This window comes from Lonchura striata, chromosome 1 (assembly GCF_046129695.1).
Source record: "Lonchura striata isolate bLonStr1 chromosome 1, bLonStr1.mat, whole genome shotgun sequence".
Taxonomy (NCBI): Eukaryota; Metazoa; Chordata; class Aves; order Passeriformes; family Estrildidae; genus Lonchura; species Lonchura striata.
In genome coordinates, this window is record NC_134603.1 from 55,807,438 (window position 1) to 55,879,526 (window position 72,089).

Sequence of the window (72,089 nt, forward strand, 5' to 3'; positions counted from 1 at the left end):
TTTAACACAAAACAGTGGAGTTTCCCACGATCACACTCTGAATTAAATAATAATTTAAATTAATTGGGGAGGAGGTGGGGTGGGGAGGGGGTGTGTTATAGTTGAAAAGAGGCAAAAAAATCAAAGGCAGGTTTTTCTGATTTGGTTTTCTTGTATAAAAATAATCTTATTTCTTATCTAACTATTTAAACTTGGTCATGCACTGGTCATTCAGATCTTCAACAGAGATCAGCAAAAAAATGCAGGGATGGGTGCTACCCATGATAAAAATATGCACATGATCAACAATAAGCAAAAAACACACAAGTGCATTACATCATTATTGCTCATGTATACAACATACCTGCTGACAACAATAAGCAACAGAACTGAACTAAAAATCTTCTATCTTAATGAGAGTTGTCAACCATAACACAAAGTATTCTGGTCAAACAGAAAGTACTTATAGCGCACAAGGCAAATTCCTGTGGTCAAGAACACTGAAAGAACCTGATCCTTGCCTGGTCTCTGGAGGTGTTTATAAACCAAGACAACTACTCTTCATCCACCCAGTAATCCAGCTGAACTGGAACATCAGGGAGCTGAGGTATTACATTTCCCAGGGAAGTTCTCTAAAGTCAGCCCACAGTTTGCTTATCAGATTTAAGTATTGCAACTGGATCACAAAGGAGCTAATGATTATTTTCTTAAGCAAAGACAGCTTGGAAAAAATATGAAAGGCAATTCAGTTTCACATTTCTTACTGGTTTTCTGCCTCTGGTAGAAACCTGACCATCAATACCAGTCACAGTTTTTTTCTCTATCAATTCATATTCTTCCTTCATTCAAGAAAGAATACTTCAGATATTCATTGGAAAATAATTGCTTCTAGCATGAGAATACTGAAAGCTAGCACTCTGTAACTTATGCTGGAAATAAAATTTATTCTTTTCCATGCTATTTCCTATTTTCAGAATTGGCTGTTGTTTCACTAAATCTTTTCCATAGCTCTCTTTTTTCTTCATAGTAGTTTTTTTTCAAAAGTTGTTTTTTCCCCTTTCTCACTACATCCACAAAGAACATCCAAACATACATGTAATCCCTACACAAAAATATGTGCAATTTTCTAGGTCTGTACGCATGATTATTTAATTGTTTCTGTTTTCAGCCCTGGTTTAAAGGATATTGAAGTTTCAAGACACTTACCTTCCATTTTTCTTCTACATGTACTGGTATCTGAAGCACAGTACTGGTGGAGATATCAGCTCCTCAGCAAGACGTACTGCAAGGTCTGGCTGAACTCTGCCAACCAACCTAATTTCCTCTCAGTAACACTTATATTCAGAACTAAGAGGCCGTCACACATGTTGCATCAACAAAATACCAGTTTTAAAAGAGGCCCCACCCATGTGTCTACTGATGCTCATAAATGATTCATTTTAACTTCCAGCATTATTAGGGAGAGTCCTCTGGCTGAAGGGAGGGAAGAGATCTTGGTAACCTCACCTGTAGCACAGTGCTCTCAGTGTCCCACAGCTTGACCTGTCTCAAAAATACTTTAAAGCCAGGATGAATCTAAACACATTTCAGGGTAAGCCATTATTTGTAGCCATCCAAAGTTGCCATAAATTCCAACACCTACTGTTCCCTTCTGGCTAGAGATCTTCAGACAGCTATGGAAAACAAGGAACACTAGACTAAAGCTGAATTTACACTCTCAGAATATGATAAGCAGTGGACATTTTTAGCATAATGTAAGCAGAAAGCCCAGTTTTCAGACAGTCTGCACAGTACTCCCTCCAAGGGGAGATCAGAACAAAAATGATCAGTTACAAACTTTTCCAACTAAATTGTAAAATATGCAGAGAGCATTGAAGTTGACAATAAAATTTAACCTAAAAATTACATAAGTTGTTTATGCTATGTATGTATTTATTTTGTAGCACACAGTTTTGCAGCTTAACTTACTCCACCTCCCTTCTGAAATTTTGAAAACCATTTCTAACAACATCTGTGAACAAAAACCATGTTAATGCTTTAACACAAAAATTGTGCTATTTTATTTAGGTTCCAGGCATATTTAATAAAATAAAACAAAACAACCACAATAGTGTTCTCTTTGTACTTTCGGTGATGAGTACTTTAGCCAGCAAATAGGAGACATGGATTGAATTTTTTTGTGGCAAAACCAGAACAAACATGTGCTACTAGTTTCCTCCTATCCTTTTTATGCCTCTATGCCAAGCTTTACTCCATAAGCTATCTTTTGAATCCCTCAAAGTTATTCTTTGGATTGAAAAAAAAAAACAAAACCCTAACCCTAAAATAAAAAAAAAAAATAATAATAATCCCAAACCAAGAAAAGCTAAACACAAAAATCATTCATTGATATAGAAAGATTCAGACACAGTGACTGAAGTTCAGTGATTTGCATAACTTCCTGGATTCTAGACAGTGGTTTAAGAAATCATGAAATGAAAAAGCTTAACAAACAGTAAAATAACTTAGTAAGCATAACCTAACAGCTCAGGTATTGTGAAATAACTTCAGAGAAATTAAAGCAAAGAAAAAATCAGCACATCAACTGTGGGTTTGGAAGAGAGCAGTTAAAAAAGTTTGTATGACTGATGTATATGAAAGTGAATGTAATTTTCAGTGTGTTCATATTTTGAAAATTATAAATGTTTGGCTAGTCAGCAGACAGACATAAAAAAGTCTGAATCCTAAGTAGTTCATTCACCTCTTATATATCTGAAAGATTTTTTTCTTAGTATTTGCTATTTGACTATTAAAATTGAACTTATTGAAAAATGGAAAATTAAAACCACTCTTTTCTAAGAAATAATTTAGCAGCCATACACACATAATCAACTTTCAATCAGCCTGCAAAATGGGAATGTTAGAGTTCAAGTCAGCCACCAGAGACCTGCCTAGAAGCAGATGCACAGACTTGCATCCAGAGAACAGAGCAGAAGAGTACCAACGTTGGTCATAGTTTTCAAGTATATATATTGAAATCCCCTCAAATCTAGTTCAATTCTTCTGACTGAAATATCTTGGTAAATGAAAGCCTGTGACAAATAAAAGAAAACAAATACGCATCAGTAAGTGGCTGCACCTGTGGGTTCAAAGAGACTTAATTAAGCATTTAAAATAATAAAGACCTGAATCAGGAGAAGAACACTTTCTGTATGGATATGAGTCACTGGCTTTAGTAAGTATGCTTGCTTAGATCCTTGAAGCAGCTTTGGTGCCTATCTGTCTCTGCAGGATCATTATATAGATGCCCAGCCCCAAAGCAAAGCCTCCCAGATACCCAAGTTCCTGCCTATCGGTGTCTGCAGAGCCATCCAATTGCTGCTGCCAGCTCACAGCTATCAGACTAGTTGGTCTTCTCACTCAAGCCCAAGCCTCATGCACCTAAAGTAAGAATCTTTAACAAGGCAGAAAATCATACAGTTCTGGCTCTCTTTATGCACTCAGTCTGTTCTTACTCCTTTTGCCTGCTAAGCCCTGCATCATAATTCCTTGCATTCGGGTCATCCGTGCAACAAGGCCACCACACCTAGAAGGAGCCATGGGAAACTGAGTACAAGCAAGAAACATAGATATGGTTCAAAGAAAGGTTTTGCCTCTCAGTTTATGGCCTCTCCAATGTGTCCGAGCTGCTGACTTCCACGCAGGTTGCTGACTTCTGTCCAAAGTGTCTCCTCCTGAATAGAAACAGTTCCCCTTCCCGCCTGACAGTGAGCTTGCCTCCTCCTGAGGCTGATGATCCTTTGGTCCCATCTGAGAGTGCTTTTCCCTCTGCCTCCATCTTTTTCCCTCACACTTTACTCATCATTCACACAAGCTGTCCTTGAGATTACTACAGTATCTTACTACCGTATCTTATCCAAAATTCTCTGACATATACAAAGCAGATGATGATATGCTGATGGAAGCCTGAAAATTTTGCAAGATGGCATAATTATGAAGATTTTGGCACTTCCAGAATTTAAGCCACTTAGTTTGTTAAGTTTCTTTAATGACCTTGACGTTGGCCTTACAACAGTAAGACTATACTTACGTTTCACAGTGGCTTGGTCTTCTTTTTAAATATTACTTATGTTGCAATAAACTGACACATGATAAGCATTTACAAAGTCAAGTGGTGGGACTGCTAAGGGTCCAAAACCTCCAAAGCTTTCAATTACCCACTAAACCACCAGAAGAGGGTAAGGATTAAACAACAGGGCATTGCAATCATAGAAAGAACACCTGTAAATGGCATCCGCTGCATCACTAATATATTTGTGAAAAGTAAAGAGGTTGCAGTAATCAAGCATCCAAGAATCCTTTCACGAAAAAGGTACACAAAATGACTGCTCAACAGGGGGAAAAGGAAGGAATCAGAAATTATGTGAACTGAGTGTTTTGGTGAAAGCATTTTGGTGAAAGTGTTTTGGTGAAAGTGTCATCTACTGGAAAGCTGGGGTAATTGCAGTTGAAAAATGTTAAAAAACATTTTTCAACTTATACATGTTTCAACAACCAGCCCTAAAGTTAATTTTTTTGTATTTGGTCATATAATTGTATTCCTTTGATCACTTGACCTGGAGTTGATCTTATAGCAATGACTGACAGTGTAAAAAGATACTTGTCAAGATAGTGTATTTGAAAGCATTAAGTGGCATCACCCTCTGATCCTGAGAGTTCGGGAATATTCATGTCTAACAAGGAAAGGGGATAGGGAAGAAAAAAATCAAATGCCACAGGTTAACTCTAAAATAAGCACATTTGTTAGGATCCACATCTGATATTTAGAACTTTCATATTACAAGGACTACAGGCTGGCAATTAATATGAACTCTGTCACAGAACACACCCAGAGTTTCTTAAAATTCATTAATTAATTTGCAATGAAGTTGCTTTTCATTAAAGAGCCTGAAAGCACTGGCATGTACTCTTTCTAGAAGCTGGAGGAAATTAGTAGCATTAAATAATTATAGGTGGTTTCTGACACAACGAAACCACCAGTCCTCATACAAAGAAACCAAAACTCCTTCAAGGAAGCTCCCATCCCCATCCAAGCTGGACCATCGCTTGGAGTTCTGGTGGAGCTACTTGCTCTTTTGTCTCAGCCTCTTTACTGGGTTTCCATTAACTGTGTAAGCCACTATTTTGCTCCATGCAGTCGGATGTTTTTTCAATATCTCTGGTGCAGAAGAGGAACACACATACGCGTGTAATGTTGCAGTATATGCAGAATTCAGAAAGGTCAATTACAGGACATGTACCTCATGACAGCAGGCAACATCATTTGTGCTTAAGGCATATTGTCAACATATTTAGAATAGAACTGAGGTAAAATGCTAATCCATGTACCTTAGAAACAACAGTGACCAGGTAACTAAATAGAATACAACCATAAATATTATATAAGTTTCAATTAGTAGGTTATAATAAAAAAAAATGTTTCCAAAAAAACCCAACAAAACAAAACAACATACAAACCCAAAAAACCAAGGGCCCAGCCCCTTTTCACAAACGAAGCTAGAATTTATAGCTGAGTAATTTGCCAGGTAACTGACTCTAAGTACTGTAAGTTCACTTTCAAATGAGCTTGTTCCCAACTATATTTAAAAATGGAGCTGGACTAAGCTAACACTACTGTAAATTCAAACCTCAGCTCACTGAGCAGTAACTTTCCCACACAGAGAAACCTATAAATCACCCAGCCTGTGATTACAACCCACCAGTCTAACTGCCCCACCAATCCAGTAGATACCATGGATCTGTTACATGTACAAGCAATGTTAATTGCAAGAGACTCAGTCTGAGCAGTGGGAGTTGAAAGAATAAAATGAGGTGAGACATTTAACAGTTTGGATCATAGGAGATATGAGGCTCTCTGGAAGAATGCAAATTGGCTCCTATTCTGTTCTTTAATTAAAGCTTTAATTTTTAATGAAGCTTGTTTGTTGTTTAAAAATATCCATTTTCTCCTCTAATCCATTTTTAGTAGACGTTTGTTTAAAATTTAGTTATATAGGAGAAGAGTTCAACATCTTGGGGCACAGGTCCAAATTACAGGTCTTCATCACAGTAAAAAACCGAGTCCCAGGTATTGTTATTTGCAATATAAAGAGCTCTTGATTTCAGCTGGGAACTATTTAATGTTAAAAACGGAGATGAGGAAATACTTTTATTCCAATAATTAATTCAACATCTGACTGATGTAACTTTCTCAAGATTTCTAAAATTTTCCACACACTGCTGATTTTGAACTTAAGAATATATAGTTATCATCTGGTTTTATTTTAAGCAGTTGGGAGTAGAAGATAAAATAGAGTTAAAATTAAAAGGGACAGACTCTTAAAATTATTGTCCCTTTCAGATATTTACAGTAGATATCTTACATGTATACACAATATGTTTTATAAAGAAGACAGTAATATGTATGAAGAGTAAGGAAGACGCCTTGTATCAGAAATGCAAACCCCAATTTTTATTTGTTTTTTGAACATGTACAGGCACACTTTCTACAATGAGAAACAGCATATTAACTCACTTACAAGCTCTGGTGTCACTTTGGGGTTTCTTGCTCTGCTTGTTCAGGACTAATTAGACAGCAGGTTTGGGCAGACAAATCAACACATTTGCTGGAATACCAATCAAAGGCATTGCTCTGATGGTGTGTGTCTCAGAGCTTTCAGAGTCTTCCCAATAGTAGGGGATTAGCAATTGATTTTAGTGAAACATGGAGCTCTGTTTTCACCAGTATAAACACAGCACAAGACACTGAATAAAAAGTGTCAGAGGGCAAGGAGCTGGAAGTGCTGGTTTAGATAGAGATGGGCAGTAGCACAAACCAAAGCAATAGCTATTGTTACCCCTTGATGGAAGCATTTTTATGTATTTTTTTAGCTGTGTTATAGATTCCACTCCACTTCTGATTGCTCATCCAACTCAAACTCTTCTCCTGCAACAGATTTTTACTTCTAGTTCATTACTTTGTCATAAGGTACAGACAGGTCACGTCAACCACTAATAGCAATGTATTAAAGAAGGTCAAAACATAAGTCAGGACTGGCATGAACAGAGCTGATGTCTCTCCATATAAAGGAGCAAATACTTCCAGCTCCTGTACAAGCATGGCATACAAACATAGTCTTAGAATGATACAGAAAATATTTCCAGCTCTTTTACAAATCCAGCCATACAGACACAAACACCAAGACCTTTCTTTGAAGGCCCTTTTCTCCCTTTACTAGAAGTTCCTGAGTCAGTAGGCTTTCTTTTACAGCAATAAACATTATTGGCCTGCTTTGAGGTGTCTGCCTTTTGGCAAGAGGATCCTTGATGTCATAGGTGGTGACACATGAGGCATCATAAAGCACCTTAACATAGAGTGGCTACAATCAGATTTTAACATGACCATTTCATAGTATTTTATCTTTTCTACAATAGTTTCTGATACACACCTAATTTTATATTAAATAAGTTTTACTAAGCAAAATACCCATTAATATGTTCTATTGGACTATATAGGTGCTACCATCTTCAAAATGGAAAGATACAAGAACTCTTACAAGATTATTTTAAGAAAGGTTTAAGATTAAGAAACTATTTTAGCTAATTTAGATTCAATATACAGATGTTATTCAGTAAGCTGTCATACACCCAGTGCAGGTATTCTGGCAAAAGTTTGTGTAGGTTTTCTTGATTCAGCATTAATTTTTACCATCAAAAGACATTAAGGATTCACAGGAAGACAGCTGTTTTGGTTGTTTGATTAGAGATTTTTAGCAAGATGCAGTATATAATGTTATGATGCTCACTGGACTGAATTTTAAGTAGGTCAATAAACAGGGTTTAGACAAGTGTAAGGTGTTAGTTACACTTGCCACGCTCTGTTTTGTCCTGAAAATTGGCATGGAGAATTTGTTTTCGCAACTTTTAATGAAATTCCTTCACACATTGAAAAACATAGCATAGGACTGAATATGCGTTCTTTTATACCAAGATGACCAGTAGTTCAGAAATTATTGGCTATGTACTGTTCCCCACTGTACACAGGCAACTTTTCCTAATGTAGCTGAGCAAAATTTCATGATGATGAAAGTAGAGGAATGACAACTCAATTGCATCATAAAAATAAGCAAGGAGACACCTACACACCCAGATATCACATACTTCAAGCAGCACCTTCCAGTTTTTCTAGTCAGCTTTTAAATATGACTGCATTTTAAGGACGTACTAAAATGCTTTGGGCAAGTATGCTACCTACAAGCATGGATTCTCTGCTTGCTGAAGTGACAGTAGCCATAACTTTGCTTTGCTGCATTTTAAACTAATACAGCTGCCTTCAGTAATGTCATAGTCTAACCAAGCTCAATTATGTTTTAAAGCTTTTCTTTAACATCAAGTTGCTCAGTTTCTGTGCAAGGAAACTGAGTACTCACAAGTTCTATGGCAACTAATTTTGCTACACAGAAATCAATAAGAATATCGGGTCTATTTTTTTGCTAGTTTCAAACATCACACATTAGAGAGTGCCATCCTACCAGCCCATACAATAATCTGAAATTAGTTCTTTTTCATAACCACACATCCAGCTGAGCAGTAATTACAGTGAAATGCCCTGTCATCTTTCCAAAGAATAGTAATTAGGGATATGAACCTGGATGTCTTGTATGGTTATGGAAACATTTTTTCTTCCCAGCTAATGATCAGCCAAATAGTAAATCATTAAAAGGAAAATGACAAAGGGTGTGGGTATTGACTGTCATCAGCCTGGTTCACCAGCCCCAAACTTTGTCATCTTCCTTCAGAAGAGAAAGCCTGGTGATGCCAAAGTTTCAATTCTTTGTGCTTCTTTGGAAAAGAAAACAACTATAGCTAATTAATCTTGTTATTTTTATTGGTAACAAATCTCTTCCTCTTTACTGACCTGGGAAAACATCTTTGTATTAGACAGACTATCCTTATTACAGGGAGTGAAAGGAATCAAAGCCATCTCACAGAAAATGTAGCAGTGTATGTATTACTACTACAATAATTTAAAATACCACCTAAGAGGTCAGATATATATCTCTCTGAAACTACCTTAGAATAACCATCACCTTCCACTTTCTAGTCAGACCAATTTTTGCTGCTCACGTACTGATCACCAGGAGGAATGGAAAAGACTTCCCAGGCTGCCTCATTCTTCCATTTTTCTGAGAACAAGAGTGATTTTTGTTACAGGCACAGGTAAAAAAGTACCTAACGGATATGAAATCTGGAGCTGGTTTTGGTTTAATGTCATGGTGTCAAATAAATATTTAACTAAGTAACTATTACCAACTCTTGGTATTATAATTGTTTTTTATTATTATTTTGCAATTAACAGTACCAATTGCAACTGGTACCTTCTTTGCAGTTTTTTGAGTGATACATACCAGTGTGTTACATGACCAACACACCAGTAACCGTAACATTTTCTTGGGACTTAGGAGAACCAGACTACAGATATACAGGAAAAGCTGCTTCAAACCTAACAGTGTAGGTGTGACTTTTGCTCTTATCTTTCAAATTATGCGCAACCTACCCCTAAAGTCCTTATGGCAAAATTTTATCCTCTCCACAATTTCAGTGAAAAATCATATTGTTAATCAAATAAGCAGCTTTTCCTTTTTCTTTCTAATCTCAAGTATGGCAAGCCTAGGTGAATTTCCCCTCAATGGGTGAACACATTCCAATGTAAATAATTTTTTTTTTACCTACTGCTAATTTGGAACTTGTTGAGAATTGTGAGACCTTCAGGCCAGCTGTTGGCCACCACAATAATGATGTCACTTTTATTTTGGAGGCAGGAATGTTCAGCAAAAAGAATTTTTAGAACATAAGACACATCAGCACAGAAAGAGAACAAAAATTGTGAACATGATGACAGCAAAGCAGGATTGAGATTGTTTAGTAAAGAATGCTTTCCTCTTTTCTAAATACTCTGATTAATCTTTTATTGTTTTTTTTTTCAAAAAAATAAATGTCATCAAATCTACTCAAAACTATTTCCCTTGCAAGTATTTGTTTTTCTTCTGCCAAGCAATAGTGCATTTCAGGTTTTGTATTTCTTAAGCCAATATACTGCATACAAACCACAGGCATGTTAAGACACAAAGACACACATTGCATTTCATAACCTCACTGTGATGAAACCAGTTTGTACATATTCCTGGAGCATTTTACTGCTCACGTTGAAGAAATTCCCAAAGTGCGATGGCTGCTATTCATACTCGTGATATATAAACATTTAAAACTGATAAAAGTCCACAACAATATAATTTAAACACAACCCCAGTAAAGTATGATAATAGATAGGACACTGGACAAGAACAATAATGGTTTAGGATATTATGCAAGATTTACAAACAATGTAGTTACAATCTGCATTAAGCACCACAAGCAAGCTAATAACACACAGCCCACGGTTTAATCCCAACACAATAACCAGAGATATATATTTTTTCAGATGTTTGATGACACACAAAACTGTAATTATAGGGATATTCCCATTTAGCTGTGTGTAAGGAATGGCAAACACATTATAAAAGCCTTGTGTGCAGAAGGAACAGGCTGGCAGCACCTGAAGAGCACATCTATCTAACATTTGTCATTTACCACCGTCAACAAATCACTCTTGCAGAACAGGTTACATATTTGTACTGAAATTCCATTGCTTTCATTATGACATCAAAGAGCTTCCAATTTAGGAAAACATCAGGGCTGATCTGGATCTCAGAGCTTGTTTTGTTTTTTTCTTTAACCATTTTTTAATGGACATATATGTATTATAGATTGCATATTACATTAGGACACATATACAATTTACCAGTCTTTTCTAATGTATACTGTTGCCCAATTTTCTCCCTTTTGTGTTAAAAATTGCACTAGACTTTCCACATTGAGAAACAGATTTATTAGATCTTCTAAATAAGTAAATCCCATACATCCTTCAAAGTCTGCCTATACCCCTGACCAAAATATATTCTTCACATGGTTCTTCCCATACATATTCAATTAGTATTTATGAGTTGGTGGAAATCATGACAAAGTTATGAACCATATTCATTTTTTTATAAGTCATTTACACTTTATTTGTGAAGTCACTTATAATCTGCTGAAAATTAGATAATTCTTTTCTGCACTTCAGTGTTTATTGATATGAATTTATCATGTTCATATTTCAATCCTTGTTTATATAATGAAAAATCTCTATTTAAATTATTTAAATCTGTATCCTGCTACTGAACTGACATTTTAAAAGTATTTGTTCTGACAATCAATCAGTATGATATAAAATTTACATAAGTTTGGCTATATCTGGCAAGTTAACTTTCTGAAACAGCTTATAGTCTTTCAAGTTCATTTAAAGATATACACAGAAATTCTTGGAGCAAAAAGAGTTAGGTAAAAAGGACAGAAAAAATAGCATTATTTCTTACTAGACATATTATTAACCTGAATGACTTTTCCTTAAGACAAATTTAAATAGATTAAGAAGTTTATTAAAAAATAAAAAATAAAAGCTCTTCCATAAAACAGAAAAGAATTGCATTCTTATTTTAAAAAATGAGTGCTTGCTATACTCTAATTTGGACTATAATTTCTCAGTTTTTTATTAAGAATTATTATAAAACACAGCTTAAAAAGTAATCTAAACACAACTAGAATAAAATGCCTTTTTTTTAATGTCATGATAAAATGCAAACTATTTGTTATATCAGAAGTGCAAATATGTAGCCAAGTAAGGCATATATGGCACACTTTTGAATCATTTGATAACTTATTTGCCCACCATTAATTAGTTACTTAACTATTACAAAAGAAATAGGCAAAGTGTAATCATATCTCAGCTAGTGCATTGCTCAGTCCCTTGGAGAATTTTTCTATTTTTTCCTATTAGTGAAACAGGCAGAGAAAACATGCATTAAAGCAGAAAATATTGGGAGTCACATGGAAAGTAAAAGTTTTTCTTGTCATTCCAGGAGTTCCTACACAAAAATCATACTGAGTTTATGGTCAGATTGCCAAAGTAGCTAACATTTATGTATTATCAGCATGATGCAGACCTAAGACATGTTTATGAAAAGCATTCAGGCATCTACATGGATAAGGCTCTTGGCTTCTTTTAAACTGGTATTCCATTATTTTGGTGAAGAACTGCCTAAATATCTTACATACTGAGCTATTGAGTACTCAGAAAAAAACTCACACTCTACCATTTTGAAATATATTTGGAAAAAAAAAAAAAAAAGCTGGTGGACAGCTCTAAAAGTTTTCTTTTAGAAGAAAATATAGTGTAAGAGTCCCAGAAGTTCAGTTCTGTGACAATTACATAGTGCACTACATAAGAAATGTTTCTAAAACAGGCCAGAGTATCTTCATATTAGAAATGCCTACATTCACATACTAAAGTACTAAGTTGAGTAGAATTTGTATGAGGAGAAAGATACTAAATTTAACAAACATCTAAATATAACCCACTTTATTTTGCTGCCTCTATCCCAAATACAGACTCCTGAAGAGTATCTCAGCATGGAGAAAAATAGCATATTCATGGATGAGTCACAACAGTAAAACCAAATGCAAGGAGTTACAACAGTCATGCTTCAGAAAAAAAGAAAAATAGGGTTGAATTTGTGTTTTTTCTTTTCTTTGGTTTGGAAATAGCATCATTATTGACATTATGTAAGCCCACTTGGAAAAGCACAGAAAAGTAATTTTCAAATTTGCACCATTTTATGTGCATAACTTTTCTACAGAAAGGTATTATTTTGGATTACTCAAAAGGCAGCTGAAGTGGGTAATCAAAGCATTTCTGAAAACTTTTTTAAAAAATCATGCAAACGGCTTGCAACAGATAATTTATCTCTACAGCTAATATTACAACTTTGACTCAATCCTAACTTAAACACATGGAACTATTTTAGAGCTGAATCAAGCCTGTGATTCCTTGTAGCAATGTAGTCCCTTTTGAGTAGTAGGATATTTGAACAATTATCTTTCTCTCAAATATGTGTTAGAATTTTAAACAGTTGACCAGTTGACTAATTATATAAATGATTTAAACTGTTGACCAATTACTTTCAAACATAAAGCATTAAAAGCAACTTCTGGGTTTTATTGGTTGACTTTAACTAAAGAGTCACAAAGTGACTCTTCTGAGTGGTGGGAATCATGAATGAATGCTAGAACACTGCAAAGAGAAAACATTAAAGGAAAAGACTTTAACACATAATTATTTGAATTCTCTTTTTTTTTTCCTTTTCTATGTTTTTTTCCCCAATTGAATTACTTCTAAATATTCAATTATATTGCAGTTGCCTTGAACTAGGAAGACTAGTTTAGGCTCTTGATTATTAACATCTCACATTAACGCACAGATTCAGAGACTTGGTATTTATTAATATTACCATGTTAACAGAGAGAAATAGCTGGAAGATTAGGACTTGAAATCTCAATTAAATTCCATGGTCTGTTCTCACAAACAATTGTCCATTCCTGTCTAAATTTTTGTTAAAAAATGTGAAGTGTTAACTACAGAGATGTTCCCATGGCATTCTAAAAGTATTTTTCAGGGTGGGGGTGGGTGGGGAATCTATATTTTTTCTATTAATCTCCCTAGTGACTGAATCATATGCTCTTAGAAAATTGAATTATACAAATGACTGACAGTTATAATCTTTTTTGCTTTTTATTCATTAGTGTGATTTTTTTCCTGAATCTCAGAAGACTTAAAGGATAGATAATTTAAACGATGCTTTAATATTGTCCTCATATGAATATATTAAACTGGAAAGGCATAGATATTAATTTAAATAGGGGCATGATAATTTTTACCTGTGTAACAGTAACACCTCTGATCTAGGTATAAAATTTTATTTTATAATGATGAATTTCCTTTGAAGTTTTATATTTTGTCTCTTATTGGGATTTTCAGTTTTAAAGGCAGTTCAATTGTTTCTCTGCTTTCACTGTTCACATGTAAAGACATTTTATAGCAACTGTGCAGCTATATGGAGACTATATAATTATAAATTTAGATTATTTACCATTATGTAGCAACTTATTCTAGAAAAGCATTAAGGTGCTGATTGTTAAATGGAATGCAAAAGCAATGAGAGTGAAGTATATTAGTTTAGAATTCTGTTTCAACCAGTAGTGTTTTAGAAAGTTGAAAGGGAGAGGTTATTTTGCTTTGAAGAATCTGTAGATAAACTCCTGTTTAGGTTACATATTACCTTAGTCTTTTATCTCCCAGGATCATGGTTCAAATATTTCAAAGAACCACAGTTTAGCAGACCTTAATGACAGTGCTGCAGAACCAAGTTAATAGAATTTTTTCTGAGAGACTTGGGGTATGGCATAGCCTAAACAGCACCATAAAAAAAATAACATTTCACCTCATTGCAGCAGACATGGATACTAGAAAGTACATTAACTAGCAGTCTGAATCCTAAGAGTTAATGAATACAGGCAAATTAACTTTGTGATGTCTGGGGGTTGCATTCTACAAGACAGTGTTTGCTGAATCGTAATTTTTCCTGTTGCATTTCCGTAGGTTGCACAGAAATTTAGGGCTTGCACAACTAGAAGTTTGCTAACACAATACCACTGTTAAACAAGCAATTCACAAAAAAAAATGACCTTGCAAAAAGGTAATAAACTACAGTGGTAGAAACATTTGAAAAATCCACAGAGATATTATAGTTCTGTTCAAGCATAAATAATTTGGAATAATTGGGAATTATTCCTGTAAATACTACATAAACACTGATCATATCTCAAACAAGGGAAATGAGATCTTTTCATTCTGAGAACTATCCTTGTGGCTTATCAATTGCACGAGACACAGTAATTTGTTTTTAAGGCAGTCTGTTTCTATCTATGTTAACAAAGAAGGGGAAGGAGAAAGAGGTTGCCATTAACACACTTTGGCTATTTGAGAATCAGAGCACCATTACAGCAGCCCGGAAAAACAAAGAACATTAGTTCTGCTCAGTTAATATAGTTCTTCCAAGAGAACATCAACTCCTCAACAGTAACCATTGTGTTTTCTACAGACACTGTGCCAGTACATTAAAATGATTCCCTTCTATATCACATCATCTTCTTTCTTTAGATTTCACTCAAAACTATAAAAACAGGAAACAAGGAGGAAAGAAAAGGACTCTGAAGAAAAAACCAAAAGCCTACATTTCTTTTTAAATCTGAAAAATATATGCTCTGCATACATATTCTAATTAACAGGACATCAATTGCTGATACTAACGTTAAACTATATGAACAACAGTAGCAGGTAAGTTTGTTTGTACAATAATCATGGAAATTAATAAATGTCTAGGGAGAAAGTAGCTTGCATGACCACGTTTATCATCCAAGTTCAAGATAAAACTAATCAGCAAATGCTTATCTGTATGTTTGAAGGAGAGCCTTAAATCCTGCATTAAGTGCAGCAAAAATTCAAAAGGAGCAAATATAAAAGTCTATTTCTCTAAATATAGGAGTGAAATGTGGTAATTCCTAAGCAAAAAGTTCAAAGACAACATGTTTCCTGTACTGCATGAAAACCTGTTCAATCTGAAATATGCAAGTTACCTGGAACAAGTTTTAATCTTATTTTAATAATAAAATAGCCCATTATGTTCAACTGAGCCAGTCAAAATTAATGAGCAATTCTAGAATATTGAGCATGTTGGACCACTAAGGAATCAAAATCCTTATGAAACAATGTGAGATGCCACACAGTAGCCTGAATGAAGATTTCTAACTATTTATTGTTACAGTGTTTTTTTTTTTTTTTCTATATATATTATCACTGCTATTATATAGGGAGAGAAATAATGAGGGATTAAAAACTAAGAAAAAAAAAAAAGCTTGGGAAAAGGCAGGGGAAACAAGATGGTAAAAGAATTAGAATGCAAAATACAAAAGGAGACAAAGAAAATTAGAGCAATGGGAAAATGAAGTGAAAGAAATAAGAATAAATTGCTAGATATAACAGGCATCACCTGGTTGAAGAAAGTGGTCTTTTCAGTCACAAGGAGGGGTAAGCACATATCTCTGGTCACTGTTATTTAAAGATGCTTTTTCCTTTTCTGTCAAGTTACCAGGAGTATAAAATAAATAACTTTTGGTACTGTCTCCTCTGCTTCTTCAAGGTTACAACCACATTGTTCTCATCTAACTTGGAAAGTGTTTTCAAACTAAAGCATTTCAGACACTTGAGATTTTCATTTGACCTTCTCTTGCAACAGTCCTTAAATCTGTGCAGCTCATAAAGCTCTTAGATTCTCAGAAAATTATTACAAAAAAATTTTGCAATTGCTACATGCCAGATGGATTGGTCTAGAATTCTTTTAGGTGTTTTCTCTATTCATGAAACAAATTTTTCTCTTAAAATGTAAATCTGAAAATCCTGTTCCTTCTTATAATGTAGCTCATGCTTCTCTTGGTTATTTGCATAGGTAGGCATGCACAGATGAAATGGATTGCCGAGTCTGGTCTCAGACTTCAGGCCTTTAAAGGTTTGAAATGCACAGAATTTGTCTACAAGTGTGTAACTAGTGAGTCATCTTATCCCTGTGACAGCGATTCCCCAGTTATACTCAGTGCATCCCACTCTTACCCAGTTACCCTTAAAGATGCATTTTGCCTAACATGATAAGGTTTCAGATTTTTAATCTTCCATTTTAACTCTCTCCTAGAAAGGAGACGTTAAGAGACATTACAAACAATATGACTTCACCAGTGAAAAAGGGATCTTGGGATAGCAACCCATGGTTCCTTCATTGTAAGGACGTGGCCAAATCACCTTTGGTTTCTGGAAGGAGCAAGTAGAGGGCAAAATAAATATCTAAGTCAGTACAGCCAGCTTGTCATTAAATACCATTAAAATGTTTCCCACTCTGCTGCTTCCTCCAAACTCTTGCTCTCTCATATGCTGCCACAGTGTTCTGTCCAAGGATTTGTATTCACCTGGATCAGTTCATTGCTCTACTCACAGCACTGTTTTTCCAATAGCTTGCCTGGCCATAATTTGAAGGGCAGTCTACAAAGGTATGAGGATAGAAACTCCTTAAGCCAGCACTGTCATTAAAGTTGCAGTATAATGAAACTATGGCCTAAGTAACTCACTTAAAACTGCACTTCATGTCAAAGGAAGATGGCCAGAAACTGAACTTAATGCTCCATGGCATGTCTACACTCTAATTGAAAGATGACAGGGCAAAGTCACTGCCCAAGGACCAACAGGCACAGACCAACCTCTATGATCATGAACTTGCTGTCCCCAAAACAGAGTGGCCTTGTCCCAGCTTCAAACAAGCATGCCTGGGCCTGAGCAGAGGAAATGTCCCACAGGCTTTTGTGTCTGCTCACTTCTGCACCTCATGTATTCTTCCTCACCTTATGATACAACATCACAGCAATGCAATGACTTTTTTGAAGTGTTTAGAGCGCTCTTTCCCCTGTGCCTTCAGATGATCATTAAAGCTGTCCACAGCAGCACATATCCTGGGTGTCAAAGCTGGGGTTCCTAAAGTCTCTGCCACCATCACTTTTCTGGCTCCTGTTCAATTTCTGAAAACCACCATGGGGCAACCCACACGTGTGTGGCACTGGCTACCAAAGCTGGAGCTCACCGGAGATGCTGCTTTGTGTAGTCAAGCTCCTGCTCCTGGGAAACGGTGTGAGAAAAGCAGCTGGCTTGGAGATCAGCAGCACTAATTCACACCAAGGGTCAGCATGCAGGTATTCTTTCTTCCAAAGGGAAGAAGTGAAAAGAACTGCCAGTGCTGTGGAAACTTCCCTTTTTCTTACCAAACAAGGTGCATCATATCCTGACACAACTGCAGGCTTATTAACACTAAAGATGACTGGCATGGTAGAGTAGCATATCATTTGAACATGGATATTACAAGCTTCGTTATTTTATTATGCATTTACTTTACAACTCTTTCCTAGCCTCCATTGCAGCTAAACATGAGGAATAGTCTTACTTCAAGATCACTGTACCTTTAGCTCTCATTGCAAACTTCATTCCATTATGAGCCTTGCTGCACATTTCTAGCCAAGATCACACCTTTTAGATATAACAGTTAAGGATGTCAGGATGAAAAATGCCTCCCACCTCATAACCACCATTTGTGAAACCAAAAGAAGGCTTGCAACTTCTCTTCTTGAGTTTGTTTTAGTCACAGATAATCACTCTCCATTAGCTAACACACAATGCCTGAGTTGGATTAATTTTCCTCATATGGCTTGAGACTTTGCAAAGCTAAGTGAGCAACTCAAAGTGTTATTTTTAGTGTATCTTAGCATTTAGATTTCTGACATCTGAAGCTGAGGCAGCTACAGCCCATAGAAAGAACCCTGTGCTTCTGAATTATGCTTGAATTCCAGGTGCTCTCTGGAAACTAAAACCCAACACAGATTCACATTAATGCACTGACAGCTTTCCTAAGATAGACCACTTAAACTGTAACAACACACATGCAATGTGTAAAAACAGAAATACACTATGTTCCAGATTCACATCTTCATTTAAATCCTGTTCTAGAAATCGTGTTACTTACCCTTCCTCTGCAAGAAATCTATTTTTAATCATGACAATGTGATACAAGAAGGTTCCAGCTCCTTAAAGATCAAAAAGAATTTCTCATATTCTGCTATTTCTGTCAAAAGAACTGAGAATAATACTTTATTTGCCTTTTAAAAAATATTACCTCTTTTTCAACCCACTCCCAAAACACTTTTGATCTTACCTCACAGTAGTATCATACAAATCTTAACACCACAATATATTGAGTCATGTCTTGTAACCCACAGCATTTTTTGGATGGAATTGAAGAATTTGGGGATTTCATAAATGAGCCATGAAAACTTAAAAATATATAATCCTTGTGCATTCATTTTTTAAAAAAAGTATTTTTTAAATATGGGAAAGCAAAAGGGAAGAAATGTACCATAACAATGCCATCTCAAGGTTTAGCTCAATTTATTTGCATAAAGCACAATTTTGCATGTAGGCACAGCATAATTTGCAATTATTTTGTTCACCAGGAGCCAGACACAGCTTTTACATGTAAAATCTGCTGACAGCAATTTATCTCTTCCTCCATCTTAGAAGCAACTAATGCATTTGCAAGGGCTTGTCTGGGCCAACAAGTATTTCTCCCATCTTCTGCAGGAAATACCCTTAAATTTAATTTTCATAGGGACTGAAAAGAAGGAAGCCTTAACTTTCTTCCACTTTATGCATAGAAGATATCTTATTTTCACATTGGAATGTCATTCCTAGAAATTTTATATTTCTATACAGACCATCTACACCCTTTTGAGATGCAGTCTACCATACGGCCACCATTTCTACCAAATTTTCTGTTCAGGGACAAGAAAGCTATTCTGAGACTTGAAGATTTAAGTTTGTTGACAAAATAATCTCTAAAAATGTCGCACAAAAACAGTCTGATATTTTGATAGCAGTATTTGTATGGGGATTTTATTTTATTTCAACTTCAGTCTGCTTTCAGAAAATGTTATTGAGTAGTTTATAATATCAATCTGAGTACAACAGGATATGTTTAATGAGTTGTCTCATCTTGCAAGAAGCACTAAAAAGAAACAGCTCAACTGGCCCAACATGCAAAGTTAAGATCAAAAAAGACATATTTTATAAAAGCAAAGAGGAAATGAACAAAATTACCCAGTGGCCATCCAGTCTGCATTTAAATTTTTTAAGTAAAGGATGCTGTCACAATAAACAAATGCTTTCATAAAAGCATGCTAAGAAAAAAAAGGGAAGATTAACAGAAAAGTTACAGTCAGTTCAAAGTGAAAATGACTCAATGGCAAAAGAAAGAAATAATTACTTTTGTAGGGGATTAAAAACTTAGGTACTGAAGTCATAAAGTCTTTTTGTTTTCTCTTAGTGTTGTGACAAAGTGTATACAGGACAGCATATTTTAGATTAAGAGTCAACATTTACTATTCAAGTAAAGTGAATAAAATTGCAGCCACTATTGCAATATACGTTTTTTTTTTCATTTAGAAAAATCCAAGCCAGTTTTTTAAGATGAAAATACACATCCTACATTATTGATTAGGTCTTGAGTTCCTGAAAGCATTAAGACTAGAAGTTGCCACCTTAGCACAAATTTAAGTATGCTACAAATTGTCATTCCTTTAAAGTAGAGATGTAGCAACCTAAGACAAAAGAGAGTTGGGGTTCGGGTCTTGCTTTGAACAAATGATGACCATTAAAGTATCTTGAGTAACCTGGGGTGTACATTTCTGTGGAGAAACAGCAAAAAATAAACACAAATTCCACAAATAGCCTTGACTTGGTAGAAATGTTACTTGCTGTATGGCAGGCAAATTTAACAGCCAAAGGCTCTCTATACAGTAAGTAAAGAATAGAAGATTTCTTTTGGAAGGATTTACATGCATAACAGTGGGAGTTTATGTTAAACATAGCTCATAGCACAAAACACTGGTATAAAAACATATGGTCCTCCTCCCTTCCTTTCTCCCATTCCTATTACTTCTGTCTACACATTTTCATCCCCTTCACGTATCAGCCACAGAGCTTAGCAAAGCTTCCATCTCTTAACTCAAGACAGCCTAAAATCACCCACTATTTTGGCCATCACAGTCATCAACTCAGATGAAGACTACGCCAACCATGCAACTGAGCTACAAAGAAATTTTATTCCTCTTACTAGTAATCACCTTAGTTTTCCTTGCCTCTTTTCAAAGGTTTTATTGCTGAAAGCCACAATTCTCCATTCAAAAATGCTTTATGTAAAATATTTGTAGTCTCCATATCCTTGATATCCCTGCATTTTTCTATTCCTCAGTATATAAGCAGAAGGAAGTTTGCTAGCAACTAGGACATCTCACATCAGCTGCTAAATGGTGCTTTATGTCAGTAAGCTGTATACAGGATAGTTGCAGTAATCCTTTAAAATGGTTAAAATTTCAGAAATCGGAGAATTGTTTCAGGAACATGCACACTGCCTAGGCAGCTTAGGAATACCTTCCAGGAGCCCAGCAAAGCATTCAGCACAATAGTGTCAAAATTGTCTTTGTTGGTTCCAGCAGTATCAGGTGTCACAGCTTGGTGTGATTCGATCTGTTAGAGATACGCTCAGTGATGAGAACAAAATTGCAGAAAGTGGCTTTGCTCCCCAAGAAGATTTGAGAGACAGTAGCAGTCTGACACGGGATAATACAGCCTGAAATATCTGTAGTCTTAGGAGATTTCAACAGCTTAAGGGAACTACATTCTGGTTTTGCACCCTTTTCACTGACTTGAGCTTTTGGTTGTCAACAGAACAATTCTCCACCCTCCCACTCCTCCGAACACAATTGCTTCTCCAAACGTGCTGACAAAAGAGAAACAGGGTAAATTAGTTCTGGACCAAAACTGAATAAGCTGAACTTTTTATTTAAGTACTTCATGAGAATTAAGCACTTTTGTGCCATCTTCATCACATCAGATGTCTGGAGTGCCATCCTCCCATCCTTTAAGCAGTGAGCACCACAGTGTGGACAAGAGCTGTTAAAACAGCCCAGGTAACCAATGGAGCAGCATGAGACTGTGCACGTCCAAGTGCCAAGACTACTCAAGTGCTTCCAGAAGGAAATGTAAGCTAGGACAGGCTGACTCAGGCTCCCTTTGCTACAGAAACTCCTGCAGGTCTGGCATTTTAAACTTTTTTTTGAAAATAATTTGTGTTATACTGCTAGAGTGTTCACTAAATCACAGACTAGAAAATATAAACTCCTACCTCTAGAGACTATTTTCAAAATCCTGCAGAATACCAGCTGCATTTCTGTACTGCCATGACTGGCGGCCTAAAGTACACTTATAACAAATATCCCAGGAAACAGCCTCCTACACAACATGTAACATCTAAACTTGACACTATAAATTAATCCAAAGGAAACAGGCTCTTTAAAATCCTTTTTATTACAGAAAAACAAAAGGTTTACACTTGACTTAAAAAAGCAGCATTATTTTATGAATCCAAAGTTATTACAGTGAAGTTGCTTTAAGAAACCTTTTAAAGACTGAAGAAAAAAAAGAAAATGCCCCTCCTCAGACAGCATTCTAGATTACTTGAGTGACCACATCAAACACTTTAATTTCACATTACTTCTGACATACAGTATATGACCTGTCCCCCTTTTTTCTCCTCATGACTTGTTCAATTTATCTGGGGGAAGGATTTGATGAAAACAGCAGTACATTTCAAGTCTAATTTTCAACAGTTCTGTTGAAAAATCTGATATATATTAGAGTTCAGAAGTGACTGACATACAGGCTTTCCTCCTAACTCTAGCTATTAAGTGCTACAGTTTGAACAGATCCCAGTATGATCCGTTTCTTCCACAGTATTTATCATTATTCAGGTCCATATCTCAGAATACTTCCCAGAAAGTCAACCAGCTACTAGGATTATAAATACGAACAAAAATAACCACAAAAAAAGAAGGCTCCATGTTGAAACAGTTCTTAGCAGTGCAGCAGAACTTAGTTGGTTTTTTTTTTCTTTACACTCCAGAGAAGGAACAGCATGGCCCCAGTGACCATTTCAGGATTTTTTATTAAGTCAAAAGCTGCAGGTTTCCAGCCTGAGCCAACATTAAATATGCAACTGATCTGTACTGAAATCTTAAGAAAAGAGACAAAAAAACCATACTACTGTCTTAACAGTCCTATATTTTGACTATCAGCACTGAGTTGTGAAGAAGTCCAAAGAAATTTACAAGTTTTTCATTAAGTGATTTTTAAATTTTTTTCAATAAACAGCTCAGGAGCAAAATACCATTATCCCTTTCTAAACACATTTTTAAGCACCTATTCCTCATGTATATGCTGAATCTACACCTCTCAAAGGTTCTACCAAAAAAATAAAATCTCAACAAAAAGCAAGAAAACTCAAGTCACTATATACAACTGGCTATAATGACAGAAATTTTTAAAAGGCAATTCATAGAAAGAAAACAGAGAAAACAAGGGGGAAAAAACTGTATCAGATACCTGCTACTTAGTGTTCTATGACCTCATAATCTTTCCTTCAAAAAGGAAAAGGTTTGTATTCATAATCAGATATGGAATTTTTCCAAAAAAATTTCCTAATCTCTTTACATGCTGTTTATACTGTTTGATAACCAAAATCTTTCAGGTCAGAGATCCAAGCTACTTAAAGAGAAGAAACAAGTTACTTTCCCACAGGGAAAAGAATGCAATACATTTCCCTGCTTATGATTCCACAGCATCATCAAATTTACTCAAACACAGAACTTGTCTATTTAAGCTTACTCATGGTTACTATTTAAAATTCCTTAATTTAGTGCTACAGCATAGCAATTTCTCATGTGATCAAGCTGCCTTATAAGGAGGACATAATATTTTGTATTATACAGTTATATACCCTTAAAAAAAAAAAAAAGACAAATAAAATGAAAAAACCCAGCATGAATAGTTTGAAGCAAAAAAATACAAGTTTTGTTTTTGTGGTACTTTCCATTACATTGATGCCACGGGCTGCTTCATAGCTTATCATTGGAGAATTTTAGCCCTGGACACAAATTAAGTCCTTTTTGCAGTCACAGGTTTGTATTAAATGTGGCTTTTATGATGAAACAGGTAACAAAAATGCTTTGTACTGATCAATCTCTATCAATGTTAATATTAAACTCCATTAACTCCCTCCTTCAGAGTAGGCAACAGTCTCAAACAAAACTACCTATCTCAAAGATATATAATAATCTCAAGTAAACATCGTAAAATAAATATACACCATTCAAAAAGCTTGGCAGAGAGTTCTACAAATGGTCAGAAGGTGTTCATATTGACGTCTTCCTTTATCAAGCTGTGCTGCAGATTCAGAAATCTTGCAGATCTTTTGCACTCTAGGTGTGCAAGCACTCACAAAAAGTAATTAACAGGCAATCATGTTCTAAAAGGTTTTTAACATAATTTTCCAATATTTTTAATAAACACTTAGTATATAATTCCCATATCCTGTACTAGTAAACATTCTTGACTGATAATAATTATTTCATGGCACCATTCCCAAAATTTACATTTAATTTGAGAAAATAGAAAAGTTTGATGTTTTGGTTTTCTTTTCCCCTAATAATGTGCAACAGGTAGAACATGTGACTTCTTAGGAAACTTTTAAGTTGTCTTTAGCTATTGGGCCTAAAACACTTTACAGCTCTTTCCTTGTTTTCAGCTTTAATTTTATATGAATCAGTGTATAGCTGGGCTATATTAGTAGGAGTTCATCACATATAGTAAGGTCAAGTAACATTATCTCTGTTCTGGAAATGAACAATTCAAAACTCTTACAAAAATGGTATAGAATTGTACCTGAAAATTTCTTCAGTTTAAACTGCTCTTTGTTAATCTACTAAGGACAATTAAGAGAACATCAATTTTTTTTCCGTCAATTTCTGAGAAAATGTGAATACATGCAAGTCAAAACTACCATTATGCAGATAAAATTATCCTCTTTCATGGAGATAACCAATAAATGACAACTGCCAATAAATAAATCTATTTGGAAGTTCTAGAGAATTCTCTGGCTAAACAGGTTAGTCTTTTTTCTTTTCCATAATGTCTTTCTGTTTAAGCTCTCCATCTGAAAGTTCTGTGTATTTTCCATTCTTTTCCTCCTCTTGTTCTTCCTCACTGCCTTCATCTGTGAGTTCTCGATCACCACTTTCTTTTTTAGCTCCCTCATGCTCAAATACCTCTCCCTCTGTATCAGCTGTGCAGATTCCATAACACATGATGCTGATGACCCCCAGGGGTAACCCAAAGAGAAAGCATCCCAGCAGTGGTGAACTCTTGAACACAGACTGTTGAAACAGAAAGTAAAAACCACTTTCAGTGATTACAGAAAGTTACTGCATTACCTCTCTTATCACTCTGTGTATTTATTCAAAAAACATCCAAAATGAAAATCAGTGTTTTTGACAGGGATCACAGAATCAAGTAGGTTGGAAAAGACCTTTCAGATCATCAAGTCCAACCTATGACATAACACCACCAATAAGAGCAAAACACTATGTGCCACATCCAGTCTTTTACTAAACACCTCCAGGAATGGTGAACCCCATCACATCCCTAGGCAGCCCATTCCAATGCCCAATCACCCTTTCTGTCAACAACGTCATTAGGAATAATGTCCAACCTAAACCTTCCCTGGCACAACTTAAGACTGTTCTCTTGTCCTAATGGATGTGTTATTTTGATTTTTCTGCTTGTTTGGTTTGGGTTTTATTATTGTTGTTGCTTTGTGGGTTTTTTTATAAGGCTTGTATGTTTGCCTTCTTCGGCAAAAATGGCAAGGAGTCCTCAACTACAACAATTTCTACTATAAGTTCATAAAAAATGACACAAGTTCAAATATTACAATATTGCATTGGGACAGTTAATGTTTACATGCCAACTGCATATACCATGCATTTTTTGAAGCTTTAGAAACAATTATTCTAAGAGCATTAAAATCCACTTTGTGGAAGAAAAGAGTTTCACCTCTTGTGTCTTGTCAAAAATTAGTCTGCAGAAAAATTCTAGAGAGTTTGCTGTTGAGAAGTATCTTAATGGCACAGGAAGAAGGATTAATGGTTTCAGAAACTGGTGGCTAAACATTTTACTTTCACAGAAATTTGGACATTCACTTAGAAGCAAGCGAGTTTCAACTTAAATTCACAGCACAGGTTTATTTGCTTCTGTAGGACAAAGGAAGAAATGATTTGTGTACATCATTCCAACAAAATTTTGTTGAGCATAATTAACTTATGAGAAAGAGAATAAAAATGTTTGCTTTAAACTACATTAAGAGTAGTATTTAGTCTGCTTATACTATAAGTAATTAAACAAAAAATGTAACATTCCTCAGAACAGTGAAGTGGTACCAGTTTCAGGAAAGGATGTCAAAACCATCAAGGAACAATTGTTGACTTCTCTCTGTTCTAGCCCTTAAAATACATGTAAGGCATACAGAAGAGCAATAAAAATGAAGAAACTAAGATATGTTGAATATTTATCTCACACATCATTAAAAAAATTAATCAAGAAGTTCCTTTGGCTTAAACCTATACATATACGTATAACATATATACAATATATACAATATAAAACAACAACTCCTTTAAAAATATCTTAAAACCCTCTGAAAATATTTGTATCCTGATTGACAAGGGCACCCTCTACTTCAATGAAAAGTAAAACTTACCACTATAGTAGACTTGGCATCATAGATTATTCTCTTGATTCGCTGCAGAAGTCCATCACCACCCTGTGCCTGAAATTTCAAATGGAACCATGTCAAAACTGTTGACACTTTTCAGTTATGATTCCAAAAGTTCATTCTTCAGACCTTGCAATCTTAAGTCCCTTTAGAAGGAAATGAAAAGTAATTATTCTTATATCTCATGATGCCCAGACACTCCAACTTGCCAAGCTTGGACAAAGATTATTTAGTAGTCTCATGAAAAAGTCTCTCACAATTGTTTTAAACAATCAGTGCCAACTTGGACAATGGGCTGACCCTCTCTCTCTTACCATAAAGAAACACTAACAAAATCTAGCAACTGTCCTGAGGTAACAATAGTAAAACTGCAGAGCTCTTCTGAACTTTCCTGCAGCTGTTGAACATCCACTTATGGATTACAACAGCACAGTTAGAAACATCTAAGAACTAAGCAAACAGAAGATATGAACGTGTAATAAATAAAACCTGTGTCAAGCAATAACAGACTATACCTACACTGCCCCCTAATTCAGCAAATAACTAAGTTCAAAATAACTACATGAACCAGAAGGCAGTCTTGTTTGCTGAACAGGACCAGTTTTCACCTTCCTTGAGTAGCCAGAGAAACAAACTCATATTTGGAAATCAACTCATCAGCACATGATCTGACCAAAAACCCCTCAAATAGCAAAATAAGTCCACAAAAATGAGACAGACTTGCAAAAAAGTTACCTATAGAGTCTTAAAAAGTAACAATAACATCCAGGTGAATAATCCAACATTTCCCAAGGAAGCGAAGGGGGAAAGCCAAGACTTCTCAGAAATTTCTGTGTGGTTCAGAAAGTCTGCATCCTGTTAGTTGTTTACCAGCATACTTAGAAGACTCTCATTCCTCAATAGCTGCACAATTTCTCAGGCAGAGAATGCAGCCAAAGTAGTGCAATTTTATGTCTACAGACACCTTACACATAGACAGCTTAAATGAAATCATATTCTGTATTTTTGTGTTGTACCGAGAAGTGAATTTAGACTGACCTTTAATCACTCTAGCTGCGATACTGCAAACAAAAGATATAAAGACCTAAGTGACACTATGGCAACAAACATGAAGCATCACAAATTATCTTTCTCCAAGCAAAAAAAAAAAAAAAAAAAAAAAAAAAAAAAGGCAGAAAGCAATTACATTTGCTGTTTCAACCAGAAAGATACATAAAATTAGAGTCTAATTGATGTTGATAACTCAATGCACTTAAAAACCATTAAAAAACTGAGAACTCAAGAACAAAGAACCACCAAGTTATAGCAGTACCCCTCACACTACAATGGAAAGCATGGCCAGTAAAGTCCTGAACAGCACATAAATCCACCTGTATCGTGTTCTACATCAACCAGGCAGATTAAATAAACCCCATATGACAAATATCTTCTGCATTATTTGCCATTACCAGGCAATGACCTAAAACTGCTGCTGCAAAGCAAAGTGAGATTCAGCTAACACAGGAAGCACTCAATATACAGGAAATCGGGGCTTAAACCAAAGCCAGGCTTCTCCCAGGAGGCAGCCATACTATTAGCTATCAGCTCCCCTTCGTGGCAAAGCCTTATTTCCCCAGAAGCACAAACAAAAGTTCTGCTCCATGGCCTCTTTCCTCATCCACACAACACAGCTTTCTGTTCAACTTACAGTACACTGAGGGAATAAACACTCAAAAAATATCCAAGAAACCAATTCCGATTAACTTTTCTGTTTTAACAAAAGACAGCTCTTTTAGAGCACAGAGGAGTAAGCTTGTGTCCATTTCTATCATTCAAAACAAGTATAATACTGTTTTTTTGACTCTGAAGTTCTAATTCCTCCAGCTATTTGATTTATTAATTTTCCACCCAAAAGGAAGGGTGCAGTTCAATTACACACTATCATTCAAAAATTTAAACAAATTCATCAAATGCAAACTAGGAGATGAATAAAAAGCGCTCCATTTACAACTGCACCAGTAAAAGGAACATCAAAAGAAGCTGTCTACCATTATACTATTAACGGAAGAAAGCTTGCTTTGTACAACATGCAACAGCATGACTCCAGAATTTACAACCACATATTCAGTGACAGCATCCAAGACAGTAAGACAGGACAGGAATATTAAGCACACACATAACTATCAGAGTAACCAATTTTTTTCCTTACTTTAGCATCTATGGAAATAAATACTAACCAATATATTCCAAGCTACTATGAATACTTACTTCAGCTGTACCATCCAGGATATTGTTAATAAATTGAACCATGTCTTCTGTGCTCTCAATGTGCCTATCTGGTAGAAAATACTGCTGATTGGAGGTATTCAATACAACAATAGTAGGGATTGTCAAGTCACTGGAAACATAAAACAGACAGTTTATATATTTAAAGAATTACCATTTAAAATATTCCAATTTAAGTAATCCCTATGTTATTTCAATAGGGAATATATTGATCTTCACTTCATGTGAGCTCTTCATAGTAATTCTTCAGAAACAAGAAAGCAAAAGAAAAGGTATGTGCATGGTATGGTATGGACATGAATGGTATGGGCACATTTCTCATTAATATTATATTCCTTCACATCTGTGTCAGTGACACTATTGAAGCTTACAGCATTTTACATACCCAGAGCAACTGCAAATCAGTTATGACTTTCCAAATAGTAAGAGCTGCCAAATAGCAGCCTTGTATACTAAATGCATTAAGTATTTAAGTACATGAAGGCAGAAGTGTAACTCAAAAATATAATCCCACACAACCATTGTCTAACTGATCACCTTTATCAATCTCTTCTGGTCAAGTCAAAATAACAAACCATGCCAAGCACATCTTTTCTACAGCTCTTTTAGATATGGTTTATGAGGAACAGTTTTCAAAGAATTATTACTCAGCAGTTAACCTTCATGTTCATGTACATATACATCATAACCAGAAAGAAAAAAAAGTTAGAAATTAACTCTGGACACAAAGCAGTTTAATCTTCTGTTTGCTGTAGCACTAAATTCAAAATAAGAGCACATTTAAGGAATTTTAATACCACAAAAGTACATTGTTCAAAAAGGAAGATTTAAATATATTAAAAAAGTTTAAAATCTCCCACAATCTTTAACAATTTTCTACAGTTCTGTCAGTAATGAATTCAAGTACTTCCTTCACAGCAGAAGCAATACAAACCTTGCTTTTCTATGTTTTCACCCTTGTCTAATGCGTCCTATCCATGTACTTTTGTAATACATGAAAAATTGATTATGATTTTAGTCTTATCTTTGGCTATCAATAAATAGTAAATTATTTAATGAAAAGAATAGTTATTTACTCAAGATGCCCATTTTTCTTTGGAGTCACTCAAATTATGCTAAATTTTCTCTCACATTTTAGGTGGGGCTTTTGGTTTTGATTTTAATTCATATGCAAACATAAAAGTGAAATAGTTTAATAATATATGACGATTTTCTGACCTTCCAGAAAGCTGAATACTTAAAGATTTAAGGTGAAGACTCTCTTCCCAGTACTGAAGCTGAAAGCATAGTGACACCTTAAAAATCCTAAGGGTAACTACAGGGATAATAAAATAATGCCATCCTTTAAATGGAACTTTAGCATAAACAACCAAATAACACAACTTTGTACACTAAGGCAACATGTCACCTAAGAGTCAATAAACATAACATTTCCCCTTGAAATTTTTTTCTTTTCTTATTAGGGACAAAGAAGAAATCTAAGTAAAAGGCACTCAAACTAAGTCACTGTTTTTGCAAGCACCTGGTAACAAATTCCTAATTCCTGCTAAATTATGTCCTTCCAGCAAAACAGACCATGTTTTATTAATTAGATGCTGTGTTTCTGTTGCATTTAACAGTATGGTAACTGATGTTCTTGGAATTGGTTGTAGAGCAGCAGAAAGGTAACCTCCTCATACAGATTCTTTATGCTATATAAAAGTTCACAAAAGCACATTAAATGTGTTACTTTCAAGAGCAGAGGAGAGTTCTACATACACTATAGCTGAGAGTGATCTTATACACCTTAGCTTATAAAAAGCTGTATTTTTGCTTCCAGTAAAACACTGATAAGCATTTTAAAGTAAAATTTTAGGTAAAATTATGTATTTTAATTAAAATTCAAAATATTCTGATTTCTTCTTTTGTGCCTGGTTTTAAATGTACCATTTTAATCCAACATAAGCATGTTCATATACAGCTGAAAAGACAGAAGAATTGTAATGTCTAGTAATGGAGTTACAGTCAAGTTAATAAATGTACTTTTGTCAAGGTCTTATTCTAGCCCCAGAAATCATACAATATTTTGTCCTTTGTACAGGAAACAGAATTTGTTTCTGTGTGCATCTAGCACATTAAAAAGTGTTTTGTGACACATTTGTCATTTCAGATTTTTCTATTTCTACTTGCTGCCACCTGGTGACAAACTGAAGCAGTTGCAATACGTTTTTTTAAAACTCCAATTATTCATGCAGCCACATGAACAGTCACTACTTTGAACATAATTTGCTGCATTCTTTTGCAAATTCCTACTCATGCTTGAAAGGTATACACTGGGTTTAGAAAATAATTAAAAGCTGATGAGTACTTGAACCAGAACTTTCCATATACTATAAATAATAAAATCAGGGGCATTTTGCAGATTCAGCTAAACAAACCAGCTGAACAGACCTTGCCACTAGACCACTACCACTCCAGCAGTAGTGGCTGTTCTATCTTATTTCCCTTCATTTCCTTCCTCCCAGGTATCTCATCTCCCTCTCCTACTTCTATGCATATCCGTGCTGGTACTCGGCAGAGTAGAAGGGAATAACATTGTTGAATCAGCAAAATAACTTCCCTACTTGCCCAAAAAAAAAAAAAACCCAAAAAAATAAAAAAACCCACTTTTCTGACAGATAAAACAGGATGAAAGAGCTCAGCAGATATAAAAGCCTGCACCTGAGAAGCAATTAAGCAAGTGAGGAAGGTCTCACTTTAGGCAATTATAAGGCACTAGTTCAATCAAATAAATTTCAACAGAGAGACAGTTGGTTTTATATCAGGTGTTAATCTACAGACATTCTACAAAAATACAAACCTTGTGCTTTTGGGTCCATATAAAACTCCTAGAATTTTTAGGGGCATGAAGACATGTTTAATTAATATTTTGATCCCTAAGAAATGGATCTGGAAAAATTACAGATTTATAATATTGACTCCTGGCTTTCCCTTCTTTCAGACCTCCAAAGGCCAGAGGAGAAGTCTTTAACAACAAATGGCAAGCAACTCAACTCTCTAATTATGCATTTTTTAGAAAAGGATCATAGTAAGGGCAACTGTCAACCATCTTGTTAAACCACTTATATATATCAAAATATACCATGTATATAACAAGTGCAGACAGCATCTTCCATGCATTCTATGTTTCTCTGCTGAAATGCCTTTCTATGCATATCATAAAAATACATCAAGAATTAAAGTCTCACAACTCTAACAGTAATTTAACAAAGTAGATCTAAAAGATAAGCTTTGTCAATCAGCATTATCAGTAAGCCAAACATCTAACATTAAATTATATATTTATACAGTTTAATTTAACAAGTAATTGATACTGTGGTACAGGCTGAATTCTGATGACAATGTTTTTTCTTAAGTCATGAAAGCCAAGAATTTTTGTAAGATTATTTTAAATTAAATACATTTGGTAACAAATACAACCAAAGAAAGAGTATTCAAATAAGAATTTACTTACTCCATTAGTAAACTATTAATGTAATCATTTCCATCCATGTGGCCAAACTGGAAATCCCTGAAAGAGAAACAGTTAAAAATAAAATTATGAAAAAGAAAACACAATAGTGGGTTTCAGCAGAAGTTCTTCATTAAATATTTTTCCTATAATTGAAAATGAGAGCACACACTCAGAAATGTAATTCAAAAAAAGTGATCATCTAGAACACAGCATTATGAAAGACAGTCAGTTAATGAAATGGTCCTATTAAATATCAGTATAAAAATAAAAAAGCACAAACTGTAACATTTTTCTCATAGGAAAAAAAAGCGACTGCTGTCTTAGAAAGATTAATGCAGAAGTCCAATTAAAACATCAGAGTCCCATGTGTGTCTACCTGTGAAAGTGATCCCGATAATCTCTGGCAACTTCCTGAATAATAGACTTTAATCTGAAAGGAAAAAAATTGTATGGATATCCAGGATAAACCCCTTCTAAATAAAAAAACAGTAAATATTGAGATTTCCCCAGTAACCAGCAATTTGTACCTCATCAGCAACAAGGACTATTAAAAAAAAGCCTTGTTCAACTTGCTTAGCTCCTAAAGGTTGAAAATAGCATACACAGTAATTGAACAGTATTTTTTTAGTCTGTATATGCAACCAGAAAGGGACAAGGGAAGGTCTTGCTCCTCTCAACCTCTTCAGCAAACTCCAACCCCAGCATAAACATCCGCTGTTTAAAGTTCCACAGACAAATGATATATAAGCATCGCTAGCTTAATTTTCAATGAGAGGGAAGTATAGTCATTTGTTTAAACTCACTGAGTTAATCTCAAAGTCATCTGAACTCAAGCATTTTTTTCTTTGTTTAAAAGGTGACACATTAGCTTTCAAAAGCTATGAGATCAGCATTTGCTCCTGTGATCTCATTAACAAATGGCAGAAGAGTGCTACAGGAACTCCCACCATCTCAGTGAACTCACATGTGCTTCAACCGAGCCATAAATTAAGTTAGTGCACTAAGTCAGAAATTAAAGAACATTCACAAGTTAAACCCACACAACTTATATTTCTCAATATTTAAGAAACTTCAAAACTTCCCTATGTTATACCAGCACATTTCTCCCATAGTGTCACCAATACTCAATTCTGTACCTGGTATGTTCCACTGAAGAGTTTTTATCATCAATGACTGCAATAGCCACAAGTTTTCCTAAAATAAGGAATAAAATTCTTGAAACCATTTAAAAAGAAACACACATTCTCCAATGGGAAATATGTCAACTTAGAAGATCAGGTACTCTCCAGGCACAAGAATTATTTTTTAAGTATAAACCAGACTCACAGCCAAAGAGCCTCTTCAAGCTGACCAAGCTGTGGTCTTGAAGCTACTGAAAATAAATTAATATGGAGCCCAATGCCACACCACTAACATTTTATGAAAAGCCTATTATAGAAAGAAGTTAAAAGGGAGAAAACACAGATAAAAATTAATTTCCTACTCAAGCTGTGTCTATACATACACCTAAATATGAGGCTATAGAGACCTGCATTATATAGCAGCAATTACAAACTGATTGTAAGTGATTAAATCACTATTGTATGGATTTAATAACAACTATTTTTCATACTGTTGTGAGCATTATGAAAACAAAACACCTGGAAAATTTACTGGCAGAACCCAGAATTCATTGTATCAGAAACACAATTTAGCTCATAGACCTCTGTCAGAGGAGCCTAAAGGTCAACATCAGAATATACCGACCTCTTCAAGATTTACTTTTTGAAGTTTTTCTGATTAAAATCAAAAAAACCTCCAAACCCAAAGAGTGCTACGGTCAATCAGATAAAAGTATGTTTATAAAGCTGGCCATGTTTTTCCAGATTAAGCACCTGCAGTTAGGAAAGCAGATCTGTTAACAGCACAGTCATCAACCAGATTAGTCCAAGGCTTCAGAAGGCTGATTTTTCAGTTCTCTCAAGATGCCACAATTCACTTGAAATCCTCCCCACCAAGCCAACCAATTGCTCAGTTCCTACCTATCACCATGCCACAGTAAGCATTCCCCTCAAAAATAAAAAGTCACTCTTGTTCAAGTAATACTGAAGGGTTTTAAGGGGAACATCTATGATTCATTCCCATACTTTCCTGTGAAATAGCAATAGCTTCTTCCCATCCCGCTTCTTGCATACATCAATTCTCACTTTTTCCTCATTTCTTTCCACCCTAAGACACTACCTAATAAATACACTAGTAGAGAGCTAATGACCTTTTAGACTATAAAAAAGGATGTAAATAAATTCCAGGTACTATGCATTAATACATAAAGCTCTTTAAAGTAAATGATGGTTTCTCCAGTGTACTAATAAAGTTTTGGGGTTTTTTGGGTTTTTTTTTTTTTTTTTTTGGTTATTGAGGAATTGTTAGTCAAAAATGTAACAGGAAAAAATATGCTACATTTAAACAACTTGCAAAAGCATTTCTGTAAATAACCATTCAAAATGTAACAATATTAGCTTCATAAACATGTAAGAACATAGATGCTTCATATTTTTTAAAGCCTGAAAGAACTCAGTGTTGATTGAATGTAAGTATTTTGAAAGGGAATATAGTTTATAAGATATCCTAGTACATACTCTTAGTACCTAAGAGTATGTATATACCTTAAGAGCAGTACAAGTCATTTGCATTTTTCAGCGGTCACCTGGCTGCAAAATTTTCATTTGGCCTCCAGAACTTTTGCTAAAGAAAAGCAGAAGTTTTCTGGGACAAGTCCACTTCAATGCACGCTCCTGTCCCTTTCTTGCCACATCTATTTCAAAGATATCTAAACCCACTAGATGTAAGATACCTGGACAATCCATATTTCATACTTCTAAATCTAGTTTTAAAATTCCCTGCATGCATTCCAAGAGGTAATATGCAACTTATGCAAAATGTAAGGCACTCTTAAATTAATTTTAAAGTCCTACTAATTTTTGTGACTACCACAGGATTAGACACACTATTATGTTTTGAGGAATTGACTAGTGTAGACTGTGCTTGAAAATTCTAGTCACAGGTCAGTCCAACATCAACAAAATACTGCCACTATCAGCTAACCTGATATTAATTAATTTCTGAAATTATAAAACATATTCTTGTAACTCTTTTAATTTTTCTTACTGTTTAGCACACAATGTCAAAGAGTTTAGCAGTAGCATCTTCTCACCTGTATCTCCAAGTTCATAAAGTGTAAAGCCATCTACATGAAGGTAACCTTGAAATCTTTCTCTGTTTACCCAGGATGACAAATCACCATCTTCATACTCTGACATTAAAAAAAAAAAACAAAAACAAAAACATTATTTTAAGAGGTGGGCCATCAGATTTACTATTTCAGTACTACTGAGACAACCTCTAGTTTTTCTCCTTTTTTTCTTTTAATCTTCTTAGACAAATTATGACACTTTTATGGGCATTTTAAATTTTAACATTTCCAAAGCTATTTTCAATTGTTGAATAAAAAGTGTATTATAGAAAAGCATGAAAAGTTGATTTGATTATATTATTTTTCAAATCAAGGATAAACAATGCTATATTAGCAGCTGTGACCCAGTGCAGAAAGGAACAGGTTCAAACCCTGCTTTTAAAGGGGTGTGTGTACATAACTCATCAAGTTTCAAAAAAAGTAGAGATCTAAAAATACAGAAAGTAATTATTTGTGAGAGTCCTTAAATGAAACAGAAAGATCAAGAAAAAGCAGATGCATTAAACAGTACTGTGAAGGTAAATGAACAAATAATCATGTATGACTGAGAGTTATAATGAAGGTTAGTTTAAGATGCTCAATGTCTTAATTTATTAAGAATTAAATTCTAATATATACCATCAATTAGATCTAAAATACAAGTAAAAAAGACATATATATATATGCTGCATTTTATGAGAATAAATGCACAATAAATTATTTGTCTTAAAGCCTATTGTATAGACTGAAGTATCAATAATATCAGATAATAATTATCTGCTGTAAGGTAGTAGCAAGCAATTCCAAGCATAATGCATCCCATGTATCTGCATCCATTTCCTCCACTAAAGAAAAGGAAAAAACCCAAACCAAAACACCAGACAAAGTGAGAGCACTGAAGTGCATTTTGCTTTAACTTCTTCCTCATAGAGAGCTCTTCAAATTTCTGCCAGTCATAACAGTTGCACATAAACCTTTATTCAGTCTCTTAAACTGCATTTTCATGATTTGTTTGACTTCCAATAATGTTTCCAGCACATTATGAAAAAGTAAATGTTTTACAACATAAATTTAAAGCCTGAATTATTACAGTTTTGGCATTTGTTTTAGGTGTGGAAAAAGCAAGCAGGCCATACAGCAAAATAAGTTTTTCTCTGACAAGTTTTCCTTCTCCCAAATTGCTAAAAAACATCCAAAAAAATGCAAATCACAGAGGCTGTAGAGTGAATTTTTATCTGGAGGCAACAAACTGAAGAGGAACACAAGTACATCCATTCTACACAGTCAAAAAGAATACTACTTATCCTAAGAAATTAAACCTGCAGAATAATCTTCTGAATGGTATGTTTTCGACTTAAAGTGAAAACTTGCATTTGAAACAATTTAAATCAAGAGTAGATGGTGTGCTTACAAGCCCAGGCGATGCAAAGTAACCATGAGTATGTGCACGTGCTTCTAACATGCCTTCCAGTACAGTCTGAGTACCATATAATACTTCTATATGGATGTGCATACACATATACAGATATACACTTTTACAGCAGTGGCAAGTGTATTGGCCTTATGTACTGCACATGTACAATGCAGAAACAGCAGTGTTATAAAACACTACTCGTTTCAGGTGGTTGTTCTATAGCTTACACACTGAACAAGCCGGGTAAATTAGTCCGTCCATGGGTACAGTGAATTTGTACAGTGAGGGAAGAAGTAACTTTTCTAAGTACATTAATGCAGGCAAAACCATAATATTGGAAGCTACATCTTACTGAAAACACAAAGCAAACATCACCACTTCTACTTCAGTATTGCTAAAACAAATTCCTTGCATTTTGTTGTGGAAGAACAAATAATTTTTTTCTCTTTTCCTTCATGAAGGAGCTGCTATTTATCGTAAAACAAGGGAATTTCCAAGCATCCCTACATACCCTTCAAAAAACCCTACTCCTCCAGTTTCTCCATATATGCTTAAAATATCTTATCTTAAAGTAATGTCCACTTTTACTTACCATCATAAACAAAGTAAGTTCCATCTTTGAAGACCATAACAGCAGGCAATTCAGGCAATGTCACATACTGAAAGAATCAGATTTCAATTAATCCATGGAAGATTAAAAGATTTTTAAACAAAAAAAAAAAAACATCTGGAAACACATAAATGTAGTTCATGGGAAAATCTCTAAGGACACCTAAATACTTTCTGTCTACTAAGATAAATTTATCAGCTTCTGCATATTAAAAGCAACGCAACATAAATCTATTTTTGAGAGGTGGCTCTCACAAAGTGTAAAAGAAATGTGATTTTTACTGGTATCTGCAGTAGCATGAAGAATAGTTTATGGATTGGACATGGGCTTTAGACAGGAAATTGTAACTTGAGGGTTTTATCAATCATGCTCTAAGTTCCCAATTTGTGCTGTTGTCAGCATACCTGTCATACTGGTACTTCTACTAAATGGATACTCAATTTTGCAGAGTAAAATAGTAGCACTGGTAACTTGTGCCACTAAATCTGGGCTATTTCCTGTGCTTCAGACTGATGGGAATATAAAGCAACAGCTTCAGCACACAGGGCTGCTAACAGACCTAATTTTGACAACTAACAAAAGCCTGTATTACCATGCTAGACATGATATTTAAGATGGTCAGCACCATACTAAAAACAAGCTGTAGAACCTTTCTTCTTACAACTCAAAATAATTTTAGTCAGCTCATGTTTTTAGTGAACTGCTACAGAAAGAATACTGCATCTACTTCTTACAGCTTGCTAGCATTCTAAGCTAAAATTTTAAACAGCATTTGTGGTTAAGAAAGAACTGCATCATAAGCTAAGTTTTGATCATGTCATTTGAATTGACTGATTTACCCATGTTTTGGAAAGGTAAACGACAGCAACATTTCCAAATTACATGCCTTCTGTCATTCTGCATTAACTTTCTTGTAAAAGCAGTAATTTATAATATAATAGCTGATGATATGAACAAGCAAGAAGGTAGTCCCAAATGATGCTTTGTTCTCTTACTTGCCCAAAACATAATTTATCATCTTTGAAGGACAAATCAATCAGTGTACAGCTTAAAGGTTGCGAAAGATGCCTAAAGCTTGGAATAATATTACCTAAGGTGATGAAACAAAGCCTAACAGTGAATCCTGTAATGCAAAGGCTCATTACAACTCACAACCAGAAATTGCTGAACATTTTTGCTTCTCTCCATAGAATACTGAAATACCATCACTACTTCAGCTTAAATGACACTGGTGTGAAAATTACCTTCTGTGAGAAAAAAAAGCTCACTGCTTACATCAGTGTGATCACAGAACCTCAAAGACTTCCACACTTTTTTACTCTTTCCACTGCACAACTGAACAGTACTTTTCTGCTCAGCTGGAGCTGAAGTGCAAATAGCAATATTTAAATTAAGGTAGTTTTCAATACAAAGCTTCTGGAGAACTAACAATACACAACTTATAATGAGGCCAGTTCTACTTATGGTGTCATAAAATCCAGCTGCCTAAAAAAAACCCACAAAATAAACCAAATTATGCTAGTTCTCACCCCATTAATCACCAACTAACTTCAAAGTCACATGTTTGTCGGCATATTGCAGACTTAGGTCCCACTTGGAGATAACAATAAATGAAAAGGTCTTAATTTTGCTACAAGAAAATGGTTAGACTAGCTACAGAAACATCAATTCTTTCCACCCTTGTGATGAACTGTAAATAATTTCCTTGTCACAGAATCCTCAAAAAAAGTAACAAGAGAATTCTGCAGCCAGTGGTCTGGATTGGTTGATTCCCAAGCAGATTAATGTGTTGATCAGCTGTATGGCACAAGATGAAAATAACTCACCTCTTCACTTACTTCTGATTACTAGGGTACCAGTAGCAATTCATGCTACAAACCCCCTAATGCTTAAAGAGTGTTTGGTGAAAGGACTGTTGGGAGCAACAGGAGTTTTGCACTTGCTAAAAATCCAAGTATCTACTTTCTTGAACAAGTTGTGTGGCCCACATTGAGTTCTGCTCATTCTCTAATTAATTTTATTAATGTGACTGAACAAGTAATTTGGCCAAAACAAAGCAATGACAGACCGAAATTTGGGTTGTATTCTTTCCCCACATAGACTCAAACATTACATGTTTCAGTGTAATTATTTAGATATCTACCAAAGCCAAATATACTGTAAGGAGCCACCTCTGTGCCATTGAAACTGCAAAATTACATAGATGAGGAGAAAAATGCCATTTCTGGGGAAGCAGTAGAAATGGAAACAGCTTACCTCAGGCAGCACATCTTCTGAGGCAGAAAAAAAGTATGTATAAACTATTAGTTCTGAAGCAACCTCAATGTATTTTTCCTGAAAAAATACAAACAATGTTTTTTTAATTTCTGAACTTTCAGTATGCATCAAAAAGCTTTGTCACATACCTTATCCTTAAAGAGTACCTTGAAAACATATTTATAGCCTAAGATTGTAAAAGCACTTTAATAAATGTAAAAAACCCCAAGAACTTGTTACAAGCATGCACTTCAATCTTTTGAAAGATTTTAAAAATTACTCCCTAAATAGCCAAAAGAAGTAACTTTATTTAGTCAAGCTTCAAACCTTTAAAGGAGATTCACCACCAACATATACAAAAAGTACACGATGTCTCTTTTGTACATGCTCAAACATATGCTGGCTAGGAAGTGGCCTGATGAGAGGCCTGGAAAAGGAAACAAAGACATAGAATAATCTCAGTTTGTGCACCCTCCAAAACCCAAACAAATAAAAATTCACAAGAAAATGCTTAACAGTTTTTTGTGCTGTTTTTCAAAAAATAAATTCCAGAATGTGAATTAATTTAGTTTTTCAAGTTATTATTTTATACTAAAAGAAAAAAAAGAACATTCCCACCGTCCCCCACCCCCCACCAAATAACATGTTATGTTGATCAAATTGCACACAAATATGAAATTCAGACCTTACTACAAAATGCTGCTACGATGTAAACGTGTATACCTTTTACTGGCCACTGGGCTATACTGGAAGGGACCTCAAAGATCATCTGGTCTAACCCTACCACCATGAGCAGGGACATTTTTCACCAGATCAGATTCCTCAGAGCCCCACCCAAGCTGGCCTTGAACACTTCCAGAGATGCGGCATCCAAACTTCTCTGGGCAATCGGTTCCAGTATCTTATCACCCTCACAGTAGAGAATTTATTTCTAATATTTTTTCTAAACCTATCCTCTTTCTGTTTAAAACCATTTCATTTCCCCTTACCTCGCACAGACTTTGATAAAAACTCTCTGTACTTCTTAGAAGATGTCTTTATACAGTGGAAGGCCACAATAAGGTCTCCGTAATTTGAGAGAGAAAATTCTGAATGTAAGCACAACAGTCAGGAAATGTGGCCTTAGAAATAAATAATCTTAACTCCCATGCCAGTCTCCCATGCAGCCACACACATAGTACACACAGTTGCTGACTTCAGTATCTTGTTCTTTTTAAATAAGTCTTGGCCCACCTCGAAGTCCCACATAAGTTTGAATCAGCAGAGTCAGTCTCTGAGAAGACTATACCTACCCTGCCACTCTATTAGCAAATTCAATTATATCATCTTTGGTTCTAGGTCCTCTGTAGTTGTATGCCAAGTCACCTTTCAAGCTAGATAAATAGAAAACAAAAAAAGAACAGAAAAGCAATCACCTAAACTACATTCATACATATAAGATTTCTCAATCTTTACATGTCACCTTTCAGCAACTGATAAGCCAAAGAAGTGGTCAGCAAAATATAAAAATAATGCAATACAATGGAATTATGGAATAAAAGCTTATTTACACAGTATCTGATTTACTGACTTGTTGAAATACTTAAAATTCTTTTACAATTCTTTTTTCTAGTGCACAGTGGTCATTTACTTTGTAAGCATACACATAATTTAAAATACTTGTTTATGATCGTATTTAAATGGTCCCTAAAATGACAAAACACCCCACACTCAAACCAAACGCAACACACTCAACACTTACACTACTCAGGGATTAGTCCTTGTAAAAAGAAAGCATTTAAACTTCTTTAATGTATTTTTAATAGCTGAAATGTATCAAATAATCTTCAAAACCTTTCAAATTTATGAATTAAGCTTCAGTGAAATGTTGGTCAGCTTATGGTATTCTGCTGAGAGGGGCTGTAGCACGCTTGCATTAGCAAAGTAGTCAAGTAAGTTTTACTAATTTTAATAGGCCTTCTTTGATAACGCAATTCCGCAGAATCTGCAGAGATTTTGGAAATTCAGAGGAATTTTTAATACCTCCATATGGCATGAAAATTTTCATCCTTAAAGATTATCAAGCTGAACATCTCTGCTTCCTTTTTTGAGAAAACTAACTTGACAAAATTTATTATCACCTACTGGGAATACTGTTTGTTTAAACAATAACCTGCTAAAATACCCAGTATCTCCACAGTAAAAAGTACTCAAAATCACTGTGTCTTTATTTAACATGACATTGTACTGGACTAATACATTACATGAGTTTGAGACTTCTAAATGGACAGGGCTATTTTTAATTTTTTGTCATTAAACCATTGATAGAAATTAAATAGGAAGGATCAACTTACAGCTTAATTGTTGGATAGCCTCGCACTCCAAATTCAGATGCAATACCTGAAAGAAATGCATTAATGGCAAAGTGAACCAAGATTTTTTTTCTCTTCTACCTTAATCTTTAAACACGTTTTACTATTCAAACCACATAAACCAATGAAAAAGCTATCACTTAGCTCCGTATGAATTACTTTACTTGCTTTCAAGGAAAAGCTTGCAGTTATTAAGATACATCATTCAATTTTGGACTTCTTTCAGAGGTGCTGCAGAGTCCCAGGATAGCCTTCCAATTACATATGCCACAACTCAAATGTCATGAGAATCCTCTGGACAGACTTGGTCTGCTTTCACCAAAAGTAGCATGCATTGCACATACAATTGACTGAAAGAGGCAAAAATTAAGCATTGAGGATGAAGAACTGTAAATAATAATGCCTGAAAAAAGGAGAAGACAATTAACTACTCATGCTAGAGTAATGGCTAGTGAGAAGTGCAGTATCATACTGCAGTTATTACAAAAAAGTTTTTAAATCCTATTCCACACAACTAAATGTCTACTATCATGAACAGAAGTAGGCACGCTCTAAGCAGATATTTACCTGCTGCTTACTGAAGTGGTTAAAAGACAACTGCAGAACTTTTTCTCTCACCTCAGATCTGTTTAAAAAACTTCTATCATGCTCCCACCAATTGGAGTATAATTTGCAACCACCCTTCCACTTGTGAACATAGCAACTGCCACCTTAAACTGTACTTTCCAGCAAATTTAGTTTTTTCCAGAAGTTAAACTACAGTCTCAAAAAAGGATTAAATCTAAAATTGTGGCAATACTTGTGCAATTCCCTGTTGAGAAACAATCCCTGCACTCGAAAAGCACCTAGAATCAATGCTTGTTACAAAACCACTCTGAAGCTACCAACGTGCCACAGCAAGCAGATGTTGGATGTCTTGTGTGCAAAAAGTTTAGAAATTGACCCTAAGATTGTTCACCTGGATCAGGTACAAGTATCTTATTGCACTGCACTACGAATAAAACTAGCAGCTCACCTACAGGCATCTAATCAAAGATAACTGTTCTAAGAAATATACATATGAGGATCAATTCAAATCTGATTCTTTTCTTTTACAGCTCTACTACAAAGAACTACAATATATTAAAATGTGTATTAGAACATTCAATTACAAGAGTGGTTGATAGTTTATTTCCCCTTGTACAGCTCTTGTGTGTGCTTAGGAGAACTAGAAGAGACATATTTAATACTTTTTTTAAACATTCCAGCCATGGGGATTACCAAAATTCTCTCATCTTCATGGAAATTGCTTACATCATCCCCTCTACTTCTTGATATGAAGAATACAGTAAAGGCAAACAGCAGCAGGTGTGATGCATTTCTACTCTGCTCACACACAGTGGACTCCTGAGGCTAAACCCCTGAAAATTCAACTGATACTGCAGCAGGCGACTGCTCTGTTGATGCAAGAGCTGTATCCTCATTCCACAGAGCTACCAAAGGAAACATTTACTAGTGATTTATATGTTCACCTGTGATCTCAGCTCTCTGACAACAAGCTTCCCAAAGTTCAGCTCTTTCACACTACTTCATATTCCTATAACACAAACCATGCGGAGCAAACTACTCACCTTCCTCCCTCGTAACACGTACACATAACAGCTGTATTTCCTCCTGGTATTTTTCAAGACTGAACTACTCTGATTTCACAGAATCCTTAGATTACAGAGGTATTAATCAGAGTGGTCTTGAATTTTTCATATTCAGATGTAAAATTTCCACTTTCAACATGAAAGTATTAAAGTATTTCAAAAGATTTATCAGACACTATGAAACTAGTAAGAAATCTGAGAAGAAATTTTTTTCCAGGGCACAAAAGAACCCTTGCAGCTTTCAGTGATTTTTACATGAATAAAAATGAAGTCTATAACGAAAACATAGTACCAATTCTAGTCCAGGTATAAAGCATAAGATTTCAGTAACAGGATGACACATACAAATATTTCAGGGTAAGAGTTCATACAATTTATATGACTTAGAATTTTATATACATAACTGGAAAGTTAGAGAATCATGACATGTATTCCCAGTTTTGAAGTTACCTGGTTGCATGAACTTGACACTTCTGATTCTCCAGACTTACTTTTCTACAGAAAATAAGTATCTTTAAGATGAAACATTAAGTCATATTTATTTGGTTTTATAGAAAAAGATATATACAATAAATTGGTCTTTGAGACAAAACCATTTTAATCTCAAGCACTAGAAAAACTGGAATACCACAGAGAAAAGTATTCTGTGTAACATTTTAGGCAAATACAACAAACCTGAATAATCAGATTTAATGGATATTGACTTAAAACACTACATGTATTTACAAAATTTTATTATATGTAGATCTCACTTGGGCCCCACTCCTTCCCTACACCTTCTCTTTTAAATATCCTCCTGGCTCAACATAGATTTAAGCAAATTGACAATGAAGAAGCACACAAACACAAAGGAAGTACTGTTAAGCATTCAACAATCCTCTCACGTCTACCCAAACCACTTCTCTGAGTACCAAAGGTTTGGGGTTTTCTCTGAAAAGGTCAACACATATGAAAGGCATCAGCAAACAAAAAAGCACTGAAAGCACTGAATTTAGTTCTTTGAGAAGACATTTACTCAGAAACATAGGAAGAAATCAGCTGAGTAGCAATCACTGATGTAATGAGTTCAGTTATTTCAGCAGGTTTTCTGTAACAGTTTCAGGAGCGATTACCTGAAATGAGTAAGAGCAAGAACACAGGCACTCCTCCAGCACTAATAGAAGGAACCTAAAACTGGATGCTCTCCAGAGACACACCACATAAAAATGCTTATGTAACAGTACTCTAAGTGGCATATCAAAAGCAGATCTTCGAAAAGCTTTTACCTTCCATTCATCAGGAAGAATTCCCTACTCAAGCATAAACAAATGTGATAAAAAGCACATATTACAGAAAGTTGTCACTTTTAGAAAAAAAAATCAGGAATTTTTTCTACAGTTACTGTTTGCAAGTTGTGCTATGACACAGAAGATCAACTGCAAGAAAAAAATAACAGCGTCAAAACAGAGGCTATGATGAAATTACCCCTAAACAAACCATACTTACTAGAAAAGGAAGTTGCATCCATCTTCCCAACTTTTACTGGAGAACCCATGTTTCTCATTTCTATACCCACTTCATTCCACACAGGCTCTAGTTTCTTACAGTGGCCACACCAAGGTGCATAAAACTAAAAAGCAAATACATTTCACAAACCAAAATAGTTTAGTAGAAATTGATTCTACAATTAACCCTTAAATCATCAGCAAGATTTATTTTCCAGTCACAGTACTCCTTATACCTTAATAAAATTGCAGATTAGTTACAAGGTTAGCATGACAAGTAGCATTTATGATTTAGTCCTACTTTTAATATGAAAGCACAAGTTTGAAAAGAATACATTAAATTGCTGCACTATTATATGATTTCTTATTTAGGAATAGACTGCATGGTAACACTTTTTTTTGAAAGTTAAAAGATCATATAAAAAAGCTATCCAGAAGTTTGAATTCATCAACAGGCAGAACATATCAATGTTTTGGTATAACAAGATAAGGTCATGATTTAACAAAAGCTGGATTTTGTTTTGCTACACTGCTGATAACTCTCAAGTAGCGTGTAACCCACTCAAAAATCACTAATAATCTGAGTAATAAAATTTTGAGAATTACAGTACATATTTGGATGAAAAAAGGAATGTTATCTCATTCACAAGCAAACTCGATCTTTTAAAAAACTCTTTGTCCCAGAAATAAGGGACACTGAATATTTCCAAGTAATTTAGAAAAGTAACAGGGGTCTCATATATTTGGTCTTTCAGTGCTAACAGAAGTCTAGAACATAAATCAGCTGATATAAGTAATGCAAGGAATTATAAAAAATTCTCAACAGAGGTTATCACTTCCTAAGTGTGCTAGGTAATCTGCTTTCCTTCTTAAAGGACTGCAAAACATAAACAGAAGTCTATTCAGCAGGCTATTCAGCCTATTCATGGTTCACCCTGAACAGCAGACAGATTGCTTATCTATCCTGTCAAAATTACTGTCATGAAGTTTTTCTGCATCATGTACAAACAATTTTCCAAGCGATGAAGCAGCCTGGCTACAGGGTGTAGCATTGTGCAGTCTGTCTATTGATTTCCACCAGAGATCTTCCCGTTTTCCTTACATACTCACATCTACAAGCCAAATATCATCTTTACGGTTTTCTTTAAACCTAGAAAGAGGAAAAAATTAAAGCAATAAGTTATGTATCTGAAAATAAAATAGTGAAATGCATGTGTGAAAAAGTCTCCAATATAGTTAATATAAAACTATAGATAGAAGACTTCTGTTTTGTTTCTCTCTTTGAGAATGGGGAAACAGAGGAGATGCTTATTTTTTTAGTGTAATATTGCCCCTGTACATGATACTACACACACACAGATGTGCCATTAGGTTTCTCTAACTATTTCCTAAGAAAAAAAAAAAAAAACAACAAAACAGAAAAAATAGCAAGAAATAAGAATACACACCAACATACACAGAAGATATTTGACTAGCATGTGGAATCTAGGGAGAAGTATTTTTCAGTTGTCTTAGTTATATGAAAAATATTTGCTCTTGTATCTTTAAATACCAGCTAATACAGACTCTTACAGCATTGGTTTAAACTGTTAATCTTAGCTTTACTAAACTTAAATTAACTAAATTACCTTTAATATTAACATGCAAAGCAATTTTAGTTCAACCTCCTTTAACATTCTACTATAGGTGTGTCAGTTTATAGTCCTATTAAAGTTGCACACAACCATGAAACTAACTTAATGGAATAAAAATGATCAAGTTACTGATAAAGCCCAGAGATACACAGGTACTACTGAATTTTCTTAATGCTAGACAAATGACATTTAAATTAACTGACTGGTTTTATTAACTGTAAATCTGTCACCGAATTCTAAAACCTCTAATACAAAAGTAAGCTTGATAAATCAAAGTTCTTTGGTATCTCCCAAAATGCTGCTTACACATTTCACTGCTGTCACTACAAGATCATATGAATTACTGCATTAGTTAACTAGCTCTATGTAGAGAATGAAATTAGCTAGAACTTTAACCTAAGGTTTATTTTTGTAAAAGACAGACTTAAGTGACTAGGACTGGGACTAAAGTCACACACTATAACATTCATGATACAACATTTCTACTGCACCACTCTCCCTGCAAAATTAGGTATTTACTATAATTATGCAGTAAATGTGGCTCTACACTCTAAGATCCAATTAATAGAAGTTATAGCCTAATTTTTCAGTTCCCAATACACAGCATGCCTATAAACGGCCCATAAGCAGTAGACAGAATTTATTATATTTCATTTATAGGTGAATCTGTAACAGTCCATAATGGTCTTGAAGAAATAGTAATGCTGATATTGGCTTACTGTTTGACTGTATGACAGAAATAATTCAGAAATCATGAATACAATCTAATTACAGTGCTGAGTGTTTGAAACTTAGAATTGCAGCATTTCACTGGTAAATTGCAGCCTATTTTATTTATGGCATACCAAGGCTGCAATGCCTGTACAGCAGCAGAAAAGGTTATTTGCAGAGACTATGCTATGGAACTGCTAAAGGAAAGCAGCAGTTTTAAGTCACAAAACTGCTTAGCTGACAGCCTCACTAAAAACATACTCCACCACCCTAAGCATTACAGAGCTAATGAAAGAACCAGTGAGCGCCCAGCATCTCCTGAGAACTCTAACAAAGCTACAGCTAACTTCCAATTATAATGCCAAATAAATGCCTATGATGCAAGAAGTAGAAAGCAGCTACTGAATCATAAGCTTCTAGGCTGTGCTTCAATTTATAGTATCACTTTTTCTTTGTGTAAGAATAATTTACAATTAAATGTTCTCCTTCTTCTGTCACAGTACAACTGTTATGGCAAATTGTAAAGAGCATTTAAGTACTGAGCAAGGTAGACTGCAACCTTGCCAGCACACAGAAAGAAAAGAGAGAAAGAATGAAACATCTGGAGGCTGAGCTTTCCAACAGTTTAATAATTTTGACTTAAGGTTGTATAAAAAAATACTGTAGTCTTCATAATAATAAATTTCAATGCATTTCTCATCTACAAGGACCTATTCGATCAATTTTCACAGAAACTAAAATCTGAAGTGTAACAAAACCCCGACTATCAAAATTCACTCGTTTTGCTAACGTCAATGATTAAATTACTAGACAATATTAAGAAAGTTCACTTTCACACTGCTGAAGAAAAACAGAAACCTCTCTACAAATGAGCAGTGAAGCATTTTCTGAAGATGCTGTTTCTAGGCCCTATAAATACATTTTCCAGGCACAAAATTTCAGTCTCTTTTTAGCTGTCCTGTGCAATCCTCTATCAGCTGACAGAAACACAATCACACTGATGGAAAAGATGGCATAAGTGTTGCACATCCTTGAACCAAACTTATTTGTCTCAAACATCTTCCCAACTACCTGATTGAATGTTCTCTCAGCCCCTACTTAAACCAAGCACCCCACTTAAATATGAACAGTTAAAAGAAACCAGCATGAAGCAAAATGAACATCAAGGAAACAACTCCAAGGGCCTTAAAACAAACCAGCTGCTCTATCTGTTCCTTGTTTCCTCCAGCACCGTTTCTGATGCTTCTGATCCTGGTTTGAGCTACCCCACAGACAAAAACACTTCCTTTTTAAGTCAGGTTACTTACCTGCTTCATTAGCACATCAGAATAAGTCCACACCCATCACAAGATGAGTACTGACCTGAGGCAGCAGATCTGCTATCAGAGCAGCAAAAGCCAAGAGAAGCCACAGCTCATTTTGTGCCCCCCTCCCACAGCCCAGATGGGCACTTCTGTCAGCTCTGCTCTGCTACTTATTTTACTATATCCTGTATGCTTAGGAAAGGGACCTGTGCCTTGTACTAGTCCACATTGTTTGCAACTACTAAAATTCCAAGGGAACACAAAGATTTTGGCAACAGTAGAACATCCATAACGTTTTGGCATCTATAAAATGGAAAACTTGAAACATCACCAGTCACTGCTCCCCGATTTGGAGCAAAATTAAACTAAAATTTAAATTGTTTAAATTTTAATTTCAATTAAATTTAGATCGTTTTCTGACCTCTCTCACCATATGCCAATTAGCTACAAAAAATTCAAAAAAACCCCTACAAAACCTGCCCCAAATAATTCTTCAATTCTTATTCTCAATGGCAAATACATGCATCTGTATAGATCTGTAATTGAAAAACTCAAGTGTTCTAAAATAAGATTTTATTTTATCAGTTACTCTAAAAGGTTATGTGACAACAGAATCATGATTCTTCATGCCAAAACAGCAAATATATTTAAGTACACACGGAAACATGGATATGGGAACATGATGTAGGAGCACACATAGGCTAAGTGAATGCATCTGCAGTCCTTGAAAATATGAGAATGTTTTAAAAACAAGCTTCGAAAATCAAGTCCAAACAGTTCCCATGTTTCAGTTGTTTTTTCACACCAGACACTGTTGTCTGTCCTGAGAGCTCCTTCCATATGTTCCCATCCCCCCCACTGATAAAATCACTACATCTCATCTGATCTTATGATTAACAAGCAATATTGTAAAAATGTGAGTGGTTTTCTGACACTCTTTGGTGCAATTTATCATTGATTCAACTCTCATGAAAACATCACCTTTAATTGGCTGAATTTATCCCAAAGCAGTCATCTAATACCAACTTCTCTTTCCCCACCAGCTATTATTTCTCATACCTTCTCTTTCAATTCTAATAATCGTGCTGCTTTGTAGCACTTGATATCAACCTGCTATTCTAACATTCATTTGGGTAATTTTCTTGGGAAACAGCAACTATGTAGCTACCAAACTGCTACAGCGAACCAGTATACCAACAGTGACTATACAACCAAGTTCATAGCATGACTACCCACTTCAACTCCTGCACAGTCTCAGGACTAACTCTGTTGTAAAGGCACATTTTTACAAAAATATTACTGGCACTGCAAGCAGCCATGAACTAGTCCTGCAGCCTCTTTCTCTCTTTCGTTTCTAGCCATGCACGAATGCACTTAGATTCATTTTCCCAACCCCATGTGGCAGCCATGCCACAAACACTAATGAAGAACTGGTTAAATGTAATCAGCTTTTATCTGGGGCAGGCACCAACACACCAATGTATTTACCCTACCAAAAAGAAACAAGAAAGGAAGCCTAAAAACACTTCTGGCAGCACCACCACAGTAACTGCTTTAAAGAAGCTGAAAAATTAAAATGTTCCTCAGCTTCATTAATTGAACCGCCTCAATAGGTGAGACTGAGGAGAGACCTCATGGGAGTCTACAACTTCCTCAAGAGGTGCAGTAATTGATCTCCTCTCTGGTGGCGAGTGACATGGCCCAAGGGAACAGCATAAAGCTGTGTTGGTGAGGTTTAGGTTGGATATCAGGAAAATGTTTTACACCCAGGGGTGCTTATGCTCTGGAACAGGCTCCGCAGGGAAATGGTCACAGCATCACAGAGCTCAAGAAGGGTTTGGACAACGGGCACACGGTGTGACTTTTTGGGAGTGCTATGCAGGGACAGGAATGATCAATGATCCTTGTGGGTCCCTTTCAACAGAGAATATTCCGTAGTATTTCAAGCCACAATTTTTCTGTCCTTCCTGCTACAAAAATCACAATCTTTTCCGGTACAGCTTTCTCGACAAGAACAACACACAGAAAGTATGGAGTCATGTTCCTCACAAGAAGACAAACTATATCTTGGTAATCAAGCAAGACACCCCAATACTTACGACTCATCTAGATCCTCCACAAAACCTGCACCTGACGCCACCACATGTGCAACCACTGCGAGGGAAAGGAAAAGCGTTCCGTGAGTGATGCCCGAGCCAACGCGGGGTGCTCACCCACGCCAGCTGACAGGCTCCCTTCCCTGCTGGCCCCTCACGCCCCCAGCGCTTGCCTACACTCCTGCCTGCCCCAGCGCTGCCCGCCTCCCATCCCCACCGCCTTCCCCCCCGCCTGCCCATCACCTGCCGCCCAGAGGAGGCAGCGCGGCCGCCGGCCGGGCGCCGCTGCCATGTTGACACAGCCGCGGCACGGCCGGAAGGGGAAGCGCCGGGCTCTGCGCAGCGCGCAGGCGCGGAGCCGCGGCGGCGGCGCGGGCGGCTCCGGGGGCTCGCCGCGCCGCGCCGCGCCGCGCGGGGAGGCGTGAGGGAGGCGAGCGGGGCGCTGCGGCAGTGACGGATCCCCGGCCTCTCCCCGGCAGGGAGACTCTCGTTCAGTTCAGCAATGCTCTGCTCCTTTGGAAGAGCAAGCCGCACCTTCCCTCCAGCGGGAATAGGTGTGCCGCCTGGCATGTTGGCAGCTCTCTGCCCTGCGTAGAGCTCACCCCCTGCCTTGCTGCTGTGTCAGCAGCCTGCCTTCAGCACGGGGGCGAAACTTGCTCACTTCAATGTCGGTGTCATTCCGCTCAAACCTGTTACAGGCTTTCCTGTCTTCAGCTATGGTGTGTCTTCTGTCAATGCAGATCTGCAGGTCCTGGTAGGGCAAGTAGTCCTGCTTGTTTAAAAACTTCAATTAAAGCAGGTCTGGGGTTGTTCAGCCTGGAAAAGACCAAGGCTCAGGGGAACCTTACTAACGTGTGTAAATACCTGAAAGGGGCTGCAAATAGACCAAAGCTGGGCTCTTGCCAGTGGTGCCCAGTGGCAGGACAAAAGGGAATGGCCATAAAGTGAAACACAGGAGATTCTCTTAGAATGTGAGAAGACACTTCTTCACTGCAAGCATGACTCGGGTGCTGCCCACCAGTCTCCCATCTCTGGGATACTCGTAAGCCACATGGACATGGCCCTGAGTAACCATCTCTAAATGGTCCTGCCTGAGCAGAGGGTTTGGACCAAATGACTCACAGAGGTCCCTGCCAACCTCAGCTACTCTCTGATTCTGTGATCTATCCCATTTCAATTTTGATTCCTGTAGTGTAAACTCATTCTGTCTCCCTATACTAGAATTACTTTCCTCAGCTGTACATGCGAATGTTTTGAGATTTTGTCAGAAAAGGGTGGATTCTTTCTAGGGACCATCCAGTTCCTCTGAAATAAGTGTTTTAAGACTTTTTGTCTAATGATTGGGTCTATCATCTCTTTGAATAATGTCTATGAGCTGCAGACACTGAAGTTGCTTCACTTTTGGGCTGCTCTGTGCATGTGTGCACGTGTGCTTGTACTTACATGGATGTAGATACATGATCTCTTACTCATTACCTTCCACACTGGGCCATACCTGGTCTGGTGAAGATGTGCTGTTCACTTAATGCTTTGTGGGAATAGCTTGTTGGATTCATCAAATAACCTCCAGAGTTGTCCAGCCCTTTGCAAAAGCCATCTTCCATATCACAGGCTGAGAAACAGGTGAAGGCCTGAGAGTATATGCAATAGCTTACATTAGAATTTTAAAATATCTGACTCTGGCCTACAGTAGATGCTTTTTTTCCTTCTCACATTTTACTGAAGGATTTTGCTATATTAAGACTATTTCACTTCCCCCCACCCTCACTCCTCCAATGATGGGAGAACTAACAAGTTCTAGACATCTGTATTGAATAAACAGGGACAATTATTCACTGAATGCAGAAAATTTCTTTTCCACAGCATTTCCCCCTCTGTACACCGCAGTTAGCTAAGTGGTGTCTGCATGTCTGACAGACATATGACCAAATGAGAGATGGCATCTTTGTGATCCTAATCTAACTGCTGTCTAGACTGAGACAATGAAAACAATTTACTCCATCAATCCATTAGTAGAAAATCCATATGGGAGAAAATGGGCATAGCCAAGTAACTGTTAAATTAGTATAATCCCATTCTCTTACTCAGACAGTTCATGACTAGCTTTAAAATACTTTTAAAGGGAAATAAACATTTTGTATAGCTTTGTAAAGATTTGAATGAAGTTCTTTGTACACTCTCTAGGTCCTATTTGTCAGCTTTTATTCTTTTTGCAGGTAATGGAATATGATTGTTCTAACTTTTGCATTTAGTGAGTCAAACTTGTCTCCTGAAGAAAAACCAGACTGCACACTATTCTTGAGCTGTTTTATATTGAAATTGAAGAGTTGCTTTATATTTACTTTATTGTAACTAAATTTGTGCTCACATAGACAACTCTATGCTATATTTATTTATACAGTTTTTGCTGAAGCTGTGCTGCGTAAAATCGGTGTAAAAGATGGTTCTTGCACTGCAGACAAGTGAAAGTGTAATGGCAAAAACATGTAAAATGCAAACCAAATAAGCTGGATAATGATAGATGACACCCAGAGAAATGTCAAGGGTTTTTTTGTGATTTTATAATTTCTACTATGGACATTTTGTTTGAAGAAAATGCAGAATTAATATATTACTATTAATAGATTATTACAATCAGTGGGGAATTTAGTGTAGAAAAGGGATGATTTGGTATATGAACTAAACAGGAGATATGAAAAGAAAAAAAAAAACATAGTGAAGAGCAAAAAGCTGAGAGAATACTGTTGAAATCCTGGAAGATACTATGGGGAAAAGTGGGAATTATAGGGAAATTAGTGAACAATGAAATATTGGAAATTGAACATACAAGGGTTCAAAGACTCCTTCCAGTCCATATTGGATTTAATGGTCCTGCTGTCCCCTTTTTTTCTTTTTTTTTTGAACCTCACAGGCTTTGTCATGTGGCCTTGCCTTAAATGGGATTTGCAGAGGAATCTTACTGTTGCAGACTCTTCTTGCTCTATATGGGCATGGAAAAGGATTTATATATAACTCTGTCTAAATTATACAATGTGGGCTTAGTTTTACTGGAATGCATTAACTTTTGCTTTAAGAGAAATAATATCTTTCAAATAATTTCCTAAATTTAGTTGACATTGTAAACGAAATATCATGGTCGATTTCAATACATATTTGCATAAATAAAATACTTAGAAAATTAAAATTCTTTGTGCATGTCTTTATTATTATACAGTGGATAACATGTTCATGACACCATATCCAAGGTGACTTCCCTGGGGGAACAGCCCAGGAAAACCAAAGGTAATGCAATAAAAAGGGTTACTTAAATGAGGCATGAGGGAAGCATATCTTGACAATACCTCTATCCCTATATGCTAAATTTATGGCCTGTGAGCTTGGTATGACTCACCAGAACAGTTACAGAATCACAGAATGCTTTGAGTTGGAAGGGCCTTCAGCATCATCTAGTTCCAACCCCCCTGGTCTGGGCAGGGACAGCTTTCATTAGACTTGGTTGATCACAAGCCCCACAAGGCCAGCCTGGTCTTAAACACTGCCAGGGATGGAGCATCCACAACTTCTCTGGACAACTTTTCCATTGTCTCACCACTGCCACAGTAAAGAATTTCTTCCCAATATCTAATCTAAACCTGCCCTCTTTCAGTTTAAAGCCATCCCACCTTGTCCTGTCACTACCCGCCCCTGTAAAAAGTCTCTCTATCTCTCTTGTAGGTCCTCTTCAGGTACTGGAAGGTGCTGTAAAGTCCCACTGGAGCCTTCTCCATGCTGAATGATCCCAAATCCTTCAGCCTATCTCTACAAAAGTGCTCCAGGCCTTTAATCATCTATGTAGCTCAAAGGTTATTTTATAACTTTTTCCTGATGCCTTCCTTCATTCCTGAGAACCATGAAAGCAGCCACGGGCTAAATCTAGTAAATTATTCATTAATGTCAGTATGCTCCCAGCCCCCATCTTGCTAGGGCAAGTCAGGAGCAACTTCAGGGCAACTTCAGGACATGTATGTACTTTTTGCAACGAATTAAGCCTGTTAGTCCTAGTCTGATCCTAGCTTGTGTGTATGCACCCATTTTTTTGTCATCTCGGACACATTCATTTCCTTCTTTGTCTTGGGAAAACATGCTGTTTCTATTTGACCAGAAAAATTGTGCAGCCATTTTCTATGCTGTCCATCAGAATTAAAAGAGCAAAAGCTGAGGTGCTTGATTGCAGAGATCCTAAAACAAGATAATTCTAACAATCAATTCAAACACATGACTGAGGACTGCCTTAATATAAGTGAAATGAACGGGTAAGGAGACCCGCTCCTTTGGAACGCCTTTATTGGAGTGACCGGCTCTGGGTGGGGGCCCGAGGGATCGCGCACACCACCGCTGCTCCCTTTGGTGACACAGAGGAGGAGGTAGATCAGTTTTGCTGTGCAGCAGAACTGGGGCTCGTTGGCTAGGGGTTTTACTCAGGGTTGGCTCTACTGCGGTTATGGTGACGCTTCGGATACAATTTGTAGTGCTGGTAGGATAGAAGGATTCCTTCCCGATCATCAAAGTCAGTTTGTTGTTTAGGTCTTAAGTTGGCTCGTTGTCTTCAGAGGTTTTTTGGAGTTTTTGATCACTGTCCTTAATTTGCATATCCTCAGAAGTGCTCTGGTTGCCATCTTGTGGAGCAGCGGAGGCAATACCCGATAGTCACAACAGAGGCACAACATGGAGGGATATAAGGGAGACACGCAACAGGAATGACAGGTATAGTGAAGGGGGGCACAACATGGAGGGAGACATCAATGGGGGTCTAATCTTCAACTAATGAACTTGTTCATAACAATAAGTATTACATAAATTAAGAATGTCTTCAGTCCTCAGTCTCTCATGCACAACAGCCTATTTACTAGTACTGAAAGACTGAGCCTATTTACTAGCACTGAAAGAACCAATGAGTCTTAATTCTAGCATTTTTTGATGGTAAATAGCAGCAAGTCACTATGATGATAAAGAGATGACGACAGCAAAGAATGTTAAGAAAACTCACAAAAATGACTAAAATTCATATTACAGATTTCTTAATTTTTGATCTTCCAGTAACTTGTTTTTTTTTCATCAGTTCACTGAAAGAGTCAGACTTGATGATCTCTGTATCCCTTCCAACTGTACCATGGCACCAACCCTCATGTCCCCCCGCCAATCCTCTGCATGGCTGCTGTGTATGGGACCCCAGCAGCCAGAGATGGCAGCTCTGCCTGTGACTCACCAGGCTGACACCTTGCCTGTCCCATGGGAGCCCTGGAGACCATAACTGAGCCCTCCCCACTGCACAGCGTGTCCACAGCACCCCTAAGGCTGGGGCACCTCACTGCCCCTCCCGATGTCCTCATCCTCGAGCCAGAGCCTCAGTGGCTCTGGAAGGGAAGGCATTAGCAGCTCAAGCCTCCCTCCTGGCCCTGTGCTGTTTCCCTTGCATTGCCAGGCAGTGTTTAGTAGTTTTTACAGTTCTCAGCAGTTGAGGGCAAAAACGAGCCCTGTGGCAGAGGTGAGTAATGAAGCCTCCACCCTGGGCACACCTGTGCTGGCTCTGCCCATCCCATTGTCCCCTGTGGCTGGCCTAGCTGAGGCTTCCAGGAGCCTGGGAAGGAATAGCCACAGATCTTCCTCTCCAATCCGCTGGCAAGACAAGGCAAGGCAAGGTGTTTTTTTTCCCTGTTCCTGCTGACTGACAGAGTATTGCTGAAATTATATCCTGTTGTGATACAGGCAGAGGGGAGGGAAGAGCGTGAGGCATATAAGGGCTTTAGAACACATTACTGCTCTATTGTGGGTAACCCCAGGAGTGACCCTGGCCTTCAGCACCATCTCTGAGTGTGACAGGACATTCACCATTAACTACTCAAGAGCCTATCAACAGATGGGGGGGGGGGGGGGGGGGTGCGGGGGGGGTTGAGAAACAGAAGATAGGAATGAAGGCATAGGAATAGTGGCAAGGTGAAGAACAAAGTGAATCACTGACAGTTTTGCTCTTTCTTCTCATATTCTTTGCCACCAGATTTTTTGTGCAAGCTGAGAAATATTGAAAGTAAAGGAGGAGAAACACTCTGGCTCTTATCTCCCAGCCTAAAGTATTTTAGGGAGGATGAGAGCTGTATTGAAGCCCAGTGCAAGAGAGGAGGATGCACAGATGTTAACCCTAGCTAGTGACATCTGAGGACTGACAGGACTGTGGGTGTTCAGATTATGTATAAGTGTGTGGGTATATGGGAGGGGGAATGTAATATGGGGGAAATTATTTGCACATAATTTCTTCTCAAAGAAACAGTATCTTGTCCCTTTACTGTAACAGAACTTGTTACCTCTCAGCTCCTGCATATCCTTTAATTTACATAGGAACCTAATACATTTCTAGCATTGCTGTTTCTTACACCCTGAAACACTGAATTTTGCCTTTTGGTGCAACTCAAAGCACAGTCCAATCTGTCACATACCAGAAAGGGAGACATGTCAGGGACTTCTATGAGGATTTCTGAAAATAATTTTCTTATAACCCTTGGAAACTTGATGCAATGGACCTTGTCTCCTCACTCGCAGCACTTATTACCTATTCCATTGTAATCGCTCCTGACCTTATAGTTTTGCCAAAAAATTGCTTCAAGAAGAAGGGAGAGGAAAGGCCAGGGTTTTCTCTAGTGAGTTCCTGTGACCCTATCCTTCAGGAGACAAGGAGACTCCAAAGTAGACGGTTGTGTACCTGCAAACAGCTTGAAGAGCAGAAAGAAGGTTTCAATCTCTGTCTTTTTCACATTGATTTGGGAAGTTTCTAATCAGTTAGGAAATAGCTTGGTGACACAACATGTCACAGACACTGAATAGATGTTTGACTTAATCTTGATTTTTTTTTTTTTATTTTTCCTGCACAACTGTTTTCTTTCAATGCCTAGGGAAAAAGTCCAATTTCAGTAGGTTCTGGGCCAAGTCCTATCATATCAAGCACTTGCTAATAATACACTGTTTATTTATCTGTTTCAGATGCTGACATACAAATACAATATACTATTTTGAAAAGAGGTGGCCTCCTTCAGCTTGTGATAAATCCTGTTTGGAAACAATCCATACATAGCCACGAAGGGAAACTTGAAGAATGGAAAAGGCAAGCACCCCTCCATAGCCTGTACAGCCCAAAAGAGGAAGCTGTGACAATTGGAGCACCAGAACAAAGAATACCATGCAGACATGATTGTAAGCCTGCAAGGGATCAGCTGAAGTATGCACAGGCCTCAGAAAAATATGCTTTTGTACTGTTTTATATGAGGAATGACACCCTGCCAGCGTGCTGCAGAGCACATTACGGAGACTGAATGTATTAGCTGTGTCAGGTGGGAGCTCTGTGGATGCAAGGTGCCCTGCACAGCTCATCAGTGTGTCAGCACATCCTCCTGGCCTCTGCTGTCAGGATTTTTCCACCACCATGAGCACCTGAGCTCCATATTTCAGCTACAAGCTGACAGCATCCCTGTTCTTGTAATTTGCAGCTCTTGCCAGCACGTGGCACAAGAGACTAAAATGGATTGCCTTCCTGAAATGTCTGTACAGCTGCTGCCAGGTCCATGCTTCAACACTGTCAGGATTGTATTCCATAAAAGAGGGAAGGTTCTCCAGATTTCTTGTGGCACAGTAGTGATGTTTCTTTACACACATGCACAAAATTATTGTATATGGATTTGACTGTGTATGAATAATAGGTGCAAGGAAAAGGGTACTGAAATGCCACTTTTGCAGGCAACAGAGATAGATGAACTCATGCTTGCGTCAAAAAGAGTAATTATCAAAAATCAGAATCTCATGCACAGAAATTACAGCTTTACTGCGATTAAACAGGAACAGTTGGTGCCCTATTGAATAAGGATTCATAAATGCATAAATACATCAATATAGTTGGGCATGCAATTGTAAGAGAATAGAGGAGATTGCCAGCTGAAAATATTTTGGATGCATATGTGTGAAGGGAAGGGGCAAGTTGGGCCTTGCTCTGGTGAGGCAATGCCCTGCCCACACACCCTATTTCCCTGGGCCTTATCCTAGCCTGGCACTGGCCTCCAATCCTTGACACACTGAAGGCAATGCCCCACACCTGCCTCTGGAACCCCCAACCAGGACTAGAGTGGCCAAGATGAGGGAGAAGAAGGAAAGAAAGCAAAATGAAAGCTTGAACAGGAAAAAGAGGCATAGAGAAAGATATAAGAGTGTTCTGATATGGACAAAGTTTTGGAGATAGATTTGCTGGTTAGTTGGTAGCACAGCCCACACCAAGAACTTATAATAGAGAGGGAGGAAGATAAACAAAAAGGCAAGGTGCTGTCTAATGAAGAAGGCGAACCAAGGAAATTACATGCCTTCTAATATTGCATCCAGTATTATTTCTCAATGATGCTTGTATTTTTTGGTTATATTTAATATTTGTTTTATGCACATTTTGTTGTATATTTTTACTTCATTGTTTATTATATGCTAAATATATTAGCTACTGAATGAAATGTGTAAACATCAAAATGAAGTTTACAAAATGCTATTTCTGAACATTCACACAAAGCTTTTGTACAAAAATTTTCCAGCTATTCATGGGTTTTTTGCTGTTACATGAAATCTTTCATATGTTATGTAAAAGTATAGAAAAATATGTTTCAATTTTAGTAATAATCCAAAAATAAATTTACTAATTTCTAAATTAAAAGATATTCTGAAATTATAGAAAAATATATTTTTTCTCTTTAATTAGGTAGAGCTGTTCTGTACTTTTAGAATATTCACCTGGTATAAAATGGTGTAAGATAACAATGCTCAAAATTAAGAACTTCTGTGAAAGACATGTTAAGCAGAACAATAATCTAAATAAATATTACTCATATATTTTTGAGTCTTTCGCATGTATCAGCCTGCAGCAATGAAGGGGAAAGGAGGATATGTACTTTAATTTGAAAGTGCTAAGTGCACATTTGTGAACAAATACTTCTTTTGTGTTGTTATATTTTTATGCACTTTTATAACTACATGCCACCTACAGAAGTGTTTGCCTTCATGTTTAATACCAATACTGTCACAAACAAGGTTATCAGTAATTGCACCATTCTATATTGAATATCTTGATAGAAATATGCAAATTTATGCTGCTATAAATGTTTCTATTGGTGTTTTTTTTTAGTACAAGGATAAGCTATACAGATATGTAGTATCTTCCCATAATGACTTTATCTATGGTAATGGGTTTGTACCACTATAACTTTATCAGTACCTAAGTTTGTGCCATAAAATGAACTAACCAGCGACACATTTGTCTTAAATCATAATTAAATTCAATGCAGTGATAAACTTGTAGTGAGATAAATTCATGTCTAATTAGAAGAACAGATAATTACCCATTACCTGGTACACTTTGGGGATTTTTTTAATGTGCTTTGCATAAGATTCCTTTCAGTTTTTGCAAGGCAAATCATAAAGTAGACTCTGAATTAAAAGCATAATTTTGAAGGCATTAATACTGCTGACACCGGCAGTAGGGTTTACCTGATCTTGCATTAACACTTCACCTTTTCATATAACCCTGGTTTTTAAAAGTTTGAATTGATCACTAGAGGGTTTTTTTTTTTGTTTGGGATTGTTTTGGGGTATTTTTTTGTTTTTTGCTTGGATTTGTGTGTGTGTATGTTGAAGACTGAATTCCTTTAAAAACTTTTTTTTTTAACTTTTTTAAAATGTATTTTTATATACATTCCTTTTATTACAGAGACACCTGGTGGTCTTCGGATGTATTTACAAAAATAGCGTTTTCCTTTTTTATGGCTGGATTTGTTTTAAAGTTTGCTTTTTAATTTATAATATATCACTTGTTTGGAATCTCCTACATTATGGAACTGTGTAATTTGCAAATCAGACTGAGAACACTTACACATTATCCAGCATGCACTAGGTATTGATTTTAATGGCTGATCATGGGTATTTCTCTTGAATCTTTCCTATCAGGGCTATAAGGGAGATTTGAGCATATTGTTGATTAAGTGGTGCAAAAATATATTTCTTCATTGAGTTTCATGTTATGGACATTCAATTTGTGTTTTGTTTCTGATTTGTATGTTCTAAGATATTGAAATGATGACCAAAAATTTATGTCAGAATGAGTTTAATGTCCTAATCAGCGTGTTAGTACATTAAGGAAAAGTTTTCTACACTAGAAACACTGGCAAGAACAGGACTATTCTGCTATAGAAAAGTTTTTATTATACTTTTTCATACAGCATTTTCTAAGTAATAGGCAATTACAGGTAATTACACAGTATAATAGGTAATTACATGGAATGCTGATGTTAGATCTCTTCTCACACTACTTCCAGACCGTCAGGCAGACAGCGTTGATCAGGTCCTGGAGCAGCACCCCTGGTGCTAGAGCAGCTTCTCCCAGTTTCCATGACTGTACCTGCCCTGTCACAGCTGTCCTGCCACCCACCCACAGCAGGACCCTGCTTGCATAGCTCCAGCTCATGACCTTGTAGTGCAGCTGGGCACGGCCACAAGCACTGCACTTAGGTGGGCATGTGCTGTCTTCCAGCCATGGCATTCCTTACCAGCAGTTAGGTTTGGATTTTAGATTAAAAAACCCCTTCCATTCAGACTTTCCTCATAGGCATGTCCAGCAAAGTTTCAAATGCTAGGTATCTATGCTGGCCATTTTAGTCATCACTGTGTTGATGGGAGTCAAACTGATTTTTTGCTGAGAAAACAAATCAGGAACATCCTTATCCAAATGTAGAATGTGCTTTTACAGCTTTTACCTTAGTGAAAGAAAATTGCTGTTGTATTTCTGTTAGTAATTATCCTTGTGGAGTATTTTTTTTTTTTTTTTTTGCTTTCAACAGTTATCAGGCTTGTGCCCATGATGTAATTTAATTAATGCAGTTTTTCTTGGGGGTTGGTTTTTTTTTTGTTTTGTTTTTTTTTCTGTTTTTTTTTTTTTTGGTGGTTTTTTTTTTTTGTTTTTGTTTTTTTGGGGTTTTTTTTTTAGGAAAAGTTTATAGACACTTTGAAGTCATTTTTTGCAATGCTTAACATTTACACTTCAGCTGAGGAATGATTTTCACATCTGAATTTCTGTTATGCTTAGTGCAGTGATTTTCAGTATGTTGCCACACTGTTTTCTTAGAATTTGAAACTCTAAGACAATAATTAATGCAAAAGAAATGTATGAAACTCTAGGGAGCTGTCGTCTGCAAGATTTGTATTTAGCTTTATTATACTTTAATTTTCACCCTTCTGCTGGCTGCCAGAATGCTTGCCCATCACTATAGGAACCAGAACATATTAATTGTATTTTTGGGAGATACAGAGGAAATGCAAAGATTTATTCCACAGTATTTTCTTCCTAACTTGGCCACATCTTTTTATAGAAAAAAAAAAAAAATCAGTATATAGGACGCAAGAACAAGAAAAAAAAAAAGAAAATATGCTTTATGTCAATTGACATAGCTGCTGGTGCAAGTCAAAGCACATTAGTAATAGTGTGGTCAGATAAAATTAGAAGTATCCTTGATGTGCAGAAGATGTTACCTGGCAAATAAAAACCTTGCTGCTTCAGTTAGTACACAGACAAAAGCTTTAAATTACACATGGACAAAGTAATTAGTGAATTATTGAGGACCTGAGTGATTTAAACAAAGATTTCTTGTGTATCTCAAAAATTTTTAACCTGACCTAGAAAACTGAATGCATGTATTTGGACGTATTGCTTTTTTTGATAGATAAAGATGATTGCAATCACAGAAATAATCCTTTTGGAATTAAAGGCAAATTGTTTAGCAAGTTCTTCTTTAACTGATGGAACTGTGCAGAATCCAGGACCTGAGCAAGCTTCCATTACTGTCACTTAATAAAGGAATGTCTCCCCATGGTAAGAAATGAATGATTTACTTGCCTCATACACTCTGAATCCACACTGAATATAAAGTTAAATTAGAATACACTTTCTCATCAGGCTTTTTCAGTTAAAAAAAAAAAAAAGTTTCATTGCTTCTTAGCACTAGTAGAGTTATCTTTCCCCTTTCAAACTTTCCAGTTATATCTGTATTTGACATGATAGTGTTGTTAGAGCAAAGGGTCCCTGATGATAACAATGTTACTGTTTTTCTCTGATATCCTCATGGCTGTCTGGTTGGGTGATGTCATGTAAATGATGGCACTTGCGTGTCAGAAAGTTGAAAATATAAAAATGGAGCAGGAGCCATCCTCTGAGTGCCAGAACTAACCAGCTTCCAGCCTCTGTCTTCATGGGAGGCTCCATTTTCATACCTAATAAGCACAGAGTCTACCTGCACTCCCTTCATTTCTGTTCGGTTCCTGAAGCTGGGAGATGGAGATGATCCATGTGTTATGGGATGTTATAAATGACCATCACATCCATCAGTTCCTGGCACAGAGGCTCCTCCTGCCTGGCTACTGAGGAACATCTCAGTGTGCCAAGACAGACAAGGTTCTCTGTCCCAGGCTGGTCCTTGACACTGTCTCTGTTGACCTTTTCTGTCACCAGGTTTATGTCTCTGTGGGCTCTTGCGTTTGGTTTCCCCTTTTACTCATTATTGAGTAAAGAATAGTCAATTTATTGAAAAGATTTTTGATCAGATGGTGATCTTACTGAAGAAGACATTCTTTCCACATGGCCTTACACCCAACTATTTCTCATTATCTCTAGTGCTGCACAGCCTGGTGACCTCCCCTGCAGACGCTTTGCTTGGTCACAAGAGCAGGCAGGCAAGGAGCCCAGCTCACCTTGTCCCAGTCTCAGCCAGAAGCCCCAGGCATCTCTGGAGCCAAATCCCTGCAGAGCTGGAACTCCTTTGGAAGCCCACTCTGGGTCAAGGCCTCTGCTGTGCAGGATCAATTCCTCCAGTGGAGTTTGGGAACTATGCGCTGTGGGATATCACCACTGCTGCTGAGCACAGGAAGGCTCTTCTCAGCAGAGCATCTGTCCCCTCCTTTCAGTACACCTTCTGTGCCACCTGGTGCCTCCCCGGGCAGTGTCCTGTGTCTGATGGTGCTGCTCACCAGTCACACCAGAGCAGATGTGTCACAGCTGCTCATGAGGCCAAGAAGCAAATACACTGGTTATGGTGCACTGCAGGTTACATTAGAATTCCAGTCATGGCCTAGGGACAAATGAGTTTGGTGGAGAGGGACAAGTGCCTTTCAAGGGACTGAGATGGCCATCAAAGACTTCTGGGATAAATTGTGTTCTAGTCAGCTGACAGATGGTAATGCAGTCAGAAGGAGGTACTCTTGAGGAATTCTCTCTGCACAAATGGTCTGAACACGCTGAAGACCATATTTCTTTGTTTTAGGACTTCCATATAAGATTTTCATTAATCAAAACAGAGCTGCTCTCTGATGATAAAGTTTATGTGTTTACCTGATTCTGTAGTTGGAGGGGATATTTCAGATTTTCAAGTGTTTTGCTTTCCTCCTTGTTCCCATAAAGGTAGCAATATGTAGATCCCGTAAAGAAAAAACTTAGAAAATCTTAAAACATTTTCCTGATTTGGAGATGGGAAGTCTGAGGCACATAAGAAAAACAGTCAGGTGTCTATGCACTACAGCTTTAAGAGATAACCCAAAGCCCTGTAACAAAACCATGTCAAAAGCCAGAACTAGCATCTGGGGTGCAAAATCACTAATTGTAAGAAATAGCCATTAGACTATATCTTTAGGAAATACACTGCATTGGCAGTAGGAGCCTCGGGTATCTTACAGGAAAGACACAATCTTTCCACAAAATCTACAAAAAATAAACCAAATCTACAAAAATCTACAAAAATTATACCAAAGGCTTTTTCTTCTATGATGACTACATTGCCTTGAAACTAGTCACAGCATATTTTTAGAGCTTACCTATATTCTCTCTCAAAATTAGTGACAAACACATTTGAAGTATGAAAACTATATTTTCTAGTTTGAAATACTGCATTTTGCTATATATGATTTCATTCTTATTGCACTTCTGCCAGAACACAGGCATTTTGCTTGTTCAGAGTCCAGCAAATAATTTGTTATTATTTTATATAATTTTGAGTTGAAAAAAATTACTTATGCCTGTTCAGTTAAGCAGATAGCTTTAGTTCCTATGGAGCTAGTAGATTCTAGTAATTTGTTTTTTAAATATTGTATCAACATAGGGTGAATAATAAGACATTCTAATAGCTTTCCACATTAATCAATTTGCTTAAAATATACCTATAACAATTTTGAAGTATTTTATGTGCTCAATTTAATTTCATACTTAGTCTCCAGTAAGCAAATCTACATAAATGTCTGAGCTATTGACATAAAATGTAATAAACAAGCACTTGTATTAGAACATAGGATTTAATTTTATTTGATCCTACCAGCCAAAGGAGTTGGTCACTATTCAAAATTAATTGTATGCTCAGAATGTAAACTAGAAAATGCATAGATACAATTTGCCAGTTATGTAAAGGATAAATGGACTGAAGGAAAAAACTGTAACTAAAAGCAAAGGAAAAAAGTGACAAATTTCTTTTATTTAAATAATTTTCTTATTTGTTTTTATCCTCATACTGTGAAAAATGTGATTTTTTTTCCCTCACATATGCAGAAAATACTGTCAATGAGACAATATTCCGGCACCTGCAGGAAGAATTAGGACAAAATATAATTACAGTTGTTCCATAGCTTCCTTAGTCTTTTTTTAGCAACTCCATGGTTAAAATTTTCTATGGTTAGAATGGAAAATGATTTTCCAGTTTTAGGGTAAGGTGCCATATTTAAACATGAGTAAACATAACTTCATAATACTGACCACTGTAATTTTAGTTCCTATAGATTTCATCAACCACACAAGAATAAACCCACTTAGTTCATGCAAGTTTATGTGTCACTGTGCATATGATGACTACCACCCTTCTTGAATTGAATAGGTTAATTTTTGACTCTAGGTCTGCACCAAATACCTATGTGGTTTCTTTCTCCTTCTGATGGAGGGGGTTAGTATGCACACTGTAGCATGGACTTTAATATGCTTGCGTGGTAAAAAACAGAAAGAAAAGAAAAATAATTTTTTGTTTTAATAAAAACAATACTGTATTGTTTTAGATGGACATCCAAACACATTTTCATTTCTTTGCAATGGTTCTGACATTTTTGCTTCTTCAAGGGCCCTTTGACAAAGAGGGTGATTAATTCCCAGGGTTCTTTTTGTCTTTGGTGAAATAGTTTCTAAATTGTGGATAATGGCAAACATCTGCAGAGCTCTATTTGTAGAGCCAACAGGATGCAAGTAGATTGTGGGGTGCTAATGTAATAACTGTGATAAAAAACAGACACTGTATTAAAGAAAACCAGCTTCTTGGGCTGGTAACTATTATGATTTTCTGTATTGTATCTCTCTGTATACTTTCCACTTGAGAAGGGTTGTACTCTTAAAAGAGAGCCACTGCATTATTTTGTGCAGAGCTTAAACCATGTCCCATTCACCATCTTCCCTGCAGGACATCCTTCCCTGGTTGCAGATGGGTTGGAGAGCTGCCAGGGCATCCAGTGACAGCCCAAGCCTCCGAAACACCAAGGGAGAGACCTTTATGCCACTGTGAGGGCTGGTGGGGCAGGGGTGGCTCTTTGTGGGGGTCTGTCAGACCCGGGTATGTCAGCCAGTGCCTGTCCCACAGCCCCAGCACTGGGCACCTCCTTGGACCCATGGGTGGGCTAAGCAGGGCTGTGGGAGGTGGGGAGCAGCCCTGCTCCTGCAAGTGGGTCTGTTCTGTGTGAATAGAAGGATGCAATAGAACCAAGAGAGGTAATTCTCTGTATTTGAAACATCCAACAAAACATCACAGTGCCATGGATTTTCTGTCACTAAACATCCAGTGCTGCATTGTGATGGCTTTTGCTCTGTCCTAGGTTTGTCATCTTCTGTTGGCCTGAGGTTGGAGGCTTAAAATTAGGGTTTATGTTTTCCCATAGTTAAAAAAGAAAGATTTGTTTTTCTTTGATGTAACTGAAAGTACTACCATGTAATCTATCCCTTTTGGGGTTTGAGGCACAATTAAACATGCAAAAATTCAGCATTTGCTAGACAAGTGTTTCAAAAGCAATCTAGAGAGATTTTTAGGTTTCCAACCTCATGAGTTGACAAAAAAACCAGAAGAATTTTCTAAATGCTGTCTCAAATTACCAACATTTCAAAAGTAACATACTCATCAGAAAAACACCTGCACAAGATACAGAATTATTCCATAGACATGAATAAAATATTACAGGTTTACATATCTGGTAGTGCACAAAAATGACACACATCTGGACACTAGGCTGAGGCCCCTAAGAAAAGATTTCTCAGCCTATTTTTTACAGCCTATGTAGAAAACAGCCCTGTTGCCAGATGTTTTGTTGAGGTTAGATTTGTGATATCCCCTCCAGAATGATGTCCAGCATTCTTTGTAATGAACAGCATAGCTTATGCTTCAGCTTTCCAGCATCCCACTGATTTTCACAGAACTCTATGTCCTCCTTCCAGGCTTTGAAGCTGCAAAGGAAAGTAATGTTTTGTTGGCTGGTGAACCAGTCTGTCAACATCTTGGGACTGTAAATTACAGCATGCTTTCTATGGTTTGCTTGGATTGGCAGAAATGAGTTGTACACATGTCGGTATCCTGTGATTGTTAGCAGCAGTAGAAACTGGAAGACCTAACATAATATGGGAGTAAAGGAGATAGCTGCTAAAAATATTTTTGAGGGTTGCTGTTATCCTGTTCTGATTCTTCCGTTCATGTGAGAAATTATTCTTGCTTATATTGACCTGAAAACATTATGTTCTGGCAGGCAATCATACAGTCCTGATTGAATTTCAAGAATAAAAAGACCCTCCCAGCATTTTTACGTACAGTCTTTCAAATTTATTTGCTTGTTTTGGCACTCTCTTTTCTTCTATATCTGAGATTTGGGTTTCTGCACATTTTTTAAAGATTCTAATCTGACAGCGTCCAGGAGTTTGAATTCCATATCATCTGTCATTTACTTCATGTGTGACATAGATTATATGCATTTACTTCATCTGCAAAGCCACAGAAAATATTATTATCATAAGGTTGTTATGGGATCTAATATTTATGAAGGCTGCTCTAATCCCTTCCACTGAGAAATCTCACGAGAGAAAATTTATGCTGTTCAGAACATTAGCTCTGAAGAATATGAACATATAAACCAAACATCTAATTAAAAATCGCACTATGAGAAGATTTACATTGGCTTTGAGTTAAATAAAGCAGTATTATATATGATCTGTAGATACTCCATTAATTAGACAAATATCAATCTAAAAAACAGTGTTAAGGAGTTTACATGTTTACATAGTGAAAGGGGAATGTGGAAAAATTGACACATTATATGAAAAAAAGATTTTTGTAATATCTGTCATTCTTTTATCCCAGATATTGTATTTTCCCTGATACCACTGTTTATAAAGTACAGTTTAACTTTGGGGTTTTTTAATATTTGTAATAACATCTGTCTTTATAAGTATAGTTTTATCATTAAACCTCATAAGATAATATGGATTAATTTGAAATATTCATTAACATCAAGGAAAATGTGAGAGATGGGTGCCCCACAGAGAATCTGAAGTAGGATTTAAAGGACAGACTTTAATAACCTGCTATGCCAGAAACTTTCCTTTTGAGAAGTCACAGTCATTGTGTTTTGTGGTCTTAGTCTCAAGAGAGGGAAACTGTGCTAACATTAATTTGTAAGAATTTAGATTCTCTGAGAATCTTATGTTTCCACCTACCTGCTGGAATTTCTTAACAAGATTTCATCAGAATGGTATGAATCACTTCATGCTGATTTGGATGTACTTTTATTAGCTGCTTACATTGAGAACCTAGGTTCCAGTAACTGAAAATTAGTTTCTGTGTGGATTCTTCAATAGTGTTGTTAGGTGGCTTTTAAAAACTTCAGTGTTCTATGGATAGCATGTCTATGTCTTCTTTATTTTAATGGAACACCCACACCAAGTCCGGATAAATAGAAATATGGTTCAGCACAATGTTTTTTCACTGAGAAAACATTTTAGCAACAAAACTGTTGATGCAAAAGTATTGTCTTCAATTACTATGTCGTGGGTGCAGAGAAAAGGGGGCTTAAATTCTAAAAATTATATTACCTTGCCTATTTATAAAATGTTGTTACTTTTTCAGTGACCAACTTAGAATTTTGATGTGGCTACATAAGGACATTGAGTGCTCTCATTTAATCCTTTCTAAATTTCTGCCCTATATTTTTACACTTGATTGTTAGAAATAAGAATTGCTTTTTAATTTAATTTATCATAGGACAGGAAAGTTTTGCTAGCTGTACAATAGGCACGGCATTCTTTCTTAGATACCATAAAACCCTCTTTTATTTCTTCATTTGGGCAGCTTTCACCGTGAGACTTCACCAAGATACAGCTGAGGAGTATGAAGGGAATTTTATTGGAGAATACATGTGATAGGAGGATAGAAGTAGTAAGCCCCTAGATTAGGTGTTTGCAACCTCTCTGCAAACAGCTGAGTGCTCTTGGACCAGATAAGTCGTTTTTTGGGGAAGGGCCAGTCTTCTCCAAATGGGCTGACCTGGCCTGCTGCTGCTTCTGTTGCTGCTGCTGGGTTATTGTCTTCCAGTTCCCTAGAGCTGGCAGGAGGGGAAGGTCTTACTCAGGACTTTAGAGTCCTGGAGCTGTTAGCTGTCACTAGTCCAACAGTTGCACTTCCATCTGTTTTTACTTTCCATATCTTGCTTGTTTTAGCTTGCCTGCTTTCTCACACCTCAACAAGAATTTTCTCAGTGAACCAGAGCCAAGGTCAGGCAGAGAGGCCATACAAACCAGGGACAGCTGAACCCTGCAGCAGAGAGTCACACAGCTACTAATAAGAAAAGTTACTGTGAGAAAATTACTGGTATAGAAGCCAAGAATGCAGTGAAACAAAAAAATCAAAGTCAGAGATGGGGGAAAAAAGGGCAAAAGAACATAGCATAAATTTTTAAGACACTGGATTCATCATATGAGTATAATCTATTCAAAGCCTAGTTGGGAATTTCACGTACCTGAGTGGAGGTATGAAGTTATGACCAAGTATCAAGGTATGAAAAATGAAAGGCAATTGTTAAAGGTAGCAAAGACCATGAATATATTTTTAAATTCCTGTATGCAAGTAAATTCATTTCTGTAATACAGTTTTGGTTTATATTAATTTATTTTAAAATATTCAATATTAACTGAATTGGAAAAAAAATACAATATTGTCCCAGTCTCATGGAAGGTTCATGCTGGGTGTAATTCCACAAACAATTTTGTTCATCTTCACAATTTGATGTCTGCTCACAGTGTTTGTTTCTAGAAATGAACTAGGCAACAATTCTGACTTATTAGTTATATTATATTATATTTGATTTTTAAGCTTATTTTGACAGCACAAATGCTTTATATGATCATATAGTAACGGTGAGTTTTGATACCATAGTCTGACTCACAGTGTATAAAGTACAATGTACTCCACAGAATAAAAAAATATTGTTTGTGATTAATTTTTAAGTCTGGTAAGCATAATTAACAAAAACAAAATAATTTATCAAGTTACTTAACTTTTTACCAAAATTTCCTTGGTATCCTCCATTTAAAGCAGGTTATTCTTAAGCCAAAGTGTCTGTACCATTTTCTCAGCTTCACCAGTCAGCTCCAATCAGCACTCTCTTAACTTAACCATAAAAATTGTTGAATTGATGATATTACTGATATAGGAGCTGATGTAATCTTTTCCCATGCAGGAGCCGCATAGAGTCAATTTGAAACACAATTTGTCTCTAACTACATGGAAACATCCATGAACACCCCTCTCAGAATCTAACTATATAATTGAGCAACAATCATCTGAATACACCAGTATGTTCAAGTCCAGCCTTCAAAAGGTGACAGATGTTTTTCACATGGCTAGAAATGTAGGCACATGTCCCAGAACATTTTTTTTTTTTTGCTGAGTTAAGTTTTATTGAGAAATAAAAAAAAAGTCCATTTCTCTTTGTATTTTGCCATGGTGACAAAATCTATCATTAGTGTAACTATAGCCAAGATTTGTTTGTCAGAATCTGAAGCTGTAGTTTCGTGCCTTATTGGATTTATAAAAAAATGTTTCAGCAGCACAATTATTGTTTCAGAAGCAGGTATTTAATAGACAATTCTTGGTCACCTCTGAACAAAAATATAAAGACAAATGGATAGGAAAATAGTTATTTAAAATATTCAATAAACAAAAATATAAATACAAAAATATTCTCAAAAATTCTAGTTGTTTCCATAACTCAATGAAGTTTAGTTTTGCAAGCTTGCAAATTATTTGTGTCATAGTATATATATGGAAGATTTTATTGAAGCAAAGGTTGTCTTGATTTCAGCAAATTTCATATAGATAATGTAAATACCTGTTTATTAGCTGTGTCTATTAAAATTCTCCATTATTTCTTTTTTTAGAATATTAATATTATTAGCAGAAACAAATTTGAGCTAACTATGATTATGTACTCAGAAGAAAAAAAAAATACCAGAAGAGATTTTAACCTTAGTTGTATTCAAATCAGGAAACATATAAAGAAAACCTGCTTGCAATCTTATCCTGCTGAATATTAAGATAAACCATTTCTCTTTCTTAGTTGTATTAGGTTGCCTTTTATGACCCTCAATTTGTTTTCTATGTTAGTATGGCAACTGACACATAATATATATATGGTAAGAGATTTATAAAATCCATAAATGCATATATTTTTATTAAGAAACTATTTGCACAGGTAGTTAATATTTTGTAATAGACATTTTTATATTGTTGGAAAAAATAGTAACCTAACTGGGCAAGTTTTTTGAAGAGATGTTTCCTCTCCTAAAGATCTTCTTTCATGTATTTAAATGATAATACATTTAACAAGGTTTGATGAGCACTTGAACAGGACTTCTAATCAGAATATGTATTAGAAATTCAAAACTGTTCAGTGTCTTCAAACATTATAGAAACTATATATAGAAACTATATTTAGGTAAAGTAGGAGCAAGCTACCATCCCTTCTTTTCTAGTTGCAGTCGCTGGCACTGGTTGACAGTAATTCCTTTGTAGCATAAAACATTAGCACAATCATACTTTCTGCTTTTTAGCCTCAGTTAGGAGTTAAAAGGCTTCTATGTATATTCTTTCTGATTAAATTTAATCTAGTCTTCCTCTGCCACAGAAAATATTTTATTTTAGTCAAACATAATTCTGATGGAATGTTACATGCTAGTGAACTACAGTAGTACA

The 72,089-nt window shown here is 36.3% G+C and overlaps 1 protein-coding gene across 2 annotated transcripts; it reads right to left on the bottom strand.

Moving 5' to 3' along the window:
• Positions 1–21,964: 21,964 nt before the first annotated feature.
• Positions 21,965–51,087, bottom strand: TMX3 (thioredoxin related transmembrane protein 3). 2 transcript variants are annotated; one of them, XM_021530884.2, is made up of 16 exons: positions 50,986–51,087; positions 50,746–50,800; positions 46,108–46,147; positions 44,999–45,122; positions 41,865–41,910; positions 40,824–40,904; positions 39,859–39,958; positions 39,532–39,609; positions 37,258–37,324; positions 35,234–35,332; positions 33,177–33,234; positions 32,417–32,470; positions 32,041–32,097; positions 28,530–28,659; positions 26,268–26,336; positions 21,965–24,885 (listed from the first exon to the last, which is right to left on the bottom strand). In XM_021530884.2, exons 1-16 carry the CDS (start codon positions 51,032–51,034, stop codon positions 24,619–24,621), a joined length of 1,374 nt encoding a protein of 457 aa, XP_021386559.1. In that variant the 5' UTR covers positions 51,035–51,087; the 3' UTR covers positions 21,965–24,618. The 2 variants fall into 2 exon arrangements, with proteins under 2 accessions (XP_021386559.1, XP_077640661.1); XM_077784535.1 differs by lacking the exons at positions 21,965–24,885; positions 26,268–26,336; positions 32,417–32,470; positions 33,177–33,234 and having other exon boundaries at positions 28,544–28,659.
• Between the last annotated feature and the right edge of the window lie 21,002 nt (positions 51,088–72,089).

Excerpts from the sequence above, each read along its gene's own strand:
- TMX3 (XM_021530884.2), bottom strand. The coding sequence starts at position 51,034 with ATGGCAGCGGCGCCCGGCCGGCGGCCGCGCTGCCTCCTCTGGGCGGCA. Across the intron at positions 39,610-39,858 it reads GTGGTGAATCTCCTTTAAAG|GAAAAATACATTGAGGTTGC; the intron begins GTTTGAAGCTTG and ends GTATTTTTTCAG. Across the intron at positions 24,886-26,267 it reads ATGCCAAGTCTACTATAGTG|TCTGTGTTCAAGAGTTCACC; the intron begins GTAAGTTTTACT and ends CTGTTTCAACAG.